We start from the raw sequence: 63,273 nt of genomic DNA on the forward strand, positions 1-63,273 counted from the left end.
GGCATCCCAAGACAGTTGTTTCAATATATATAGTATTGAGAGAGTGAAGAATATTGTGTGGGGTAAATTTATTTTTGATAAGACGAAGAGAGGCATTCAAATTGCTGTTGAAGGATTGAGAAAGCCAGGGGTTACATACGTATATGGATGCATTCCGCTCATCCCTGTAAGTTGCATGTTCATATGGTTTGACATTTATTTTAGTTATTAGTAGTTTTAGTAACATGCATCAGAAAACATGTACAGGATTGAATGTTAATTGGATATGATAAAAAGTTAACATGAAATTTAACATATAAAAATGAAAGGTAACATTAATATGTGACAGTTAACATGTACCCATTAATATTAATATGTAATAGTGAAAGTTAACATTTAAGTGTGAAAGTTAGCTATTTAGACTGAAGTTGAACAAAGAGTTTTAAAAGTTAGAAAGAAAAATTATGACAAATATTTATTGCTTCTCCTCCTCCTTTTTCATGTTATTCATAGTTTTTTCGTTCATTCTATTTTGACGGCTATGGTAATATGAGATGACGGCATTAAAAAACCAGCCCTAAACTTGAGATGAAAGTCTTCGTTGACCAATTGGGTAAGGGTCAGAGGGACGACTGGATCTTTAAGGAGGAAGACAATTATTTCCAAGGCAAAAAACAAGTATTAAAATCTTAGAGAAACCAATTTCTCCCAGCACCCCATGAGGTGAGAAATACCCTTAAAAGGAGCCTAGCGGGAAGAAGAATGATATCTCTCGTCTTGGAAAAAAATAATTCCCCTGTCTCCAATAGGAGTAAAGCTATAGAGTAATCACTGCCGAGGAAGAAAGAGAAGAAAGAAAAGGTTAAGGATGATAAGCAAGAGAAGGTGAAGGGCAGACCAAAGAGTTCATCCGTAGGCTACGTAAGCATCAATTACTCTTTACACATTCTTGCATATTTATATTGAATGAAATTTTGTAACTTTATCATTATTACACTTAAATTTGCATTGTTTCATGTTAACTTTCTCTGGGCAAGAAAATTACATTGTTCCATGTTGAGTTAGTGTTAAATGTAAATGTTCAGCAGAACATGTGAATAAATAACATATCATGATAACTTTTACCGTTATATGTTATCTTTCATACTTAAATGTTATATGTTATTCTTACGTGTTAACTTAAGTTATGTACATGTTAATTTTCAGATTAACATGTTAACTTTCATTCTTACATGTTAACATTTCAAAATTTATGGATTTTCATAACTATTATCCTTAATTTTGTGGATTTACATGGGTAATGGGTATATGGTTATTTTTTTTAGATTTTCTCCCAGCATATCAGTGATACTCTTGAAAGAGAAGATGAGATAGAGAAGTTAAGTGAAGAAAAAAAATTCACTTTTAGAGGAATACGACCAAACTAAATTAGAAATTGCTCTATGTTGTCAAGCGTAGCAAGCGCCTTCAATGAGATGCTTGTTCCATGGAGATAGAATGGCTTAACAGAAAATTGGAGATCTATGAAGTAACTGCTGACCTGATTGACCACGAAGACCTAAAGAAGAATGTGAATGCTATTATGTTCCAGAATGATAGGCATACAAAGGCTGCACAGAAGAAGAGGAAAAGTAGTATTGGTTCTATTGATAGGGGTGATGATGTTGGTTGCTTTAATTATGACGATGTAACCAATATTAGAAAGGAAGTTTCTCGTATTGTGGAGGAGGTTGTGCACAGAAGAAGAGGAAAAGTAGTATTGATTCTATTGATAGGGGTGATGATGTTGGTTGCTTTGATTATGACGATGTAACCAATATTGGAAAGGAATCTTCTCATATTGTGGAGGAGGTTGTACAGATGGAGAAGAAAATAGATGAAGTAGAAGAGAAAAAACAAGATGTTGCGCAAGCAGAGAAGGAAGTAAAGAAGGAGGAATAGCAAGAAATGGAAGTTGAGAATGTGAAGAAAGATGAATAGACAAAAGAAGGGAAAGAAGAGGATGGTGAGAATGTGGAGAAATAGGAAGAGAATAGAGGGGAAGATAAAAAAGAAGAGAAGAAAGGGGAAGAGAAAAAGGAGGAGAAAAAAGTGGAAGAGAAAAAGCAGGAGGAGAAAGAGGAGGAGAAAAAGGAGGCACAAGTTTATCAGAAGAGATCGAAGAAATTAGTTTCAAATAGGACAAGAGGACTAAGTACCAGGATTAGGACGTGAACACAGCTAGTCCGAACCCCTTTCACTGAAGAAAAGAAGAAGGAAGTTCGTCCAGAGATAATTACAATATCACACCACAAGGATGATGAGAGGAAAAAATCAGATACTACTGTAAGCTTGATGAATGCAGTTGGGATTTTCTGAAGAACATGAAAATCAAGAAGAAGGTGGAGGCTCTTCTGAAGTTGTTAAACGAGGGTATTCTTAATGTTGATGATTTTAGCATACACTTGGTTGATAGTGAAGGAACCTTCGTTCACAACTTTAGAATATCCCATCATGTAGCGGCAAAGCTCACACCAGATGAGAACAGATATATGGGTCTTAAATTTTTGCAATCAGAAAACCCATCAGTAAGTTTAGTAATTCTCCTTAATGTTTGGCTGCATATTACCTGGGATCTTTTATACATTCATGTTAATTTTTCTATATACATGTTAATATCAACAGATATATGTTAACTTATGCCCATTTATGTTAACGTTTGCCAGAACATGTTATAGTTCACTTTTACATGTTAATATTTCCATATATATGTTAACTAATGCCCATTTATGTTAACGTTTAGTTGAACATATTAGCTTTCACTGTTACATGTTAATATTTCTAGATATATGTTAACTAATGCCCATTTATGTTAACGTTTGCTTGAACATATTAGCTTTCATTGTTACATGTGCATGTTTATCAGCAACTGTTAACGTTTATATCTTACTGTTATATTTTAGGTCGTGTATTATTATTAATACATGGAACAGTAGTATCGATTCTTTGGAGCTTCTTTATCTGCTATGTGGAGGTCGTATCGATGACCATGCAAGTTTAATATGTTAAATATATGCATTTCTAGAATTTTTTTTGTGTTGCGTTGTTATGCAATTTAATTTGCATCTCTTACATGGTAAATTTACAGGTCATAGAAGCTTTGATAGATAGAATAAGCACATGGCTAGAGAGACCATAAATTACGTCCTTGAACAAGAATTATGAGGTTGTATCAACATTCTTTTGTGTAAGCATTAGTTTCAAACTCCTAAGCTTCTTTAACTCTTGTTTACAACTGGCATAACATTATCTTCTTGGCAATACAACATAGCTTTTATGCAAAGACTCCTGATTTTCCATATATGTACACTTTATTTATACAAAAGCATGTTGCTGCGAGCAAGAGTATACTCCTTATCCCGCTTGTGCGTCAGGACCACTGGCATGTTGCTGAAGTCAGGTTGGATGAGGGCATTATTAAGAATTACAACTCGGCTAGCCACAATACGTATATTAAACTAGTGAATAAAGTAATTAGTTTTATGGATCATATGAAGTCTGGTTTTGATCCCTATAATGTTTGGAGAAAGTTCAGATATGAAGCCGTCCCTTGCGAGCAACAGACTGGAATATTAATATTTCACTAATTTAATCTTTTTCATTTTATCCAGCATTATATATCTAACTAGCTTTGGACTTTATATCATGTAGTTTTGATTGTGGACTTTTTATTCCCTTATATATAAATGCTATAATCCGTGGGGTTGATACGGTTCAGGTAACTAATCTCGATGACGAGTCTGAAGTTATCCGTGCTAGGCTTGCAGCTAAACTTCTAATGGAAGGATGGGAACAGAATGATCAAGGGGGGCATTAGAAAAGGATGGGTGAAAGTTGTTCTAATTGAGGAATTGAATAGATAAGGATGAGAACAAAACTTTCTTGTATATTAATTTAGTTGTGTAAATGATTGATAGTGTGGATGACAAACTACGCCGCAAGCTTGAACTTTATTGTTGTTATTGTATTTCTGGTATTTTTGCTACCACATGTATTTAACAGTTATTTAGTTTTGATACAACATATATCTAACAGGTTCAAATGGAAAAAACTACATGTTAACCTGAACGTCAGTAGGAAAAGGCAATACTTAACATTTACATCCGTCAAGTTAACATATTCCAGTAAAAGTTAACATGTTATGAAGAAAACCTGACATGTACCTAGGAAAGATAACCTATTATGCTGAAAGTTAACCACTTTCAGTAAAAGTTAACATGTCAATCTGAAAGTTAACCACTTTTAGTAAAAGTTAACACGTCAATCCAAATATTAACCACTTTCAGTAAAAGTTAACATGTTAATCTGAAAGTGAAACACTTTCAATAAAAGTTAACATGTCAATGTTTAATAAACTTACAAATCACAATGTTTAATAAAATTTACAAATCACAATGTTCAATTACAACCTGAAGTTTCTTCAATTCATTTTCAATCTACAAATCACAATGTTTAACAAAATTAGAACCATACAAAAACAACATAGAAAGAATGAACAAATTTTCCATTTTTCGTCTTAACGGTTCGATTGCTTCAATGCTTTCTTTAACTGTTTTGTTTTGGCTGCTATCTCATCTTCAACGGGCAATTCTTGGTAAACTGAAATATTATCCTTCATTACATTAGCATTGTGAGGCCAAACAAAAAACTTGTATTGCTTATTTGGGAACTTTGTACATCCCCAGAAGTATTTACCTTTATTCCTCCCATTTTTGCACTGCTTGAGGGGGGTTGGAATTTTACAGAAACAACATACCTCTTCTAGTGCTTGAGACCCCTCCGATGTATTCATCTCACAATCTCAAAATGGGAGTCAAGGGATGATAGAACTTCTGATGAGGTTATAGCATTGCTTTGTTCATACTATATATTGCATTTGAAACAACAAGCTAGCCGTTGGAATATGACCGTTGGAACAGTCATACAGCTAGTCGTTGGAACAGTCACCTAGATGTTGGAACAATCACCAATTTAAACTCAAAATATTCGGTTAAAAGTTAACCTTTTCAGCTAAAAGTTGTAATAGTACCGAGATAATTAACATGTTAACATAAACAAGTACACTATACAAAACATCTTGCATCCTTGTAGCAGATATTACTTTAATAAACAATATGATTAGTCTTACAACTTCACATATTACAAAAGTCTTCTATAATATACTATAAAATTCTAGACAACCTATATTTCTCTAGCAAAAGTTGTAAGAAGTAGTTCACACTAATCACCGATTGGCTTGTTGCAAGTTGCTCGTTTATGACCCTCAGTTTTGCATTGAGAACATTTGACTTGACATTTGTAAATGGTTCTGTTGTTTATGTGTCTTGTTCTATTTCTTCCCCTCCTCTTAGTGGCAGTTGGTGACAAAATTTGGATTTCATCCCTAGGCATACTCCGTTTCTCATAATCTGGTATGAGATATAGTATTTTGTCATAGCTCTTCTTAAACACTTCTACAGATATAAACAAATCACAATATTGATATACATCTCTTTTTATGTAAATAATGACTGCACAAGCATACACACAAGAAATACAAGTTACGTCCCAAGCTCGGCAAGTGTGTGTCCTCTTCTCCAAATCAACGTGAGCAGTTCTATATGATTGCACTTTAAATATATCATCTCTAGATTGCTTAATCTCTAAAGTACATCCTTTTTCCATATTTTCTCTAATAATCTGCTCAGCTTTAGGACAAAGATAGCTTGTCCAAGCTATTATGCATCTGTTGTTCATGCGGATCATAATTTGTTTTCGGATATGCTCCACCATTTGCAGTATACGTAACAATCGAGCTTCATGTATCCAGCTGTTAAAGGATTCTGCGACATTAGAGGTCACATGACCATATCTACAAACATCAAAATAATAAAAAGTATGATGCATCCAATATATAATAATATTAACACGTAACCACAAAACTTAACCTTTAATAGTGAAAGTTAACATAAAAAGATGAATATATAATAATATTAACACGTAACCACAAAACTTAACCTTTAATAGTGAAAGTTAACATAAAAAGATGAAAGTTAACATATATTGGTGAACAACCACAAAACTTAACCTTTAATAGTGAAAGTTAACATAAAAAGATGAAAGTTAACATATATTGGTGAACGTTAACATATACCATCCATAATTAACCTATAGAAAGGAAAACTCACATATATGCGAGATATATAACATCAACTGCAAACGTCATAATGATTGAATGCAGTACCTAATGCTAGTGAAGAATGCATTTGCCCAATGCTCTGTGAGAAATTAATTGCAATCTCATATGCAGCTAGAGACATCTCATAAATTTCCTTCATATAGTCGTTCCATTCCGCTATATTGTATTTATAGCAAGTAGATTAGATCAAATTTCCTAAAACTTGTGTGTCCTTTGACTTCATTCCCAAATCATTTAGTTTTGATCTAAAATTTTCAACCAAGTGTAGAACACATCTTCAGTGAATTGCTTTACGAAAATATTCTCTCACGGCTTCTCGAATCCCCTTGTTGGAATCATAAATAATTACAAATTGATGGGAAGGATTGTATGGGTCTGATCTTTCATACAGTATGGACCACAGGCCTTGAAGGAACCAACTCCAATAATCTACATTTTCCTAATCACATATGTAATACGTAAGTGGAAATATCCCTTGGTCTCCATCGTATAGCGCTCAGGAGAATGCCTTTGTATCTATCTTTTAAAAAGGTCCCATCCAAAAATAATAGGGGTCTACACCCATTTAAGAAACCAATGACGCAAGCAGCATAACATATAAATAGTCTTCTGAACCTTCATTCATTCTGGTCAATGCAAATGTAGCTTCATGGATTCATTTGCTTCACCATTTTCTCATACATGTACAACAATGTGACCATATTTCATGTAAATATAATACATTGGAGCAAATAAGAATTATATAACTGTACAACTCACCACCGAACTACTCTCACATTTGAGTATTCGACTATACATGTTTTGTTCAACTCTCACCTCCAAAACGCAACAAACTTTTAGCTCACTCTGTTATGTGCGTATTCCTTGGATACAATCTCCATCACAAATGTTATCGCTGCTATGATCCCCACACTGATCACTTACACATCTCCACATGTAACCTTTTTTGAACACCTACCATACTACGCTCTACTCTCTCCACCAATACCCTCGCCAACGGGTAGCGAGGAGCGCTAGTGCGGGTGGTGACGGTTGACTGTAGCCTAGGGTTAGGGTTGTAGGATGAAGGTTGATTGTGGAGGCTGAGGTTTAGCTAGGGTTAGGGTTACTGGTTGGTGATGGAAGTAGGGCCCGTATATTAGGTGTTTAGATTCGTAGGGTTGAGATTTGAGGAGGAGATTGATTAGATGGCTCTGATATCGTGTCCCTAATGTCTCAATGAATTTATTATCTGCCTCTATTATCCGCTTCTTCATCCTCTATAGAGAGCCCCCGGAGGGGAGCTTTGCCAAAAACTCTGCACTTCCCCTTGGGGCCTCGATACTGGATTCAACCTTAATGCACCGCCCCATCGCTTAGAACCTCCACTCACAGTAAAACCTTAGCCCTAACCTCATCACTTGGCATAATGACATTGTTCATCTGTGGGCTACTATTTATCTGTGGAAACCTTCGCTCACAGCAAAACCCTACTCCTAACCTCGCCACAATGACACTGTTCATCAGTGGGTTACTGTTCATTCACTTCATCGCATGCACACAAGGTGTTCGATGAAAAATTTAGTAGTTAAGTGATAATACATGAGGTCTATTCACAATTAACGTTTGATTTTAGTGTTTCTTTTCACATAAAATATAATTCTTTACATTATTTTTGTAAAATTTCAAAAATATGCTAAGAACTTATGAACTTTAAGATTTTTATGAAACTAAAATGGAATAAAAAATGCAAATAATTAGAGTAAACATGAGCTGGTATGGCTTAGGGCAACAAAACTATCTAATGGAGTCCAAATCATCAATTGTATCAAACTACTATTTATGATTTGGATGTGTTTGTCATGTCAATAACACATTACTAATTCCTTTGGAGAATATAGACAGATTCATTTGCACATATAATTAACTATTGTTGGATCGAGGATGCAAGTCTAGAGGAAGGGGAGAGGGTTGGATAGAATTGCTATAATTTTTCAACTAATTTAGAATAAATAGTGGAAATAAAATAAGCGAAAAACTAAAAGCAAACCAACATATGAGCACATGAGATTTTTACAGTGGTCCGGATAAAAATCCTACATCCACTCTTTCTTCTCTCGAAGGACCTCCTTCACTATGACCAGAGTTCACCCGAATTACAACCTGATTTGGTAGGCTTCAAAAATCGCACTATAGAATCTATTCGAAACTAGTTGTCTAATCTAACTCTTCACAATGACTAGAAGAAATCTAGCTCTAGCTAGTCGAACCCTCAATTAACCTGGCTTGAGTACGCCAACCCTCAATTACCCTTGCTTGAGTATGTCATTACAACCAAAACAATTAAAGCACAAAAGGATAGTCTTACAATACTTTATTAAACCATTTTTTAATTCGACGAAGATAAAGATCCATGAAGAAGCGGTATAGTGGTGTAATAGCCTGTTTTTCCCCCTCTCTCTCTCTCTCTCTCTCTCTCTCTCTCTCTCTCTCTCTCTCTCTCTCTCTCTCTCTCTCTCAATCTCAAACCCTTAAAAAGATCTCTACTTTTTATGCAATTGTATTTTTCTCTTCTTGTTGTCTCTCTTCAAATATGATCGCCAATTCCTCTTATATTGGGCTTGATAGAATAGAATAGAGATAATCTAATTAGAGTTCTAATAGGAAATCAATTCAATCAAAGAATAACTAAGATTAAATATGAAAAATCTGCCAAAATGCATCATAACCATCGATGGTAGGTTACGATCGTTGATGGTTCATTGATGAATATTGGTGGTTGATTGTATTCCATCAATTATGCAAATTTTAATTTTTGAATTTCTCCAATTGTTGACTGTCCATTGATGGTCCTTGTGATCATCGATGGCTAACTATAGACCATTAATAGTTCAATTTTTTATTTTTATTTCTCTAATTCTTTCATGCAGTCCATCATGACTTGACTTGACCATCAATAGTTCAAAGGCTGAAATCAATGTTCGTATTTATTTTTGCATCATTTTGAACCGCAACTTGTTCATATTTGTTTATATCTAAAATATATCATCTCATAAATATATCATTAGCAAATCAGAGTTTGTTATTAAACAAATAAGAGACATTATACGAACAACATTATGCACGAACAATATTCTAACAATCTCTCCCTTTTGATAATAAGAAAACTCAAAATTTAAAATACAAAATGTAAAACATGGTGAGATATATATTCAGTGCGCGTAACATATTTCATGCAAAAAATGTATGATATGCAAAGCTTCCCCTACAAAAACACATACATGAAAAAGTACAGATATTCCACCCTGAAACTAAGCAAACTCCTTCCGAAACAAAGAACTCTTTTCTCCAAGAACTAGAACATCATCAAAGAACGCCATCGCTGAGAAAATGACAACTGAAGAACATTATCAAAAGCACCTCCAAGAACTAGAAGCACTGGATGAGCTGAGATTTCAAGCTCAGCAAAGGATCGAAATCTACCAATCACGAATCTCGAGGGCCTTCAATAGGAGAGTTAGAGAACGATCCTTCAAAGAAGACGATTTGGTCTTAGCCGTTCATCGACCCATGGTCATGACACATAAGACTAAAGGAAAATTCTAACCCAAATAAGAAGGTCTATTTGTAGTAGAGACAGTCTACTCAAATGGAGCATATCGCCTACTTGACCAACATGGCAATAGGCTCATGACACCAATCACTGGAAGTTTCTCAAGAAATACTACCCATGATATCGGTCAATTCTATCTCCTCACGAAGATTCATGGTCACGTTTAAGTTTCCACCTCTGACCAGAAACATTGATCTTCTCAATCCTAAAATCTTCAATGAGTCATCAAGTTAACATCACTCCTCTGCTTGACTCCAAAATATCCTAATCACTATCATGTTAACATCACACCTCTGAACAGTGTCCACTCTAAAAATATCCTCTCACTGTCATATTAATATTATACCTCTAAACAGTGTCTACTTTAACCATTCCATGTACTGTCATGTTAACATTACACCTATAAACAATACCAACTTGATCAAACTGTCATGTTAACATTAAACCTCAGAATGATTTCCCTTGATCTAACCGGTTAACATTATACCTCTGTCAGACCATTTTGTCGATCCTTTAACATTACACCTCTGTCGACATTTTCTAGTGAATTTGATCGGTTAACATTACACCTCTGTCAAACTCGCTCTTATCAAAAATTGATTAGTTGACATTACACTTCCATCGATTTCCTACCATTAAGTTAACACCACACTTCCAAACGATAGTCGTCCTTTGGACTATCGTGAACCAACCGATTAACATAACACTTCTGTTGGTCACTCCTTTTTGGCACATTAACAATATACCTCTGTTGGTCACTCATTTTTGGAACATTAACATTACACTATTTTCTCAGCGATGGTGTTCTTGGAGGTGCTTTTGATGATGTTCTTAATGACGATACTTAAATTTCCAGAAGGATCACGACTTCGCATCTGTAAACCAATGAAAATGGTGTAGAGCCAGTGGGAGTGTAGATTGTTATTCGGTAGGCCCATAAATACTCTCCGAGTTTCTCATCCCAATCTTGTTTATTGGAGGAGATGAACTTCTTCAGAAGTTCGATGATGGTTTTGTTGAAAGCTTTAGCTAGACTATTAACAACTAGGTTATATGGCGTAAAAGCCATATCTTGGATTCTATACTTGTTGCAGATTTTGAAGAACGGTCGACTAATAAATTATGGATCGTTATCATGAATGATTTGTCTCGGAATACCGAATCGATAAATCACGTGATGTCTCAAGAATTTTATCGCTTGAGATGTCTTAACTTCTCTAAGGTGAACAACTTTAACCCACTTGGAGAAGTAATCTGTGATGGCCAGGATAAATCGATGACCTTTAGTGGACGACGTGCTAATTAGCTCAATGATGTCCATGCCCTATGCTTCAAATGGCCAAGAGGCAACCGTCGGATGCAATTCTTCCGGAGGTTGATGTAGAAAGTTAGTGTGGATTTAACACGCGTGACATCGTTTAGCGTATGCTACCGTATCTGCTATCATTGTCGGCCAGTAGTAGCCTAGATGATGAAGTCAATCTTGAAGTTTGGGACCTAGTTGATGAACCCCACACGCACCATCGTGGGCTTGCTGTAACACTTCTCGAGCTTCACTTGGTAATAAGCATCAGAGAAAAATACCATCGAAGGATCATCGGTACAAAGTCTGTGTGGTAGAATCATAGAAGAAGCGTAGAGCTCTTCTTTGAATCAAGATTGCTTACTTCAGATCATCTGGTAGTATCCCGTGCAAGACATAGTCGATGATTGGGAACCGCGAATCATTACCTTCGAAGTGAGTTGTCCTAACCTGCACTTCATTGGCTTTAAGGATATGCTCTGGGGAGCACAATTAATGGCTAGCCACCATGATACACCTAGTGGATTTAGGCGCCAAGGTGAGTGTGGCTACAAGGGACATGAGAGCATCCGCATGGGTGTTTTCAAGGTGAGCTATGTAGCTAATGTAGAAGCCTTCGAAAGATTGGGCTAGTTTTGTTGCCACTTTATGGTAAGGCATGAGGTCATCGTGACAGACCTCGTATTCTCCCTTGATTTGATTCACGATTAGTTTAGAATCACCGTGAGCTTCAAGGTATTTGACACCCATATCTTGAGCAAGTTGTAGGCCAATTATAAGAGCGTTATACTCGGTTACATTGTTAGAGCATGACTCGGTCAATGAATAGGCCCAAGGGAGGACATGTCTATAGGGGTCAATTATCACTATCCCCCACTCCTGCAATAATTGCTCCTTTATGATTGCGTCGTAACGCACCGTCGAAGTAGAGGTACCATATCTGGTGGTCTGAGATATCATTTGACTCAAAGACTTCATCCAGGATTTCTTCATAGAGCTTGGAAGACTCAGGAATAGGGTGTTCTGCCAGAAAATCAGCTATTACTTAACCCTTAATTGCTTTTTGCGGTATGAATGTCATGTCGTATTACGATAGCAGTATCGCCCATTTTGTTAACCTAGAATTCAATGACCTATGTTTTGTCATGAGTATCCATAAAGGATTGACTCTTGAAATGATGTGAATGGATTGGCCGGTGAGGTAGTGCCGCATCTTCTAAATCATGAAGACTAATGCTAAACTTTCCTTCTCGACTGGGTTATACTAATGTTCGACACTAATCATAGTCCGACTGAGGTAGTAAATGGCTCGTTCATGGCCATTATTATTTTTCTGAGCGAGAAGGGCTCTGTGTGAATGATCCATTGCCCTAATATAGATCAAGAATGGTTTCCCTGATACTGGTGCGGCTAGCACTGGTTGCTTTGTGAGATAAGCTTTGATTTTGTTGAAAGCTTCTTGGCAGGTGTCATCCTAGACAAACAAAACACCTTTCTTCATGAGTCTTTGGAATGGTTGACATTTTCCAAACAAATTGGCGATAAACCTTCAGATGTAGGCTAATCGTCCTTGTAAACATCTGAGCTCCTTGAGGTTCTTCGGAGATGGCATCTCTTAGATGGCGTTCACTTTTTTGAGATTGATGTGTATTCATGTAGATGTTATGATAAACCCAAGGAATTTACCTGATAATACCCCAAGAAAGGACTTGGTTGGATTCATCTTGAGTTGGTGTTTTCACATGACTTCAAACACCGTTCTTAGATCACCATTGTGGTCTTGTTTGTAATGACTTTTGATCGTGAGGTCATCTACATAGCACTCCATATATTACGAAGATGTCCACGAACAATCATGTTCATGGCGAGTTAGTAAGTAGCTCCAGCATTCTTCAGAGCGAAGGACATTACCATATAACAGTATACTCCTAAAGGTGTTCTGAAGGCCATGTGCTTTTGATCATCTGGATGTATTTTGATTTGGTTGTATCCAGATAAACCATCCATGAAAGACATCCTCTCAAACCCACACGTATTATCAACCATAACATTCGTGATAGGGAGAGGGAACTCATATTTTTGACAAGCGAGGTTGAGATCACGGAAGTCGATGCAGATTCGAATCATGCCACTCTTTTTCATCACCACCACGATGTTAGCTAACCAATCGGGAAGTTGTTCTTCATAAATAAACCCAGGCTCAATGAGCTTGCAAATTTCCTTTTCAATTTGTTCCATCAATTCAGGACGGAAGCGTCGTTGCTGCTATTTGACTGGCTTAACGCTAGGGTTAATGTTAAGACGATGTGTGGCCATACTGTGGTCTAGACCCGACATGTCTTCCTAGCTCTAAGCAAAGACATCAATGTATTCTTAGAGGAGAACTATAAGTTCTTCCTTTTCTGCTGATGATATATTTTCACTGATAAAGATAGGCTTTTGTTTAGTTTCATCGTCAATGTTGATTTGGATCACTTTATCTTCGGTGGGTGATTCTCTGGTTTCAAAACTCGACTCCCATTGCTTTTCAAGTTGCTTTGCCCATGAATTGTTTTTAGGATCTTCAAACACCTCAGATTTATCAAGATCTGTAGTTAGTTTGTATGAGACCATGTTGGTCATGAATTCACTGCACAAGATTCCAAGGCTGATGTCAGAATCCCAGTTGGACGTGTCCGAAGAATTGCTTAGGGAGTCTTCAGATGCTAGTCCTGCTTGTGGCTCGACTTCTGGAGAGATGTTACTGAGTCCTCGTTTGGTCCAATTGTAAATTGTAATAATAAAAAACTTCACCTTCTGGCCTAAAGGGGATCAAAGGGACTCTTAGTCCTCTATTGAAATTCAACCCTTATTTTGCAGTGAGACTGTATCCCATTTTTACCATGATTTGTTGAGATTGTCGGCTATATGGAAAAAATTCTCACGCTGCCTTAGCTTCTTCATCGGAGATCTGTAAATGAGATTGTGACTCAACTTTTCTAAAGATGATTGGGTTCAAAGTGTTTTGTCTGGGCAGAACCATGAAGGTGGCATCCTCCGAGTTGTCCAGCTGCTTGTGAGTGTGGTATGACTCGTTTATTGGCATGCGCAATGTTAGTTCTAAGGCTAACCTGGCCATCAGATTTTCAACTCTTGAGTTTTTGAACTTAGAGTCTAAAGTCATAAGCAAACTCTTCTTCATTAAAGATCCAATCGCCTTGACCTTTAGCAGATTGGTCGATGCAAAGATCCTCTATGGTAATTACAAGTGGATCTATCTTCTAGACTGAATTGTCAATAGGATCTAGTTCAACATATGCTTTATTACGTCTATCCTCGTCTTTGGGGAGGACAATCTCAATTATTTGACTTTCATCATATAAAAGAGAGTCAGTGAAGTAGTTTTTTACCCCCATTGAAAGGATGCTTTTCAGCATCAACTCTCTGTTGGGCTCCATGTCCATCAATGTATTTGAAACATTGATGAAGTGTTGAAGGAACGATCTGGTTGGAGTGGATCCAAGGTCGTCCAAGTAGGAGATTGTAAGGCGTTTCGACGTCGATGACATAATAAGTCACTTCCGTCTTCAAGTTTCCAATTTGACACATAAGTAGGATCTTTCCAAGAGTTCGGCTAGTGCTGGTGTTGAAGCCGAGTATGGTTGTAGACGTATTTGAGAGCTTATGAAGGGGAATTCCCAAGAAGGTCAAGAGTGATTATGCTCAGTGCGGAGCCTGAATCAATGTGAATCCTCTTGATCCTTGATGACTCTATATATCTAGTGTAGTAAAGGAGTCGGTTATGATGATGGTCCTTGACCAACACATCTTCTGGGGTGAAGGTAATGTGCGACATTTGCTTTCGACATTGATAGCATTGCTCGAACCCTTCATCTTGAGGAGGTACGATCATGTGGGCGAGAAATGCCTCACTATCATTCAGGGCTTCTTTCAAAGCCTCTCTCATATCCTTAGACAAACGCAACAGTTCGAATAAGGTGATACAGGATGGAATATTAGCCAATTGTGCCATAATATCATATTGGAACGGGGCCTTAGGGTCACTTGGAGTACGCTGTAAGTCTTTGTCGAACCGGGTCTCCTTTTGCTTGACTGGTTCGGGTTGTTTGGACATTCTCAGCTGATTGTAATCCCTCATGTAATATTTGCTAGATCTTGTCCCTGTCATGGCTACTTTTTCTCCGTTCGAGTCGGGGAGTGAAGTGGCATGCATGGAATCTTCTTCAATGATCATGGAGATGGTGTTATAGTCCTTCATCTTTTGCTTGCTTTTAGGCTTCTGAAGAGTTCAATCTTTATCTTGAAGAAGGCGGGATGTACCCATATTATTTCTCCTCCTGCTATGGTAAGAGGAACTAAGCCTTAGCTTTTCTGGTTTGGTGGTCATAGTTAACCACCTCCATTCTTGTGGTAGGGATAGGGATGATGCCATTTTGAGCTTAAATCTATGGCATAGAACCGAATTGGAGGGTCACCATGTTAGCGGGTGACTTTTTTATGCTCAGGTTTGAGCTTGAGAACTCCTGATTCGACGAACGTCTGGATCTTATCCTTGAGGATGTAACAGTTCTTCATCGAGTGTCCTAACATTCTGTGATAGAGACAGTAGTCGGGGTCATTGGTCTTTCCGACTTCTTCCAGTCGAGCTTCAGGAAGCGTCAGACGATTTCACTTGTTGAGGATGAGGAAGATGGTGACTGTATGTTCATCCTTGAATGAATAATTACGTTAAAAATATTTCTTAGCTCTTTTTGTTAGTTGTTATTGGCACTCTGGACTACAACAATAAAAGTTTCTTTGGCTTTTGGCTGTGATGTCTGCCATTGTTTACCTTTGTTGCCCTTTAAGTTGGTGCGAGGTTCAAATTTGTTGAAGCGCTCTGACAATTTCTCGGCTATCTCAGCTTGCTCCATCAAATCTTTTCATGTGTGAGCAGTGATAGCACCCATGTGGGCTTCAATTCATGCCAGGATGTTATGCTAACAAGTTTGAAGCAGCATTGGTAATGGCATATCTCGACATCGCAATGTCAAGTTGTAGTATCTTTCGATGTATTCCCTGACTGTATCATTCCCATTTTGTTTCTCGGAAAGGAGTTTGGCCATGGTGACATCAGACTGTTCCTCATGGAATTGAGAGAGGAACCTTGATTCTAAATCCGCCTAGGACCTGATTAAGCCCTCGGGCAAATTTTGGAACCAATCAAAGGCTACCCCCTGAAGGGTGCTAATGAAAAGACATGCCTTAATAGTATCGTTACCCACTACATTTCTAGTTTGCTAGTAGAAATAGTAGATATATTAGTTCGGGGATCCTTTGCCATCAAATGCATGAAGCGTTAATGGCTTGAACTTCATCGGATAGGGATCCATGTCCCATTTGACAGGATAAGGTTGGGTGATTCCAACCTTCTTGAGCTTTGTTCGTTGAGAAATAACGTTGAGTTGCTTCTGAATGTCTCCCAGGGCTTTGGCCTCCTTATTTGGTTTTGAAGGTAGCGTAGCCTCTGATCTTGCATGTTCAGAGTTCGCATCATCTTGCTGTTCTTGATCGTCTTTAAGAGTATTCTCTCCAAGTGGCCTTTTCCTTTCGAAAAACTTGTCTGAGGGCGAGAGGCTAGTAAAAGTTGCTTAACCATCTCTCCCACTCGTGCAACTCATTCGTCTGAATCTTTCTTTTGAATTACCATTTGGGTCAGAATGTCCTCTTGGTCTGCCATGTCTATCGCCCATTGTCGTTCTTGACTTGAACTAGGGGTTGGATTCGATGCCATGGTAGAGTTAGCTCCACTAGAAGTGGGTTGATTCATCTAGGATGATGATTGTGATGTTTGCATTGGGATGGAGGAGTAGTCAAAAGGAATAACCACTTTTCTTTTTAGCATGGTATTGTGATATACTCCATCGACTTCTGGTAGAATTGATCCAATGCCAGGAGAGTATACTGGACCAGGCGAGCTATCTGAACTTTCCTCATCGTCTCTAGAAGCCACACTTGTCGTGTTGACAGTGAACAATTCCGTTTTGCTCTTTTGAGTGCATTGTCGTCATTTAGTTTGAATTTTCCTCGTCATCTCTAGAAAGATGGTTGAAAATTATTTCTTTGTGTTGGCAACTCTTTTGAACTGCCGAGATCATTTCTCTGAGGGTCGCGCAACGCTGACACTAGCGAGCTCTCTTCAGAGTTATGAATTCTCTTAAGTCAGCATTGGTGCCAACTTCGCTGATTTTGGCCTTGGAATGCGAACATCACTTACGACGATGTTGGCTAGAAGTTTGTCCGGTGGGATCACAGACGATGATGTTATTCCATCGAGGAAATTTGGATGAGGAATATCCCCCATTCTTTGCTTCTGTCGAAGAAGCATAGCGAGCATCATGAGACACTTTGAATCAAACTTCTAGAGGAGTCGAAGACTGAAGCCCAAGATCAGATGTGATGACATCTTGATCTTCGGTCGAGGCGAGAGTTGAAATTCCTTTGTCTTGGCAAAGTTCATTTGGCTTCCAGCAAAGTCCGAACAATCTTCGGCAAAGGTGGGCTTTCCACACGCGGGGGTTGTTTTAGACCCGAGATTCGCACGGTGGTGAATTTTGTGACAACTGTGTATAGTTGTCATCATAGAGATTTTGTTCTTGGAAATTGATTCCTTAAACTTTGCTTGATCAAATTCAATGACCGGCGTTTCAGCAAAAATGAGGGTCTTAGTGTCGGCGTGCGACACAATTTTTTCATCGGAGGAGAAGGAAGTCCCCAGCGGAGTCACCATCCTGTTTCAAGTTCTTTTAAATTGCAATTGGCACAGATTACAATTAAAGAAAAATGTAGTGAAACAAATGAAAATTTATTTACTTTTCCTGGGGTTCTTTTTCGTGTATCGGTGGAGCGTCGATCCTATACTCCGTTGACTCGCCAACTAAGGCGATGAGTCATTTTGCTGTTGATGAGGATCAGATCGCTTGGAAGCTAGCTTAGTCTTATTTTAGCAATACCTCTAGTATGTCTCTGCGCGTGCGCGTGTGTATGTGTGTCTAGGTGTCCCTATATGTTTCCCCCTTTTCTATCTGTATGTCTAAAGTGGATGATCCCCTTTCCTTTTATAGGCTAAAAGAAAGAGTTAATGGTCCCCTTAAATGTGGATTAAGTGGCCATTAAAGTAGGAATTAGTGGGGAGCAGTTATCCCGTAAAAATAGCTTTGAAGCAGATATTTGGGCGAATTTTGCGGGCTTGGCGAAGTTCACTGAAGATGTGGGCGAAGGTCATTGCGGACGTAGGCGAGGGTCACTTCTAACGTGGGTGATGCGGCATAATTATGTACCAAAATTACAAGTGCACAATTGATCAAGTTATAGTATTAAAAAAATATCGATCCCACGAGGAGAGTGATTTTAAGAGATTATTAGAATTGGTTCTTATGTTTTGTGCGTGACAATTAGAAATAAATAAAAAGTGTGATTATGGAGAGAGATGTGATAAGTGATTTTTGTGAATATATGCAAGAGATAATAAATTAAATTTTAGAGAAGAAAGAATCAAAGAATAAATGAAATCACAAGGCAAGAAAGAAGAATGAATAAAATCAAGAAATAAAACCAAGAATGAAAAGAAAATTTAAGAAAGTTAAGATGGAGGATTCAAAAGAGGTAAGAAATCTAGAATGTAATCCACTAGCTAATTTTAATTACAAAATACAAACTATTCTCTTTTTATTATAATTCAACTTAGATTTATTAAGCATAGACTATCAAACCATTTAAGGAAAATATAACCTATCAAATTATCATATAAGTCAAAATTACTATTCATGATAAGAACAACAATAAGATAATAATCCTAGAATTCATAAGCATAACCTATCAAACCATTTAAGATAAGTATAGATTATCAAATTCTTCTTCTACCGATTAGTTCTCTAGTTGATTATCCTAAACATGAACATTTTAAGTGAAAGAGAATAATTCATACAATATAAAGGAAATTAGACTAGTTTTATGCAATTCTAAGATTCCTACAAGAATTAATTTCACATCTTAAGAAATAAAAACAAGAAGAAAAAGAACTAATTACAAAAATAAAAAGAAAAGAAAAATCTAAACTATGAACAAGAAATAAATCTAACTACAAAGAATAAAAAAAATAAATTGCAAAAATTAAATGCAAGAAAATAAATCTACTCTACAAATTAAAGTACAAAAAAAGATAAGAAAATAAATCTACACTACAAGCATAAATGTAAATCTAACTAATAAGCAATAATAAAGAAATTATAAAAAAGAAATAAAAAAGGAAAAATAAAAGAAATGCAAACCTTCAAATTGCTCTTCATCTCCATCCTCTTCATTCAACAAAGAGGAGAAAAGAAAATTTAAAGAGGAGAAAAATTATTATTATTAATTGTAATAAAAGTTATAATTTTTGGAAGGCCTTCTCAATTAAGAGTAGCCATCCTCTCCAAATAGAGTTACAAAAGTTTTCACACCTTTAACCCCTCACTCTCTACCCCTATTTATAGTAAACATCAGTGAATGAGGGCCATTGGATTGAAATCTTAGAAATCTTATCCAAAAACATTAATTTTCAGCCTTTGATTCGTAACAAACTGCCCAGTGTATCGATACCAGCATCGATAGGGGTATCGATGCTGGCATCGATACAGGCATCGATGCTGGCATCGATGCCAGCTCTTCTGCTGGCATCGATACAGGCATCGATGCGGGCATCGATGCCCCCATCGATGCAGGCATCGATGTCTGCCTCTGTCTGGTTGCTGTCCGAACTTGTTTCTTCTTGTGGGCTTTGGGCTTGGACAAATCTTTAATTTCTTCATTTATTTGATTTGGGCTTTGGCATTTCTTGGGCTTTGCTTCTTCTTCTTAGCTTGGGCTTTTGGATAATTTGGAAATTGATTTGCTTCATTTCTTCATTTAATCAACGGGTTTTTGTTGAGAGATTGGAGTTTGAGATTTATTCTTCATTAACCTGCAATTAAAAGATAAAAACAACTATTAGTGGTATATTTATTCATATAAAATAGATAATGAGGGTATAAAACTGTAATAAAATATGATTATCAAATATCCCCATACCTAAACTCTTGCTAGTCCTCTAGCAAAGAAAATAAAAAGAAAATCATAACTCACTTTCGCAGGAATCGCGGTTGTATTTAGCGCATACAACAAGCCTTTAAACCCCTAGGTTACCCTAGTGGACGAGTTGTAGTCTCGTGAGGGTTTGTAGTGAATATACCCATAAAATTCGGTCAACTTGTCAAGTTAAATAAGTGAGTAAATAACAGATTTTCCTTGATATATTTAAACATTCTAATTGAAGCTAGTTAATAATCAAGAAAACGTTTTTATATATAACTCCAATGTAACTCTTTTAGAAAATCTTTTTCATTATAGTAATACAAAACCAAGTCAAATCTTAGAGATTTAATTAAAAAGTTTTGAAAAGAACATGCTAACTCTTTGTTTTAAATAACTTTCAAGTCTCTTGATCAAAAATTGTTTTTCAAAACTATATATACAAAACAACAATATATATAAAAAATGGTTAGTGTTATATGTATATAATTTAATTTGTTTTTCACTCTTTAATTCTTGGTGATTGTTTTCTATTTTAACGGGCTTTTTAAGTGACCATTTAACGAGTTTTGGGCCAATGAATCCCAACCCAATTGGGCTTAGGTCATTAAGTATAGAGATACTCATTGGGCTTAATTACTCAGTCAACTTAGGCTTTATAAGATAGAATCACCTTGAATTTAAGAGTTTTTTTTGTGCCCATTTTTCGCACTCTTCTTTTATAAGGTTAGTTTTTTTTAATATATATATGTGTAAGTATATATAGTGTTGAAAAAATGTGTAAATCAAGATAACTTGAAAAAAATATTTTCAACTCTAAGTAAAACATGCAAAAAATTCATTATTTTTAATTAAAAATCTAAGATAAGACTTAAGTAAAGTATACTAGTTGAAAAATTATTTCTTAAGAATTTTATTTGGAGTTATCATAAAAAGTGAACTTGAATATGTCACTAACTAAGAATTAGAAAATTTAAAATCTATCAATTTGATCAATTATTACTTAACTCTATTAATATGGCAAGTGACAATATTTTTATAAATTTTTTTTTAACTAACAAAAGATAAATGCTGATAGAAAGTAAAAAAAAAATACTGAAACAAAATACTAACTAGCAAAACGAAAGCTAACTAGCTTACACCCCCATACCCAGAATTTGCAATGTCCTCAAGGCAAATAATATCACAGTTTAATAAGTACATGCCGAATAAAAATCAAAGACTAGGTAAAATAGAAAGAACATCCCTCACTGCTCATCTCCTGATATATCTTCATCCACATCATCAGCGGCAGCTGCTGAACTCGGTCCCGCCTCATCCACTCCTGGGAAATCATCTGGCTGAAATGGTGTGATATAACTATGAAGCTCAGGTGGAGGTCCATCTGTATCTCCATGTTCTCTCTGCCATCCTCTCGCCAAATATGCTAGGGTATCGGTGGAGTAGCTAATCTGACCATGCATCTCGTGTATATCCCGCTGCATCCTGTGTATCTGTATCTGCATTCTGTCCATGCGACTCCGCATCGTATCCATCTCCTCTCGAGTGGGGTCATGTGTAGCTGGCTGGTGCTGAGGAGGCTCTCTACCTGAAGGACCGGACTGATCTCGCCCTAAAATGCTCCTCCTCACAGTCTGATCATTTAGTAACCCCTTCCCTGCTTCTAACCTATCCTCTGCGAATACTGGAACATGAAATCTATGGCAGAGTCTAGTGATGAAATAGGGGTAAATGAGCTGAGTACGTGATGCAGACTGTGTCCTGACCCAATCTAACACATTCTCCACTGATGAGCACATCCATACAAATATAATCCTCGCTATATCAAATCGCTGACCAGTGGCTATCTAAAAGAGAAGGAGAATATCGTGTGGGGTAATGACGGAGTATGCAGTGGTGGGTTTCAAATCAAAATTCAGGAAAAGATTAAGTAATCTATATTCTGGTTTGAGATTTCCTGAACCGAAACTAGATGTAAAGACCCTCCCACACAAGGTTGCAGACATGTTGTTGTATTCTGGTGTACCAGGCTGTAAAGTGGAGGCTAAATGGAAGTAATCTGGTACATCAGTGGGTGGCTCTGCAAGGTCAAGGGTAGCACGGATAGTGGAAAGATCGAAAATAACCCTAACACCCCTCACGATAGAAAAAGCTGAATATTCTCTATCTGGATCAATCTCCCATCCAGAATAGAACTCATGAACTAATGAAATGTTGGCTTTTTCTAGGGGTTTAGTCATCATGCTCCTAAGACCTATTGCAGTTAACATGGTGACTGTGGAATGATATGTATGCAGTGCACTCATCTGAAATCCTCTCTCAAAATGAATGTTAAGACCCACAATTCTAGCTAAAATAGTGGGTCTATCTATGTCAGTATCAGATGGATCAGAAGCTGATGAACTTGCTCGAGATTTCTTTCTGGGGGGCATCTACAGAAAAAGAAAGAAAAGAAAAGAAAAAGAAAAAAAATTAATAATAAAATTCCAATATATATATCTTTATTTTTATTATTTTTATTATTTTTATTTATTTTTTTATTTTTTTAAGAATTTAGCTACAAATTGTTCAACATGAGTTAATTTCAAGTTATCAGAATTTTGTTTTGACAATAAATTTCCTCAAAATTGTTCTTTTAGAACAAAAATGTTAAAATTTTGATAACTTGATCGATGAAACATACATGTTGATATAAGCTAAACGTTACAATTGTTGAATAAAACATCCAATACAAATTTTCGAATGTGAGAAGTATCCAATTAAACTTTTATTTGACCAATTATTTACATTCGCACAAAACACCCCAAATTCAAATTTATTTCTGCAAAACCCCCCTCTAATTTTTTTAGACTTGCATAAAAAAAATTTCAATTTGAAATCACGTACCCAATTGAATGTTCAAAATTATGTGTTTTTGCACAAAAACCCTAAGAATTTTCGGGTTTGCATGAAACACCCCAAGTTTTTTTTCGGTTGTGTAAAAAACACCCAAAATTTTTTGTTTTTCATTTTTTAACAAGATATCCTCAATTGAATTCAAGAAACTTTTTGGATTTTGCATAAACCCCCCCAATTTTTGGATTTTGAATAAAAATCCCCAATTTTTTTGCAAATCCCCAAATTAAACCCTAAATTTACTAAATTGATCATGAATCAACACAAAATATGATAATCATTCACAACCACCCATGATTCAATTATAAATTCATCCATGAACCCATTCTCATAAGGAAATTACAAGATCAAGATAGAGATTATACCTTGGAATTGTGTAGAGGTAGAGAAAGCAAAGATCCGAAAAAAAATTGAAGAAGAAGCCCTCCAATCTCCGTGGGTTTTATTTTTATTTTTTTATTTTTTTCGGGTTGGTTTTGGGAGTTTTGGAAAGAGAAAACAATGGGGAAGAAGAAAGGGGGCTGCAGTTTTTGAGGAAGCTGGTTGGAGGCATCGATGCCGGCATCGATGCTGGCATCGATGCCTCCACCGATAGCCTTTGGGCCAGCCGGCCCAAACACGGCTTTTTCTTTTTTTTTCCTGGGCTTGTGAGATTGGGCCTATATTTATTATGTATATTTTTTTTTTGGTTTTTGCTTTTGTTTGGGCCATAGAAAATGGCCTAAAAAAATATTTGATTTTTAACATATATATATATTTATTATTTATTTATTTATTTTTTTCATGTTACTTATTCAACGTTTATATATGTATTTATATATTTTTTTCTTTTTTTAATTTATTTTTACAAATAATGTGGTTCATAGAGAACCAACACCTCCTCTTCTCCGAGTGTAGAAAATTCTAAAAATAGTTTTAGACGTTGACCGTTAATTTTGAAAATATCACCATTTTTAGGATTTTCTATCTCGACAGCCCCATGTGAGAAAACTTGTTTTACAATAATTGGACCTGTCCATCTTGATCTTAATTTTCTAGGAAAAAGATGCAATTTTAAATTGTACAATAAAACTTTCTATCTTGGAGAGAAATTTTTTCGCAAAATTGATTTGTCATGAAAAATCTTGGTTTTCTCTTTGTAAATTTTTGAGTTTATGTATGCATCATTTCTAATTTCTTCCAACTCATTTATTTGGAGCAATCTGCTCTTACCTGCCGAGTCTGAGTCAAAATTCAATTGTTTTATTACCCATCTGTATGGTGACATCCCCAAATTGGCCTTGAATGCTGTTCTATATGCCCACAGAGCATCACATAATTTTATAGACCAATCTTTTCTGTTATGATTAACTGTTTTTTCTAAGATTTGTTTGATCTGCCTGTTTGTGACCTCTACTTGTCCACTGGTTTGGGGGTGATAAGGAGTTGACAATTTATGTGTGATTGAATATTTCCTCATCAAAGCCTCAAAAGAACGGTTACAAAAATGTGTACCGTTGTCACTGATGATCGCTCGGGGTACTCCAAACCATACAAAAATGTTCTCTTTCAAAAACTTGACAACGACCTTGTTGTCATTAGTTTTGCAAGCTACCGCCTCAACCCATTTTGACATGTATTCAACGGCTACTAGAATGTAAACATTTCCAAAGGAATTTGGAAATGGTCCCATGAAATCGATACCCCACAGATCAAAAAGTTTAACGGATAAGATGGGTTGTAAGGGCATCATATTTCTTCTAGTGACCTTCCCTAAAAGCTGACAGCGGTTACAGGTTTTGCAAAACTCGAATGAATCCTTGAAGAGAGTGGGCCAATATAGCCCAGACTGGAGAACTTTTTCAGCTGTTTTTCTCGGGCCAAAGTGGCCCCCACAAGCTTGCTCATGACAGAAGGATAGAACACTCCTAGTTTCTTCAGTGGGAACACACCTCCTAAAGATCTGATCAGGACAGTATTTGAACAGATATGGATCATCCCAGTAAAAGTATTTTACTTGGGAGAGAAAGCGGGATCTATCCTGTTTGGACCAATGAGAAGGGATCTGGTTCATGACTATGTAATTCACAATGTCAGCGAACCATGGGACAGATTGGATTTGTAGGAGTTGTTCCTCAGGGAAATGCTCATTGATTGGAACGGTTGATGTTGGTGCATTTGGGAGTCGAGAGAGATGATCTGCTACGGGGTTCTCTGTTCCCCTTCTGTCAAGAATTTGAATGTCAAACTCTTGAAGAAGGAGAATCCATCTAATGAGCCGTGCTTTAGCATCCTTTTTGGTCAAAAGATACTTTAGTGCGGCATGATCAGTGAAAACTTTGGTTAAGGAACCGATGAGGTAGGACCTGAATTTTTCTAAGGCAAAGACTACAGCTAAAAACTCTTTCTCTGTGACAGAGTAATTTTGCTGGGTATCATTCAGAGTCCTACTGGCATAGTAGATCACATGCAGTTTTTCATCAAACTGTTGTCCTAAAACAGCTCCAATCGCAGAATCAGATGCATCACACATCAGTTCGAAGGGTAAGGTCCAGTCTGGTGCATGAATGATAGGAGCTGTGGTTAGCTCCTTTTTCAGATATTCGAAAGCTTTGAGGCAGTCGGGGGAGAAGATAAATGATGTGTCCTTGGCTAAGAGATTAGTCAAGGGTCTAGCAATTTTGCTGAAATCCTTGATGAAACATCGATAAAAACCAGCATGACCAAGAAATGATCTGACATCTTTGACTGTTTTAGGAGGAGGGAGATTGGAAATGAGATCTACCTTAGCTTTGTCCACTTCGATTCCCCTATTGAAAACTACATGTCCTAAGACAATGCCTTGTTTGACCATGAAATGACATTTCTCCCAATTGAGAGTCAGATTTTTCTCCCTACACCGTTCTAGGACCAATTTAAGATGATGCAAACATTGGGAAAATGTGTCACCAAAGATGGAAAAGTCGTCCATGAAAATTTTGAGAAATCGCTCTACCATGTCGGAAAAAATACTGATCATGCAGCGTTAGAATGTGGCCGGTGCGTTGCATAATCCAAAAGACATGCGTCGGTAAGCGAATGTTCCATACGGGCAAGTGAAGGTGGTTTTCTCCTGATCTTCTGGTACGATAGGGATTTGATTGTAACCTGAATATCCATCTAGGAAACAATAGAACTCGTGTCCTGCTAAACGCTCTAACATTTGGTCAATGAAAGGAAGAGGGAAGTGATCTTTCCGAGTGGCTAAGTTGAGTTTTCGTTAGTCAATACAAACTCGCCATCCAGTTTGGATTCGAGTGGGAATCAACTTATTAGCCTCATTTTGAATCACGATGATCCCAAATTTCTTTGGAACAACTTGGACCGGACTCACCCATGAACTATCAGAAATGGGATAAATGATCCCATGATCGAGACATTTCAGAATGTCTTTCCTAACGGCTTCTTTCATCACTGGGTTTAACCCACGTTGAGGATCTCTAATAGGTTTGGCATAATCTATCAAATGGATTCGGTGTCCTTCAAGAACTTTGCATAAGAAGGGATTTGTTCGATTTCATCTATGAGAGGGATGTTGATCTTGACCTGTTTAAACATTTCTAGGATTTTCTTAACTCGTTCTCCCCTAAGTAGGCATACTCTAGATTTTCAGGCAGAGGTTTGAGCTCTAACTTAGGGGGTTCTTCCACAGATGGGTGAAGCTGGACTCGGGGTTCTATCTCTAAAGGTTCTCGTTGCCAGCTAACAGCAAAAATATGATTGTCCAGCGGTTCTATCTCTAGTTCGTCATCAGAAAGCTCCTCAATCATTAAATCAGATGCATTTGAATTAGACTCACACTCTCCCTCTTGTTGTTCACTGGATATTCCCTGAATAAAATTCACTTCCATGGGTTCATCAGATGGATCACTAGGCTGTCTCCCTAAGTTGAAGATATTGAGGTCAATAGTCATATTCCCAAAAGATAGTTTCATCTGACCGGTTCTACAATTTATCAAAGCATTTGATGTGGCTAAGAACGGTCTTCCTAGAATGACGATGATTTGACTTTTGAGATTGGAAACGGGCTGCGTTTCTAAGACAATAAAATCAACAGGGAAAATGAACTCGCTAACTTTGATCAGAACATCCTCTACCTCTCCTTTGGGAATTTTTACGGATCTATCAGCTAACTGTAGAGTGCATCTTGTCGGTTTAAGTTCTCCTACACCTAGCTATTGATAGACTGAATAAGGAAGGAGGTTAACGCTGGCTCCCAAGTCGAGAAGTGGAATTGTGGGACAACCAGGGTCCTTGTATTTCAGGGTTTTGAAAAAATTTCACTGAGGTTGGCAGCTAAGAAGACTTTCTTGGGGACATTGGTGGTTCTTTTCTTAGTGCATAAGTCCTTCAAGAACTTTGCATAAGAAGGAATTTGTTCGATTGCATCTAAGAGAGGGATGTTGATTTTGACTTGTTTAAACGTTTCTAGGATTTTCTCAACCTGCGGGGAGTTTTTCCTAGGTTTGAGTCTATCTGGAAAGGGGGCAACGGGCCTATACCTATCCAGATCAGGCTCAATCTCAAGTTCAGCATTTTGGTCATTGGAAGGAATTGCTTCGTCGGAAGGAGTGTGTTGGATGAGAGAAGGGGTTTGATCCGGTGGCATTCTAACTTGATTGTCTATTTGTTTCCCTGATCTCAGAGTGTGAATTGCATTCAATTGAGCTGGATTGTTGGAACTGGATCCGGTGTCTTTAGGGTTTGCAACAGGTTGACTTGGGAATTTTCCTTTCTCTCTTTCACTCATGGCAGTGGCTAGTTTCCCAAGTTGGGTTTCTAACCGGGCTATGGCTTGAGTGTTCGAGTTGAGCACTTGGTCGGTTGTTTGCATGAATGAATTTTGAGTGGTGGATGATTGGGTCAACATGTTGGTAGTTTGTGTAGAAGCTTTGATCATAGCTTCTAAACCCTTTTCTAAGACACTTAAATGTTTGTCATGATCAGAGTTTGAAGGATTTGTAGGCTGGTGAGGATGAGGATGTTGGGTTGGAAAAACTAGGTTAGCTTATTGAAAATTGTTTGGTGCGTTGAATGTGATAGTGTTTCCCCTAGGGAATTGTTGGTTCGACGCGGGAATGAAGTTTTGGTTTTCATGAGAATTTCCTTGGTTCCAAGCAAAATTGGGATGATTTCTCCAACCTGGATTGTAGGTTGGAGAAAATGGATCATTTCTAGGACGCTAGAATGCAGCGTTCATCTGTTCTAAAGCATGGTTGTTTCCTAGGAGAGGGCATTCCTCTGAAACATGGGTAGAAGACTGACAGTTATGACATCCCGGGGTAGAAACATGATTGATTTGAGCTGGAGCTCGTTCCTTAACTTCTAAGGCTTCTAACCTCCGTAGAATCGTCGCCATCTTCGCTTCAGACGCAATGTTTGACTCCAGAGAAAGACCACTAGACTTAGATTGGGGAACAGATGAAACCCTATCATCATAGTTTTCCCACTGCATTGTTTTCTCGGATAGACTCTCTAGGAATTCCCAAGCTTCATCGGCGTTTTTCCTCATAAAATCTCCCTGACACGTCGATTCTAAAGATGTTTTTGAAGAATAATCCAATCCTTCATATATGACTTGGCACAATTGCCATTTTTCTAGACCGTGATGAGGACATTGGATTAAAATATCTTTAAATCGGTCAAAATATTTCCAGAATGGCTCTCCCGGGACAATTTTGAAGTTTTGAATGTTATTTCTAAGCTTTACCGTTTTGTGAATAGGAAAAAATTTCTTAAGAAAAACGGTGACAAATTCCTCCCAAGTTGAGATGGAATTTGTCGGTAAGCTGTACAGCCATTTTTTAGCCTTGTCCTTAAGAGAAAATGGAATAAATCTGAGCTTAATTACATCTTTGGTTAATTCTCTTATTTTAATCATAATACACACTTCCTCAAATTCCGAGATAAAAATATATGCATCTTCTGTTTTATTACCTAGGAATTTGGGAAGCATGTTTATATAATACGGTCTAAGCTCGAAATTTGCTCCATTTACTTCGGGGAGTCTTATGCAAGATGGAATTGCATTTCTGGTGGGGTAACACATATCCTGAAGAACGGGCTGATTTGCCATTTCTTGGATTGGTTCAACACGGATTAAGCGATGAAAATTATCCCGAACCCAAATTTGCATACACCAAAACAAAAAAATTTTTTAAAGGAAAGAAAGAAAGAAAATTAGTTTTTTTTAAGGAAAGAAAGAAATTTAGTTTTTTTTTATAAAGGAAAGAAGAAAGAGCTTGGGTTTGTGAAGTGAGGAATTAGTGATTTGTGGGCTAAGGAAAGGGTGATGAAATCCCTTACCTTATCTTGATTGGGGTTTTGCCCTTAAGAATGTTTTAAGTGTGTGCCAAATCAAGTGCTACAATCACTTTGGTGAATTCCTACACTATATGAAATGCAACCCTAGAAATTAAAAGCGACTAAAAAGGATATGATAAAAAAAATCTTTATATTTTTTTAATTATGGTCAACAACAATCAAATGTGAGAAGAGGGCTCTTGTTTGAATTTATTATCTTGTTAGTTAATGTCCAAGTGAAAGGTGAATTTTAATTATGGTCAACAAAAATAGTTTTTTTTTAAATCATAATTGTCTCTAATTGTGAAGCTAACTAAAAAGGGTGGAATTAAAAACTAGAAAGAGGACTTACCCGAAAGCAATTCTCTAAATTCTTGATCTTCAATCCAAGATTTTCAAGCTCCAAGCGGTTTCTTCACAAGAAAACACACAAGTTAAAGAACCAAAATAATAAAAATCCTATTTTAGCACCCTCCCCGGCAACGGTACCAAAAACTTGATGTGGCATAATTATGTACCAAAATTGTAAGTGCACAATTGATCAAGTTATAGTATAAAAAAATATCGATCCCACGAGGAAGGTGATTTTAAGAGATTATTAGAATTGGTTCTTATGTTTTGTGTGTGACAATTAGAAATAAATAATAAGTGTGATTATGGAGAGAGATGTGATGAGTGATTTTTGTGAATATATGCAAGAGATAATAAATTGAATTTTAGAGAAGAAAGAATTAAAGAATAAATGAAATCACAAGGCAAGAAAGAAGAATGAATAAAATCAAGAAATAAAACCAAAAATAAAAAGAAAATTTAAGAAGGTTAAGATGGAGGATTCAAAAGAGGTAAGAAATCTAGAATATAATCCACTAACCAATTTCAATTACAAAATATAAACTATTCTCTTTTTATCATATTTCAACTTAGATTTATTAAGCATAGACTATCAAACCATTTAAGGAAAGTATAACCTATCAAATTATCATCTAAGTCAAAATTATTATTCATGATAAGAACAACAATAAGATAATAATCCTAGAATTCATAAGCATAACCTATCAAACCATTTAAGATAAGTATAGATTATCAAATTCTTCTTCTACCGATTAGTTCTCTAGTTGATTATCCTAAACATGAACATTTTAAGTGAAAGAGAATAATTCATACAATATAAAGGAAATTAGACTAGTTTTATGCAATTCTAAGATTCCTACAAGAATTAATTTCACATCTTAAGAAATAAAAACAAGAAAAAAAAGAACTAATTACAAAAATAAAAAGAAAAGAAAAATCTAAACTATGAACAAGAAATAAATCTAACTACAAAGAATAAAAAAAGTAAATTGCAGAAATTAAATACAAGAAAATAAATCTACTCTACAAATTAAAGTACAAAAAGAAATAAAAAAAGACAAGAAAATAAATCTACACTACAAGCATAAATATAAATCTAACTAATAAGCAATAATAAAGAAATTACTAAAAAGAAATAAAAGAGAAAAGAAATGCAAACCTTCAAATTGCTCTTCATCTCCATCCTCATCATTCAACAAAGAGGAGAAAGAACAAATTTAAAGAGGAAAAAATTATTTTTATTAATTGCAACTAAAGTTATAATTTTTGGAAGACCTTCTCAATTAAGAGTAGCCCTCCTCTCCAAATGGAGTTATAAAATTTTTCATACCTTTAACCCCTCACTCTCTACCCCTATTTATAGTAAACATCAGTGAATGAGAGCTATTGGATCGAAATCTTATCCAAAAATATTAAATTTTAGCCTTTGATTCGTAACAAACTGCCCAGTGTATCGATACCAGCATCGATGCCCCCATCGATGCAGGCATCGATGTCGGCGGGCATCGATGCAGGCATCGATGTCTGCCTTTGTCTGGTTGCTGTCCGAACTTGTTTCTTCTTGTGGGCTTTGGGCTTGGACAAATCTTTGATTTCTTCATTTATTTGATTTGGGCTTTGGCATTTCTTAGGCTTTACTTCTTCTTCTTAGCTTGGGCTTTTGGATAATTTGGAAATTGATTTGCTTCATTTCTTCATTTTATCAACGGGTTTTTGTTGAGAGATTGGAGTTTGAGATTTATTCTTCATTAACCTGCAATTAAAAGATAAAAACAATTATTAGTGATATATTTATTCATATAAAATAGATAATGAGGGTATAAAACTGTAATAAAATGTGATTATCAGTGGGCATGTCTTCTTCGGAAGTGAATGACTTGGTCCATGTGGGCGAAGTTCGTTAGTTGGCGAAGTTCGCATATGAGTTCGAATGTTGCTTAGAATTGGACTCTGGGTTTGGCCAACTGATGTCGCCTTTTGACTTGATCTGAAGCATGTTACGGGAGTCTGACTTGGTCGAATCGATATGAGTTGCTTGGCGAGGTTCGCTTCAATCATCAAGTGACATTCGCTGCAGTTTATTGTGAGCTTGACTTTGGGCCCATTCGAAGTGTTTAGCCTATGGGAGTTTACTTCTTGGATCTTCAGTGAAAATATGTTTTGACAGTCTACAGACGCATAAATCATAATGACTTGCTTGCAAAGCTGAGTGTTCTGATAAAATTTATGCTTTAGTGGGGGGTGCCTAAATTTCTTGAATTATCACTTCGTTTTCACAATGCAATTTAAATGACAAATGGATAAGTTTTTGGGATCTCATATAATATTGAAATTTTATTTCTCCAATTGCAATTGTTATTATTTACTAGAGAATTTGCAATTTGTTTTGTATTGGAAAAGATAAATTAATTGACAAAGAATATTTATGCTAAAGCATAATTACTAAATGTAAAATGGATTATTAACCTTGAATTAATTATCTCATTTACTACAAAATAAAGCGTTAATCCGAACAAACTCCCTATACTATCACCTGAATGCAATAGATCCATTTACTTCTATTCATGCGAATAGACCATTTGAGACTCCGGGTGGATTTTTTGATACTGTCAATGTACGTAAATAAAACTAAGGGGAATCTATTCACAATTGGGTATACCGAGTGTATTCGCAATTAACCCTATAAAATCAAGGGTTAATTTCAAACATACCCCTATAGTATCACTCGATTTTAATTGACCAATTATAGTTCTATTTACGCGAATAGACCCTCCGATATTCTAAGTAAAATTTTTAATCTTAAAATTTTTAAAGGGTTTTAATTGACCAATTATAGTTCTATAGGTGAGTGTCCCCTAGTTGCCCTTTTTTTGACTTTTAAGAAAGTCAAAAAAGTTAACTAAGGGAATGTAGTTGCACTCGGGCCAATACTAAGGGGTTGATTCATACAAATAAAATTATGAGGGATCTATTCGTAATTGGGTCGTACTATAAAGAGTCTATTCGCAATTAATTAGTAACATTAAAAGATGATAGAACTGAAATTCCAAAAAGATTCACTAGTTGATTATTTAATCTAGCTATTGTCCTCTTGAATGGTTTGAACCATCTGTCTCTATAAAGTTCATACTTATAGAATAAACAACTGATGGTGCACCCTCGATCTTGACTGATGTATTATTGATATGGCATGCATCCAAGTTGTCATTATAATAGGATTGATGGATACATTGATGATCCGGATGTGGCGACTGCAAGCATGCTACGTCAACAGTATACCAACCGGAACGGTAGAGAGGCACACTATCTTATTTACACCCAGGGCCTGTTTGTTTCGTTTCCCCCAGAATCCAAAACCCACTTTCCTTCACTTTTTCACTTTCTCCCACTTTCTTTAACTCACTTTCCTTCACTTTCTCTACTTTCCCCCAATAATATTGTGACAACTTATCCCATCACATCTCATTTCTTACTTTTAAAAATAAACTAAACACAAGAAATGAGTCACATCAATCAACTCATCTAACTCACCTCACCCAACTTTCCTTTATTTTCTATCATCTTTAAAAATTACTCACATCATCCAATAATATGGTGACAGTTCATCACATCTCATTAAAATTTCCTTCCATCCCTTTCCTCCAAAAAAAATAAGAAAATTGATTTTTCAAAGTATGGGTCACACCATTCAATAAAATGACAACTCATTTTCTCTCATTTATTTTCTTAGTTTTAAGAATGAATCAAACACAAGAAAGAAAAAAAATAAAGAAAGTGGAGAAAAACATCAAAAATTACTCATCTCATCCAACAATATAATGACAACTCATTTTCTCCCTCACTTTCTTTCTGAATTTTGACGAACCAAACATCAAAAAGTAGAGAAAAACATCAAAATTCATTTTCTTTCCACACTTTCTGCAATTTTTTGCGAAACAAAAAGGCCCTCATAAGATTTTAGTGTTTTTTGTAAAATGGCCTCTCCATCTTACTTTTCCACCCGCTTCTGTAAGCAAATACTTCCTAGTTAGTGGGCCTATGGCCTGTAGCTTCCACGGCATAAGCCCATTAGAATTTTGTCAAGCATAATTTCTTTTTTTTTTCAAACTCACAATTTTGCTTCATCGAGCCTTTTCTCATTTCAACGAACACCTCGGCGACCAAAAACCCAAACTCCTGATGTTTTCAGCTCTTCGATCCCGAGCTCGATCTTCCATCTCAATCGCCCTCTGTCGTCACTCTCCCCTCAACAACCAAACCCTAGGGTTTCCTCTTCCCGCCTTTTTCTCTTCCTCGTCGAAGAATCTAGGGTTTCTGAACATCGAAGAGGTCCAGAAGATTCTTGACGATGTGAAGGCCGACGACGTGAAGGTGATCCCGATGAAGGATGATTGTGATTGGACTGATTTCATGGTGATTGCAACTGGGAGGTCTACGTGGCATGTTAAGAACATTGCTCAAGCCCTAATTTACAAGGCAAGTTCGTTTGATATTTTTGAATTTGACCTAATGAAGAGAAAATTAGAGATTTTGAGTTGATGCAATGATCCGTAGGCAAATATTTTCTCCAAACCGATTTTTTTTTTGATAAAAATTTTCATCATCATCATCTAAGCCATTTCTGGCCGAAAGGGAATCAAAGTTTAATTTTTATTATAATGTTTACTTGTTTTTTTTTTTTTGAAATGCTTGTGTAGATTAAAAATCTTAATCATGATTGCTAATTAGTTCGTGCTAGGGTCTATCTATTCTGACTGAGGGTAGTTTTAGTAGCTTGCAAGAGTAATTGGTATGCAACTGTCACTTGAATGCAACCGAATCATTGCAGATTTTATTGCATGTAATTTTTGCAACTGTTCGGTTCATTTTAAATATTCTGCAACTTGGAATTGCAACTTCAGTTGATACTTTGATTCTACTTGCAACTTCTTATTTACTAATTGCATGCCCACGATTTTTCAACTAATCTTGCCAAATCACAAAAAAAAGACTAGTAAATCGACAAATATGACCCAACATTGTCAACAATCGACAGTTATCAATGAAAAATAAATGAAATATTTCAACTTTCCCCAATTTAAAACACACATAAGAATAACACAAACTAAAGTTATTAGATCATCAGAAACAAAATTAATGAGAGTTCTTACTTACTCCTCAAATTATTGCAATAACTTTTATATGCTCTGATAAAACTATTTAAACAATAACTGGAATGAGTATCACCAACCCTAAAACATTTGCCATAATTCAAGCTTCTAGGCTTGCCTTTTCGATTAAATGGGTCCCTTGGTCCATTGGTTGATTCAACTCGCTGAGGCTTCTTGACGAGGCCAGGCTAGACCTCTTCGTCGTCGCCATTGACGGTCACACTCGAACCATAATTGAGGACACAAGAGGTGTTGCTTGAGGAGACGTAGGTGCTGGCGAAGTCTCTGGGGCGCTGACGAGGATGGCAATATGATGAGCCTTGGAGAGAAACTCTTTTATGGTGGAGTCTTGAAGAGAGCATGGTGGGGAGGGGGAGGATCTATTAGGTTTTTGTTTAGGAGTATTGAATTTTCTTGCAGCTACTGTTGTAATTTAAAGGGATTTGTTGTTCTTTTGAGTTGAAAGTGGGACTCATTGTTTTAAAAAGCGGTCTGGGTGCCCGCCTAGGCGGCCGCTTAAACCTAAGCGGTACCTAGGCCATCTTCTAAGTCTTATGAGCGCCTAAGGGAGAATGGGCTGCTTACGCGGACTATATTGCTCGCTTAAGCATCGTAATGGCTGAAGAGAGTTAGCCAAGTTAAAACATACCAGAGATCAAAACACTATCTCCAAGTCTATCTCAAGTAAAATATTGAGGATATGATTCAAATCTTCGAAAATGATCCTTCCTCTCTCGATGTCAAAAACATTTATGTGTCGCTTAAGCGTTCGCATAGGCGCTTTGGCGGGCGCTAGGTCTGGCACCTAGAAACGCCTTGCGTTTTCTAAAACATTGGTGGGACTTAAGTTTAAGTTTGGATTTATAGGAGATTTGGGTGCCCTCTCTCTAACGACTAGCCTAAGGATGAGTTTTTTGGGTCTTTGTATATGATATTAGAGCCAAACCCATCTTCTTAATTGGAAGTGACATGAATGGTGATGTTGATATTTTAGCATTTGCACAAAACTAGTCTAGTGCAAATCCAAGGGGTTAGAACTCCGAAACCATGATGATTTATCGGTGTCCATTCAGTCCTCATTAAGTAAACGGAGGGTCAGGTTGAGCTTATAAGAGACTTTGTTCCCTCCCCTGACAATAAGCTTTTAGGGTTAAGTTCTGTAGGTTTCTTACATTTCAAGTAAACACTTCAATATTTTTACTTGAGTCAAGGAGCTAATTGCTTTATTTGCTAGGGCTTTACAATGTATTGAAAATGTTACACTTTTGGCCACGGGTGAATTCTCATATTGTTAAGTTCGGTAGATAAAGCTCATAGAGAGGTTTCTAATAGACGAAGTTCAATTTTGGTGCGAACATATGATTTTGTTATCATACAACCTCATGAATTGATAATATGAACTGTTTGCACTCCTACCATACAAGTAGGTTATAAGCCCATATTGTATTTTTCTCACTCATTTTTGAGTGCTGTAGTGTATGTTGATCTAGTTAGGTTAACATGAGTTAAGGGCTAGCTTGTGCTCGTCTTATTTAGGGATCAAGCTTCATCTTTGTCAAGCTAAATGTGATCTTACCTATCAAAAAAAGTGATAGCGTCATTTTTATTGAGCGTGAGATCAAATAATCATATAGATAAATGATACAAAGTTAAACTAACCGAGTTTGGTATAACTAGTGTTGCTTGATTAACATGAGTTCAAGATTAACCGTAAGCTTTACTAGGTAACTTAACCAACAAGCTTGGACAAGCTATTTGAGATATCCTTGTATGATCTGTCCTCATTTACGACCCTTCGTCTCGGTTAAACTTAGGAGAAAAGATAAAAAAAACTATTTTTATTGATAGGTTTCTGCAATCTAACAGTGAGAAGAAATTGAGTCAATCTAAGAATCCAAGTGATAATCTGTATAAATAATTGAAACGCCATTGTTTTTCATCCTTGTTAGCTACATCAGTTCCAGTGGGGGATCACAAGATCTTAGTGATGATTGTCAATTATTTCAATGATAAGAATTTTATGTTTGTAAATCATATCAATTATTTCAATGATAAGAATTTTATGTTTGTAAATCATATCAATTATTTCAATGATAAGAATTTTATGTTTGTAAATCATATGCATCAACCTATCAACTATAACATGATATTCTAGTGAGACTTCCAAGAGCCTTGTCTAAAAAATCGAAGAAACAACTTATTCTGTAACCGTGACATGTAACCATTCTCGCTATTTTTAATATCCCTGATTTATCTAGTATACCGGCTTGATATATCCTTTTATAAGGCTAGTTGTAAAACAATATGGTTTCAATATCCTTTAATCTTCTTTTGCAAATTTTGGGTGATATATTCCTAACATGACCGATATATCAGCCAATTTATTGATCGATATATTCTTTTATAAGGTATATCTCAAAACAATATAAATATGCAAATTTTCTTTGATTTTTAAGCAAAAATTCCAGCCTTATGAAGTTTTTTGTAAAATGTTAGTAGGCTCTTTTCCTAAGTAGGTTTCTACAATTGATTAGTAATTAAACATGTATTATATTTATTTTGTATTCTTAGATTTCATTATGTATGTTCAATATAGGAAAAAAGCTTGTTTTGAAATTGTTTTAAGCCGTTTCAAGTTTCAAAACCTAACAGAGCCAAAAGGTTATAAAACTCAAGTAGAAAACTTACGTTGTATTTTAACGCAGAAAATTACACCAAAATATGTGTTTTATCCGCATTATGTTAAACGTTATTTAACACTTATTAAATTGAGTTAAATTGATGATCAGATTTGGACGCATAACGATATCTCCACTCCACCATCCAAATTAGTGTTAGACTAACCGAAATAAGTTTCCAAATGAATCCCTCGATCCCAATCTCGTTCACGTGAAAAACCCTAGATAATTCTTGACCCTACCTCCAACGCCTCCCTCATCTCCTCCCCCTCCACCTCCTCCTCTTACTCATACGACAAAGAAACGTCTCGATCTCTTCTTCCTCTCGCACCTTCGATGAAGACGAAGGCTGTCACAGACGACAAGGCTTTTCTCATCCTCTATCTTTGTCGTCGACAAAACCTCTCTCTAATCCCTCGATCCCATCTCTATTTCCGCACCTCTCCAATGTTTTAAAAAACCACCGTCTATCCCGCCTAGGCCTAAGCCATACCTTAGCCGCTTACCTAGTGCCTAGAGCTTAGGCAGTACCTAAGCTGACCGCCTAGGCTTTGGGAGCGCCTAGGGGAGCATGGTCTGCCTACATGGATTGCACCATTTAGGCATTGTTCGTGATTTCCTCCATTACAACCTCCACGTCCTCTAACCTCCTCCAAACTCTAACTATGTACAACTCTTCTATCTCTCTTGACCTTCAGCAAAACCTTCTCCACCACCACTTAAGAAATTTGTTTAGGTGTTAGTCCAACGTCTAAACTTTTTATAACACAAGCATTTACTATTAGTAATTGTAACTAAAAATAAAAAATAGAAAAACGCCTAGTCCTCGCCTAGGCTTCCACCTAAACGCTTAGGCTCTAGGTATTAGGTCTAATGCCTAGCCCGCCTAGTGCTTTCAGTAACCTTACGCCTCTCCAACTTCGAAATCCTAACTCCTTTTGACGGAGATGAAGCCTTCTAAATTTTAGCTCCTGTAACTCTTCCAGTCCTCGTTCATGTTTAGGAATTTTGATGATTCTAATTATTAAAGTCATTATAAATAGTTTGTATTTATGAAATATCTAAATAATTAATAAACAAAATAAACTACATTATGCATTATATTTGTGTTTTTCCCTTAACCCTTAACAGAAGGTAGAGCGTTACATTATTTATTATCGTTATTTTCAATGTCAATTACATTTTAGGACATTACATTATATAGGCACATCATTCGATTTGGCATTATGATATTTACTACATATCACAATCTGACATTTACTACATCTCGGTACACAGTCACGCGGTGTATGCTCGTCCACTTGAGCTTAAATGAGTCAAAGTAAGGGTTACTTGTTTTATTCTTAATCAGGCTTCAATTTGATCAAATTAAAAATTATATGATTGGTTCAAAAGTGATATTGCTGTTACTCATGTAGTGAGTGGCCAAATACTCATATAGTAAATGAATGAACCTAAACTAGCCAATTTTGGTATTAGGTGGCTGTGTTTATCAGCCAGCTCAAGATCAAGCTTAAGCTTGACTAGGTTAAGTTAAACAGCATGCCCAAACATGCTTTTTAAGCCATGCTAAGATATGTATAAACTGGTTTTCCTCATTTACATACCTTCTATTCATTCAAAAACCAGCGGTTAGTGTGTTCTGCTTTCTTGTACATATGCAAAGATCATGTCCTTGTTTCGCGAGAATTTCTTATCATGTAGATGCTATTATAAAATAATATTTTCTTCAGCATCTTGGTAATTTAAAATTTAAATTCGTCTTCTGTTTTTTTGCGCTGGAAATTCATGCAATGGTTCATCAAATCACTCAAGCTGTAATTGACGCAGCTGCATAACTCATGCACTTTCTTTACTAGCAAGTTTCTCAAGTGGCATATGTAAAGACAAAATATTTTCAACTACGTAACTTAAAATGATAGTTTAATTTGGTTTGTGAAAATCGCAGATCCTTTGCTTCGATAGTCTTGATACCATGTTCAATTGTATAATCAATAGTGTTTCACATTGGCAGAGATGTGATGAGAATATGAGTACCAGTGAGTAGAAGTACTGCATTCAGTATACCATATTCCCTATGTTAGTGATCTTGAATTTGTGCTTGCTGCTTGCTATGTTACTTCCCCCTAAATCATATCATTTTCTTAATTTTCTAGTTTCTGATGAACAGGTAAAGCAAAAACAAGTTGGTTCTGATCGCAAGTTGCTTCCAAGTGTAGAAGGCCAAGAAAGTGGAAATTGGATCGTAGTAGATTCTGGTCCGTATCTCATTTGCAAATCCATCTTTGAACCAATTTATCTACCATTTGTTGTTTTTCTAGATTTGAACTTAAACCTTGGAGTAATTTGGTACCAAAAGGATGAGCTGCACTGAGCAAAGTATCTACAAGTTGTTCGTTGTTTAAGTTTTAATCAATACGTTCATCTTTCTTGGAATTTCTATAACATAGAAAGGGTACTAAGCATATTGTAAAAATGTCTTATTCTTTACTGCATAGTTTTAAATATCCCCTGTTCTTATTTTTTTCTTTCTTATTTTTGTAGGTACTGTCATAATTCATGCTCTTGATGAAAAGGCACGAGCATATTACAATTTGGAAAACCTTTGGATGAAAGAGAAGTCTCCCAAGCTGCCCAGTCAGGTTTGTTCGTTGCCCTGACTTATGTTCTGCATGCATATGTTTTTATAGTTATTGAGTTTTTTAGCTTATGGTTTGAGTAAAAAGATTTGCGTAACAAGATGGTGCAAAACACCAGGAATGAAGAGGCTCTTGGGACGGTTCTTTTTGTGAGCATCATTTACATCCCCATACACGCGTGTAAAACAAAGTGGTGTTTTCAGACTTTTCCTTTAATTAATACTATCTAAAATTTTAGGCGAAAACAGGAAGAACATATTGTCTTATTGTCATCGTCACGTCCTCCACATCATCATTGCCTGTTTATGGCCTTGCTTTTAGCCCTCTCCCTTTCCTGCTGCTTGTTTACTGTGCAGCCATTGCAAAGTGAGAGGTGAAAGAGATAGAAATATCATTCCCTAACTTGTTTAATAGAAGTAGGTAAAAACCCTGATTCGTAGTGATTATATTACTATGGCAATATCCTAGCTGTTGACTCCATCTTTTTTCGCAATAGTATTGAAGCAGCAGTAGGTGAGGCGAAGATAGTTCCTAAGCATAGGATGGGATCCCTCAGTAGGCGACGATGGTGGCATGACACAAGACAGTTTCAAAAGGATGCTTCTACAAATCTTGATTTTCCCCTTTCTTCAACGCTATTTCACCTCTTTCAACATATGTAATGCCTAGTGCATAACCTACTCCCTAGATGGACTGCCTGGGCACTTCCCTCCTAGGCTTCCAGCTGGACCATCTTTTTACAGCATATCTATAAACCCATACTCTTAATGGTTAGTCCTACAATTATGTTAGAAAATAGGGAGAACGAGACATTGATGAGACGATTGGTAATAACAGTTCGTTTGATGCTAATCTTGTACTGCACACTTTTGGTTCAGTCTTTTTCCCCTTTCTTCATGGAGGTGTCTCCTGAAAATCGATTCTATATGTTATATTGGATTGGGTATCAGCCTAGTTGCTAGAAACTCGAATTATATTATGTAACATATTGCATAACCCATCATCTAGATCAAATTTTGACTATTTAATCCTAGAACATTGCCGGCAACAATTCACACTTGATTACTGATAGTGTAACTGAATAATATCGCATATCCTTTTCGTATTATGCCCCCCTTTCCTGAAACCTTGTGGCCATTTTCCGCCATATTACAGATGCAGTTTATCACTTCAAATATATGAGATAAACCATGCAAAACTAATTACCATGCAAAAGAAAAGAAAAGGTTGTATATGCAAAAAGGCTTTACTTGAGCTTTAGCTTTGGTCTTTCCCTCTTTTTTTCATTCAATTATCCCCTAAAACTAGATTCTATATATTGTATCATATTGGACAATCATTCTAGTCGGTAAACCATTGTATTAATCTGAAAGGTATTAAATCATGGTAATCATCTCCCCCATCCATCTAAAATTTTGATTATTTAGTGTTCCTGAACCTCACCACACTTCAAACTCAAACTCTGTTACTCAAAAGTGTAATTACACATCATAGTCTATAACTGTAACCTGATCTCCCCTTTTCTGAAACCTTGTATTCGTTTTTTCCCTTCGACTTCCACCTCATCTAGTTTTTGATCAAAATCACATTGTTTCAGGCATATCCTGTTTCAGATATCATGTTCTTATGAATATGCTAGTTATTAATTTGAATTTTTTTTTCTGATCTGACCGTGAGTTATATATATATATATGTATAGTATTTCCGTATCTTCTTTTCATGACTTCTGACATTCGATAAACATTGGCAATATTAGGTTTTTCTTTAACCTCTTTATTTTTATCTATACAAAGATCGAGAAGTTCTCTTTTTAATTCTGAAGGCATTTTTTCAGAGAGTATCTTTGAGATTAACTCTTGATTTGAAGTAATAATATTCAAAGATAGTCCATTCATTTATACGTACATACAAGCCGACTATAATGGTAGACATATTTATGAGTGGATTATTGACGGTTTATCCGACAATCAAATATTCTTCACTATGCATCGCATGTTGATGTATTCTGTAGACATAATGGTAATTCTGATAGGCTTATAGCTTCTTACATTACCTTTGGTTTTATTGGTGTTTTAAAAGGATGGTGGGATCAGTGTTTTCAAAGGCGCGCGCCTCACTGTGCCTCATGCGCCTTGCAGTGCGCGGCGGTGGCGAAGCGCCCCACATCTGATGCAGCAGCGTCTTTTGTGCCTTGCGTACATCCTTACTTTGTACTGGGTGCATGTAGTACATATCATATAATTTTGTTTTTGTTTGTAAACATTTCAATCGAGTCTTTATACTTGATAATCCATATCCCAAAAAGCAAAATAAATCCATTAGACCTTTTTAGTAGCCTTCAATTAAGGACCATTACTAATCCTTTGCTTGGATATTAGTCTTGATTTAACATTTGATTTGAAAATTTGTTCATTTTGCTATTATGATGGGTTAGCATTAGAAATTGAGGTATTATATTGTGATTTTGTAGTAATATATTATTTATCCTGACATATTTTTCATGTAAATTCTAAAAATATGTTCTTTTGTGTTTGATTATATATATTGAGAAATTATGTGTGCGGTGGGCGCCTCGCGTCACCCAGGCGCGCGCATCACGTTGCGCCTTGCGCATGTGCGTGTAAAGATGCTTTGCGTCCCGCATTGTGTCTCGCGCATTGACAACACTGGGTGGGATAACTACCTACGCGACTTGGGTGACGTCCCACTATCATTCCTTTTATATTATCAACAAAAAAGAATAAAAAATATATTTCAATTACAAATTCCTACTTAATCAGAGCTATATAATCATATCCGTAAGAAAAAACTTTGCCAATCATGGCTCTGATACCAATTTTAGAGAGAAAATATAGACAAAAATGAATAAAAAGAAGATTGACTTACTGTTTGAAGTCGACTAATTTCAGAACATCTGGTTCTTCCAGTTTACTTTATCAAAATATATCTTACAAAGCACTAGGACGGCTAACCTTTACAAGAGGAAAGAAGGAAAGACAGAAAGAAGAAAGAAAGAAGAAGACTAAAAATATGAGCATACTGATTACAAAGCCAAGAAAGAATTAGGTGAATTCTGTCAGCAATTTGCTTTTGATCAGCCTTATAAAACAAATAAAGAAAAACAAGTCAAAAGAGAGCCTGATGACAGAAAGAAAGAAACATTCTTTCAAAAAGATTTTTTTTTAAAAAGAAAAGATGACCGTCCTAGAAATCCTAAAAAGGATATCAGCAACATTAAATATTACAAATACGGTAAAATTGGTCATTATGCAAGTAAATGTTATACAAATAAAAAGATTGATGAAATTGAAGGTGAATGTTTAAAAAAGACTTTGTATAAAATAATGATTAACAGTGATACAGAGAGAACAGACGAATACTATTCATCCTCTTCATCATCTTCCTCTAAAGAGGAAGAACATTGCCACTGTACAGTTAATAACTGTCAAACTAAAGATAAGTCAGACTATTGGAAAGCCATAGGAGATAATGATGTTGTAGAATCATCCCAAAAGGATGAATTTTTGAATATATTACAAATAACATCTCAAAAATGGTACATAAATATTACATTGGTCATTGCCAAACGAGTATTTATACTAGATCTTATAGCTTTAGTTGATAGCGATGCGGACCTTAATTGCATACGTGAAGGTATAGTACCTCCAAAATTCTTTGAAACTACTACACAAACCCTAAGTGGTGCTAATGGTGATAAACTTGAGGTTAATTATAAATTACCTTCAGCACATATTTGTGTGCAAAACACATCTTTATTCTTGATTGCCTCTGACAGCTGGTTGGAGAATAATAAAAAGTAGACTCATAGTGGTCGACAACTTTCACAAGGGGCACATTATCTTTTGGTGGAATCTTTACGTGGTGCGAATTATCTCTTGGCTTCTTGTGTTAGTGGAAGTTTTCGTCATTGCATGCATCAATCAGTACTATGAGCGGTTCCTCGAGGCTCAACTCAAAGTTAAAGAAAAAGTGTCAGGTACACTTTAGGCCCCATAACGCACCTAATCACTGTACTTTGAAAAAATCTCTAGGTGGTAACTTGGCAGTAACTAAGCAATATGATTGATTAGTAAAGTTATAAGTTTAATAAGGTAACCAGTAGAACTGTAAGTAAAATTATTATTTTATAATTTGCTCAATACCTTTACACTTTTCATCTATGGGAATTCTCATAACTGCTTCCTACATCTCTCCTACAGTTTATTCATCAGGATCTTGCACGTCTGGTATAGGTATATCTGCTTCTTGAGCACTTGTACTTTATACTGACATAGTATCACTATTATCAAATACTTCGAAGAATTGTCTCTTTATATGTTCAAGGCGTTTTTGCTGAATTTCTGCCTCTGAAGCTTGAGAGTATTTTCACTTCATTGTCTTTGCTAATTGCTAGTTTGACCATTGGATTTTCATTTTGAATTTTCTGGGTCAGAGTATTATCAAGAATTTTGTTATTTCTTTTAATAATTTTCTCTATTTGTTTCACCTTGTCTTGAACGTTGATACTCATCCACCATCTATTATGATATTTCCTTCGAAGAGATGGTAAGTGAAGTTCATCCCATGCAACTTCTAAGGACCAATTCCAAATCCACGGAATTTCTGCTTCAGCGAAGAAATATGCTGAGCATAGACCTTCAAGAATTTGATTCCCGTTCATCTTTTGAATAACTGGGTGATAGTCAACCCATTGAGTATATAACTTCGATATGGGTTTTGGCACTATATCAAGATCTGCATTGTATTTAGACCATCAATTGTAGAACCAGGTGGGTAGACCTTTATAAATTGTCTCCGGACACAGCTTAATTAGTCATGTATGTTTATTTCTGGGATTTTGGTAGAGAAACAACTAGTAAAAGGCTGATTGATAATCCCAATAATTGAAGTTATAAACTTCTTTCTTTGGAGTTTTAATTGAAGGAAACTCCTGATTAGGACTCATGGCCCAATCTCTATGAAGTATGACTTCTTTGATGACACATTTACTAAAATTCAGAGGAACAATATGATTGTCATTACTCCAAAAATGGGTAATTTTCATACCCTTTTGGATGAGTATTGTCTTCATCCATGTTCTTGGTTTCAGAGACATTGTAGGATAATTCGTCGTGTTTAAGTATTTCTGTCTTAGTTTGTCGATGTCTTTCATTAAAGGGATATCCTCTTGTTCTATATGAAGAACAGTGTCAGAGATGGTTTTAGTATACCACTCTATTTCTTTTTTGACTATGTCAGAGAATGGTTGAGGTGCATTCTCTTTGTCAATCAAATCTTCTATTCCCTTAGAAGATGATGATGAATGGATACTAGTATTCCCCTTTTTGTAGATATTTCTCCATGAACTAGGGTGAGTTGGAGTATAACTCCTTCCACCATTTCCTCCGCCACCATTTCCTCCCCCCTTTGGGAGGAGTTGTTCCGACACATGGGTACCCTACAAAAATTCACGTGTTAGGAAATCAGGTAGATGATTATATATTATATATACTATATATATATAGTATATATTATTATATATATTATATAATTAGTATATACAATACAGATTTATAATTAATTGAAAGTGGCTTCTTATATGAGCCATATCCTAAACAATCTTGCAGTACCGCACACAGTCACAAAAAACAGTGAAGAAGACTGAGTGGTCACTGCACACTGTTGTGATGACAAGAATAATGTACGGTACCACACACTGTCACAGTGTCACTAACACTTGAGAAATAGCGTGTCACACTGTCACGAGTTTTTTTATATATAAATTTGTTTTTAATCAGGTTTTTTGAGGGGGTTTCTTCTATGTTTGGTGTATCTCTATAAATAAGGTTATTGCATCAGGTCTAGGGTCTAAAGTCTGATGCTCTTGAAAAAGCAAAAGGTTAGCTATCAAAAGAAATGAGAGGAGAAAAGAGAGAAGAGAGATCGATTACTTTTGAGATGATTTTAAGAGAAATTTTTGTGAAGGTTGTAATCTTCTTGGATGAAGTGAAAAAAAATACTCCCCCCTCTTTTCCCGTAGACATAAGTACATTGCTAAGCCATATAAACCTCATGTCTTTTCTGTGATTGCTCTTTTTATGTTTGTTTGATCTTTGTATGTCATAAGATTATCCATTCTAAACCCTAAAAGTCACAACAATTTGTATCATAGCGATATTGATTGTGAAGGCAAACTAAACTCCAACAAGTGGTTTCTGAGTTCTGCCAATATTTACAATAATAGTTTAAGTTTACAAGTAGAAAATGTCAATTATTAAAGTTCCGCATATACAATTCAAGTATCATTAGACCCTGTCACGTAGTGAAGTTTCAGACAACTATCTTGTTGTTCATATGCTATTCTCCCTTCGAAAGAACCAATAAAACAACTAAATGAGGGTCACGTATTATCTTGATTTCTAGATTTCCAGAGTAGTTGTGCAAAGTAGGTAGGAATTATATAATAAATCAAGATGATGAAAAGGGAAAACATAAGAAATAAATATTAAAGATAACAGCATACCAAAGATCATTTTCGAAGAAACCTGGTTATATAAGGATCTTCGTCGAATATGGAAAGAAGAAAGGACATCTGATAGTATTTCATAATTTACAAATGGGGCTGGCGTGGTAACGTGTCCTAATGATTGAAGATATACATTATCTGGTGATATATAACTGCTATTCTGATAGCAAAGTTACTTTATTTCTGAATCCAAGTTAAGATATTTGAAGACCAATCATCAAAATGTCTCTCATGTGCTTGCTAAGTTGCATGTGTTATAATTTTCTTCTTTCTGACTTCTTTGCAAGACCCATACTGTAATTTCTCAATCTGAACATTGTTTAAGGGGAATGTGGAGTCAGATCTTTTAGAAAAGTCCCTATTATGGCTCATATGGATAATTCTTTTAATTTGTTATGGTGATATTTGATAACTAACAAATTAAGATCTCATGCAATGAGGACGAGTAGTGGGTTGTTGAGATTTCATCAATATCAAGGTGGTTTTCTTGATGGACCAGAGCTTATCCTTTAAAGACTTTTTAGTTACAGAGAGTACCTAGTTTAACCTATAAATAGTCATAGTTCGTCCATCAGAGTTGAGTAATCTGGTTGGGCATGGGTAAAAGTCCTTTCTGTATTTTCAATTAATTTTATTTGATGATCTAATAGAGATGTAACCTAGTTCTCTATCTCTAGACCTGATTAGATTATTAGTCATATAGTATTTGACCTAAGATTTAGGCGTTGGCCAAGCCGAGCCCGATCCATGAATTAGCCCGCCTTATTTTATGGACAAGTTGGTTTTGAACTGGGCTCATGTGGGCCTGAATGGGCCAGGTCGGTGTCCTTGACCCCGGTCAGCTTACGGGGCTTAGGGTCGGGCCGATTTGGGCTAGACCCGGTGCATAGGGGGTCAGATTGCGGGTCTGCCCTTTTTTTTAACTTCTTTTTTATTTATAAAACTATATGTAATTTATTTTTTTACTAATTTAAACTATTTAAAATGAAAATATATGTGTTGCACAAAAATGAACTTCACACAGAAAATATCACAAACACATAGATATATGTGGTTCGGACTTTAGGGGAAGTCCTATATCCACGGGAAGCAAATAACTTTCCTTTAGTTTATAAATTACAACGTTACAAAAGAAAAAAAAGGAAAAAAGGTTAGCCTGTAATGTTCAGTCGTGTTATTTCAAGTTATATTCATCATATTCGTGAAGAAAAGTTTTTATTAATTATCCTTGTAAACCGCTCTTCTGTGTCGAACCAATTTGAGCGCTCCACATGTGCTTCTATAAGTTGTGTCCTCCATTCAGAAAACGACTCTCCCACCTGCAGAAAATGCACTTTTTGATGCAACCATAGAAATAAGAGGGTTTTGTATATCCCTAGCCACATAAGATAGAACAAGATAGTTGTGAGCCTCTTTTTTTCGGTATTCGAGCATGTTAGAACACTCCCAATAATCTCCATTTGGAGGTAGTTCTTGACCTTCCAGATACACCGAACTTTAACCAAACCTGTATTTTAGATTTGCTTTTGTTTTGATTTGGTCACAATTTTCTTCATCAAAGCTGAGATACCACTACCATGGGACGAGCTTGACGTGCGTCATTTGAAAATATGTGATGGGCACATAGCATCTCTATACAAAGAGTACATTATATATAGAGTTTTCCTAACCTTTCTAATAATATTTTCAATATTAGGCCCATAACCCATATTGGCAGAAAGATCTATAAGCATTTCAGATAAATTATCAATATTTATTCTAGAATCCATGACAGTTGCTAAATAAAATATAAATGACATCTTCAATATATTTTTTAAACCTACATTCCATATCCCTTATGCAACTTGCAAGAAACTCATCTGTTCTATATTCTACAAATAATTCAGTAATATTATTAAGATGATAAAATACTCAATGAATAGTAGAATATTAAACTCCAAAAAGTGTGCTGGTTGCACAGTCTCAAAATCTTAAGGAACTGACATAAAACTTCATAAAAAATTCACTCGTAAGCTATTATAGAAAGACCAGTTAGATGTTCATGTTTAATAAGTGCATCAACTGCTTTTTAGTAAGGGATGACATCACTAAGCATTTTGCAAGTACAATTCCATCTTGTCTTAACATCAATCTAAAAAACTTTCCTCAAGCCGTAAACATCGCAAGACTTTTTTAAAAGCCTGTTTTCTTGGACCATTTTCTCTCATGTAACTGATAAACTATTTTAGTCTGACTCTTTGTAAATGTTAATCAAGAAATTCCATTCCATCCTCCACGCAAATGTTAATAATATGGCAAACACATCTCATATGGAAAATTTTAATTTTCATTATTGGATTCAAAATTTCTTTCAGTTTTGAAATTGCCTACTTGTTTTCTAAAGCATTATGAAAAGATATAGAAAGAACTCTCTTCTCTATCTTATAGTCACCACAAGCTTGTGTAAGATTTTTTAAATATCGGATGAGCAAAGTTCATATCGGATTGCAGATATCAGGGATAAATCGGAGATATGTGGTAAATATTAGAATGCTATAACAGATATTTTCATATATAGTATAATTCATTAAAATGTAATCGTTACATACTTACGGAAATGTAAGAATGCAAATGTAAATAATATATAATTAGGATCACTAATTAGCCTTGTAAAATAAACAAAAGTACAAATCAACGTTGTAACATTTGGTCTGATTTTTTAGGCCAAAATGTCATTTGATATAATAGAAAAATTATGATCTTGCCCAGACATTGCCAAACACAGTATATTGTTTTAAGACAGGCCATATATCAGTCAACATATTGACTGATATATCACTCATATAGGGGATATATCGCCCAAAATACCCAAAAAGCAATGAAGGGTATTTAGAGACCATATCAGTTGTGGCAAGCCTTGTAAAAGAATATATCGGGAGATATATCGGTCATGTCGGGGATATTTAAAGCAATGGGTTTGTGAAATTCCATTATAAAGGTCTCGTGCGTTATGTGAATATTCAAACCTTCTGCATGAAAAAATTCTTTTTTGCAAAACCTAATTTTCATCAACATAATGCGCAATAACATAAATATATTAATTGTGATTAAGAGACTCCTAAACATGAGAAGTCAAGTTATCTTGGTAGCAATAACAAATAAAGTAGCTTGTATGACATTTTTTTAAAGCAATAGAGATGTTCAATTTTTCTTGTAGTTCTTCTTCTGCAAAGTTTTTGATATTCTAGGCAAAAAATACTTTTAATATATTTTTCAAAAAAACTAAGTTTTCTTTAATGAGTTTGAGTTTATATGTAAATATCGATAACCCACCTGTACCTCTAACAATTTACGATTGAGTTTTCTCTTTTCCAAAACCCATAAGATCTTTGTGTTTCTTTCTCAGAAGCCAAGGCAGTGAACCGGTTCCTAAATTTAGATTGTATTTGTAGATGTTTTTGCATGTTAAACATGAGGGGATCTATTATTGTCGTTTTAATGAATTTTTCAAAATAAGGCCAAATCAATAAACTATCTTTTGATTTTTTCCATTTGTTGGGAGCTTCTCCTGCTTCTGCTACTATTTCAGTTATTTCTTTTTTGTTTGCGTCTCTGAAACTTCAGTCTCTTGAGATTGAGAAGTCAAAGTCAGACGTCGAGGAAGCAGAGGTGGAGGATAAGAAGAGATAAAATGTCTAGTCGTGAATCGGGCTGCAGCGTTCCACACGATTGTTGTCATTTCATAGGAGAAAGTGAAGTGGAATGTCTAGAAGTATAGTCTAGAGGGTCAATAGTTGTGGTTACCGCTGGATAATTAAAGAGAATTGTATCGATGAGATCAACAATATGGCTAGCGAGAGCAGAAGGGTAATAGAAACCGTAGGGAGTATTATGAATTTGCTACCACTGACTTCATGAGAATGGCATTGGGAATGTGAGAAATGTGTATAACCACTTTTACTGGCACAGCGGCACAAGATGGGAGGATGGGGAGTATTGTGAGAAGGATGAGTAATGATGCATTAGAAAATTGAAAAATATTGGACATAGTTTCTGATTATAAAACTTTTTTAAAGGAAAAATATGAGATTGATTTTATAATAGAATTATCAACTATGAGAGAATGAGAGAGAAAGAGTTGTAAGATTTGAAGAGGAATATGGCTCCTATTTATAGGAGAGATTAGAATAGAGGATGGGTAATGAGAGTCTGAGTCTGATTCAAAATCTAAATTTGAATATCGTTCAAATTATTGGGTATGATATTGACAACTTGTAAATTCGATATAAAGTATCTGACTTGACAAAAAACATATAAAGCAGATGATTTTATAAACGAAAACCTAGTGAAAGAGTTGTTTAGCCCTTCCATTTTTAGAAAGACAGGCCCACATGTCCAAGCTGGTAGGGATTCTCCTATTAGGGGAACCCTCCATTGTCAGCGATAGCGACATGGATTCTCCTATTGGGAGAAATCCCTAACAACAACGAGCTTTATCTCTTTGCTTTTGCCAGCTAGGAGCAATGAGCCAAAGCTAATGACCTAAAATTAGGCCTTTGGCTTTGCTGGCAACAGGTCAGCCAAGGTTACAGAAAGCACTAGGTGAACTAGACATTTGAGCTGAGGCATAGCGCCTGCACCTAGGCGGCGCCTAGGCATTCGACTATTTTTTAAACTAAATAATTATAATAAGTGAAGAAAAAATGAATTAAATTCATAAAAAATTATCAAAAAACTAAATAGCAATCTTACATTTTGATTATTTAGTAATTAATCAACTAGCTAACAGTAACAGTAACAACAAACTAAAACTAATAGTACCACTAATAATAAGTAATTACTAATCAATTAATCATACATTTTGATTAAAGAAATAACTAAACAGTCAAATGTTAAAAAATTTAAGAAAGAGAAAATTACAAAATAGTAAATAAAATTAAAAAAGTGAAGAATAAGAACAATTTACCTTCAATAGAGTCGAAGATGGAGTGTCGATGGCCGAAGATGGAGCCAAAGGAGTGCGAGAGAGTGATGTTGGAGAGGTTGGAGATGAGGGGGGGGGGAGAGATGACAGATTAGGGTTTTTTTTCTTTTTTGGGTTCAGAGAGCTGCACCAAACACAGAGAAAGAGATAGTGGTGAGGTGAGGGGCACGTGAGGGAGAGAGAGAGATAGGAATTAGGGTTTCTTTTAATTTTTAATGGGTCGGGGTTCACTGTGGGTCATTTTTTTGTGTTTAGGCCTTTTTTTGGTTCTGGGCTTCTCCTTTGGGCCTTTTCAGGCCTGAGAAAAAAAAATAACGAAAGCTAGGTGGCTAGCCTAAGCGGACCACCTAGCCCTGAACGGTGCCTAGGCAGTCTGCCTACTCCTGGCCGGCCGCTCAGGCTAATTTTAGACGGAAAATGGTCCGTCTATGCCTAGGCCGTTTTTTAAAATATTAAGGTCAGCTATTGGCAACATGGCCCAAGGGCTAGGCTGCCAATAAGGCTTGTTGGCAGCAAGCTAATTAAAAAAATTAATCTAAACCAGCCAGGCTGACTTAGGACGGGCTAGAGTTGGACCAAGACTGCTCCGAGCTGGGCCTAGTCCCATGCTCTTGAGTCTGGGGCTGGACCCGGCCCTTAGCTGGGCCTAGTTTTGGCAGGGTCGATTCTCGCCAAAATGCAGTTTGTGCTGGGCCGCTCGGCCTACACTCACCTCTAGGATTAGGTTAGTTTCACACGTAATACCTAATCGGCTTTGATTTCACATGTAGCACATCACATGCCTACTAGAAAACAATGGCCTTACGCCTAGAAGGATTCACTCCCATCTCTCTTATTCAAGCTTTTATTCCATCTTCAGATGAAACAATACATCATTATTTGAAGATAAAATCATAATCAAATCAAACAGAGTCCTATGGAAGCTAACAAATATCCTACGTAACAGATAGAACTAAATAACAATTCCAGGTAAAACAATTTAACAAAAAAAAAATCAAGTTCTTTCAAGAAGATTAAATCCTAAAAATCTAATCTTCAACGTCTTGTATCATGTCATATCTCGACAACTCACCATTAGTTATCGTTCTTGTTGGATGGGATCTCCATCTGTTAGTGATCAAATATCAACATAACAGAGTAATAGAATTATTCACATGGACCATACTAGTGACAATTCCCACATTCTCGCATTTGGTCCACATGACACGAATGTGTCTTAATTGGTCATAAACATGGTAGCGTGTCCGTAATTATGATCTATGCCATCTTAGCAGAGCTCTAAGCCTCTAATACATGTTACCCATTATATGTCTAACTAATCACAGGGCATTTAGTAGAAATAAACTAAATATAAATATGTTGAATGATTGTTGTTCAAGCACAATCTATACCTCAGATTATAAGGTTAAATAGTAGATGATTATATTATATACTATATACCCATAGAAATAGTATGCATTTTCTTGTAGTTACAAGTTTTCACAAGTAGCCATGTAGCTTACTTAATTGGATCCTTGGCCATTCAGGGCAGAGGTATTAATTTTTTTGGATTTTTTTTCCGATAGTCCCTTAAATCTTCCTTACTTTGAAATTAGTCCCTCAAATTATGGAATTTGCTATTAGGTCGTTAAGGCACTTTGAAGTTGGTCCCTCAAATCATTGAAATTGCTAATTGATCCCCCAATTCTTAAATTATTGTGAAATTAGTCTCTCTAATCAATTATAAAAGTTGCAATCAGAGGAAATTTAGTCATTCGAATCATCAAAGTTTCCATTAGGTCCCCGATTCTAATTAGTTGTTTCAAATAAATTTCTTTAGTTGCTAATTCTACTATTTATTTGAGGGACGAATTTCAAAATAACTTAAGAATTGGAGTACTTAATAGCAGTTTCAATGGTTTGAGGGACTAATTTAAAAATGCTTAAGAAGTGAGGGTTGTAATGGAAAATTCTATGATTTGACAGGCTTATTTAAAATAACAATGATAAAAAGGACTAATAGTAAAAAACCCAATTTTTCATAATAACGACCCCTAGTTCTATCAACTTTTACATAATAAACCTGCTATATTATACTTAAATATTTTAATATATAGGTTTTTTTTGCCTATAAATTGAAAATCTTACCCCCATTTATTTTAAACAAGGTCACTTCTAAAGTTGGATATTGTGCTTATAAACCAAGTTTTACCCTATTTATTTTTAAACCCACTTATTTCCAAAGATTTATTGAAAGATCTATAAACATTATAAACAGTAGATAAAAAAAACTTGAGTATATAGAAGATTTTTTTTCTTTGCTTATAGAACTAAAGTTTTACCTCATTTATTTTTAAACTCACCCACTTCTAGAGTTGATTTTTCGTCTTAAACTCAGATTTATCCCCATTAATTTTTAAGCTCACCCACAAGTGTTCCCGCGTCTTTTCATCTTGGAACACAAAGTTTTATCCCGGTTTTATTTTTAAGCCAATACACTCCCATAAGAAGTTTTCGGATATAAGCCCAAAGTTTTATCTTTTTTTTTTAACTCACCCACTTCAAAAGAGGGGTTTCTCCTATAAACTCAAAAATTTCCCCCATTTATTTTTAAACCTACCCACTTCAAGAATCACTTTAGATCCAATACACTCTAGAATAGCTATATTTTTATTTTAAGTGGTAGGGTATATGATGTATTTTCAAATAAAATGTTTAAATCATTATTTTGTTTTTCTTTTTTTTGCACTAATAGCTAATGGGTCTCTCAATTCTTAAACTAGTGTGAAAATGGTCCTTCCAATCAATTATAAAAGTAGCAACCAGAGGAAATTTAGTCATTCGAATCATCAAAATTTCTATTATCTCCCCAATTCTGATTTGTTGTTTCAAATTAATCCCTTTAAGTGCTAATTCTACTATTTCTTTGAGGGACAAATTTCAAAATAACTTAAGAATTGGGGTACTTAATAGCACTTTCAATCATTTGAGGGACTAATTTAAAAATACTTAAGTATTGAGGGTTGTAATAGCAAACTCCATGATTTGATAGAGTAATTTAAAATAAGGATGATATAAATATTAATATAAAAAAACACAATTTTTTCATGATAAAAACCCTTCTATCAACTTTTTACATAATAAACCTTCTTTATTATACTGAAATATTTTATGGGTATTTTTGCCTATAAATCGAAAATCTTACCCTCATTTATTGTAAACCCGGTCACTTCTAAAGTTGGATATTTTGCTTATAACCCAAGTTTTACCCTATTAGCTTTTAAGCCCACTCACTTCCAAAGATTTTTGGGAGATCTATAATGATTATAAACAATAGACCAAAAAACATGAGTATACAGGAGTTCTTTTTGCCTACAGAACTAAAGTTTTACCCTCATTTATTTTTAAACCCATCCACTTCCAGAGTTGATTTTTCATCTTAAACTCAAAGATTTATCCCCATTAGCTTTTATACTCACCTACAAGTCTTCCTGTGTCTTTTCATCTTGGAACACAAGGTTTTACCCTGATTTTATTTTTAAGCCGATACACTCCCATAAGAATTTTTGGCTACAAGTCCAAAATTTTATCTTTTTCTTAACTCATCCACTTCAAAAGAGTGGTTTCTTCTGACCTAAAATTTTGCCCCCGTTTAGTTTTAAACCTACGCACTTTGAAAATCACTTTAGACTTAAAACACACTATAATAGCTATATTTTTTAAGTGGTAGGGTAAGTGATGTATTTTTAGACAAAATGTTTAAATCATTATTTTCTTTTTCTTTTTTCACATTAATACCACAATATTGTGAACTGTATATGAGTTTTTTGCCTAAGCTTAAAGTTTTACCCCTCCCTTCTCCCATTTACTTTAAAGGCAACCCAGTTTCAGAAGGGATTATTTGTATGTAAACCAAAAGGTTTCCCTCATTTAGTTTAAAGCCCACATACTTCCATATGGCTCTTAGATAAGAAATACTTCATCAATTTAATTTTAACTTCACTTTGCATTTTACCAAGTTTGGTAAATGTTGTAAGTTCATATTTCTCAGTGTAGCTTGCTATATTTTGAAGTGATTAGGTACTACGTATTTTTAAACCATTTTTTTATTCCAAATTTTTACACTAATGCCGCATCATCGTATTATGCTGGTTATATACTTAAGTTATTGGAAATGAACAATGCTTAGCTACACTTCATCCCCAATAATTTACTACGCAAAAAAATATGGTAACTATTTCTGGGTATTTATCCCCAATAACTTACAATGTAAAAAATATGGTAATTATTAGTAGGAGACAATTTGGCCGAATGGAGTGGATCTTTAATGTGATGCTTGACATGCTCAAAATTTTGTAACTTTTAATTTTTTTTAACTAAACCTAAAGTATGGGTTTGATTCTTGACATGCCTAAAATTTTATAATTCTTTTATTTAACTATAAACCCAAAGTTTTACCCTAGTTGCTTTTTAAACCCACCCAATTTGAAAGTTGATTTTTTTTAAATTACCAGGTTAGTATTTTCTTATTCCTCTTACCAATTTGGTATTTTTTATACCTCTGACGACGTTTTGATATTTATTTTAAGCTAAATGTGCAATGTGCAATTAGACCCAAAGCTTCGCTGTCAGCCAAAAAAAAAACTGCGAAAACCTCACGAGATAGGTATTAGTACTATCTTATTCATGAGGAAACTAGCAGAAGATTATTTGGCACGTTGGCATATGGCTCATAATTATGCCCAAGCCTATGTAAGAATTGTGGATTCCACTATAAGGAAGTAAATTTTGGGACAAATAATGGGAGGGTATGATGTTACCTCCAACCACAGTAAAGAGAAAGCTTGGGAGACCAAAAACTACTAGGAGGAAAGAGGTTTCGTGGCTTTTTTTCCACTGATGGTGAAGCTTTTGGTCTAAATGCAGAAGTGTCTTAGAAATAAAACCAAAACGTCACCGGAGCTAGAAAAAAAATACTAAACTAGTAAGAGAGGCGTACAAAAAAAAATAGCAAATTGGTAATTTAGCCTTTCCAAAACTTTCCCCCATTAATTTTTAAATTTACCCACTTTCAAAGTTTTACTAGGGATTTTTTTGCCTATAAATCCAAAATTGTACACCAATTTATTTTTATCACACCCATCTAAGGAGTCTTTTGCTTATAACCCAGGTTTATTCCCATTTATTTTAAAAAAAACTCACTTCCCAAAAAAGTTGCATATGAACCCAATGTTCTACTGCCATTTATCACTATTAGACTTAAAACACTCCACATTCTACATCAACTTTTTATTTCAATAGTTTGATATATGATGTAAGTTGCTATGTTGTTGTAGCTAGCTATATCTGTTTTCTAATTTAGCTCTAAGATGGATAGTAATTTTGATGCTAAAGCGCATGAATGTGAGCTCTCCGACTCGATGAGAGGGAATCTTAGATGGCTACTTATGTGATTGTAAAAAGGGAGGTGACCTTTTTGCCTCTTCTCTTATGCGAGTCTTCACAACGATATCTCATTTGAAGACAGGGAAAACTACCGACTTTGAGGGAGTGGATATTTCTCATCTAGCGCTAAGAAAGAAGGGAAGGAGAAGTTGTGAATTGATAAATGATCTTAGGAGTCAGTTTTCTTTCAGTTTTCACGAATCTCTATGGAAAGAAGCACACATCTTTTTTTGGTGGGAGGGTATTCCGATTAGTGGGTACCCTGTAGGACCTCAATCCGCCTGCTCGGGTATTGTATGGATATGCAGGAAAGGTGGATCCTAGGTGTGTGTGGTGGGTGTGCTTGTTCGTAAGAATGGTGGTTAGGCATGTAGTGTATTTTTAAACAAAATGCTTAAACTATTACTTTGTTGGTTTTCTCACGCAAATGTCCCATCATCGCAAACTGTAGAGACTCAAAGTTTTACCTCCTTTTATTTTTAAACTTAATTCACATCCAAGAAGAGTTATTTGTCTATAAACCAAAGTTTTATCCCCATTAATTTTTAAACCCATCCACTTCCAAAATCACTCTTGGACCTAAACTATTGAATCAAATTAATTTTTAACTCACATTGTATTTCAACAGTTTTTTATTTAATAACACCACCATAACAAACTAATTGAGTTATTCATATGTAGTCCATGTTAGGGACAGTTCTAACAGGAACGTGTGACTACTTTTGTTGAGTGTTGCCATGCGATGTTACAAGTTCATGGCAATGCGTATTGCTGCAAAATACATGTTCCATAATGCGCTAAATATATCTATGATGCTAATCTTTTATTGCCTTCCTTTTGCAGGATGTTGAGAACGCCATTGTAAAGACTAGGCGCAAAAACAATTCAAAAAAACCTATGAAGAGTGCAGCAAAATCTTAGACATTTGACATTGACAAAAGATGAGGGAAAATATGACTTGAATTCTAAAGGTCATGTGCCTAAGCATCTTTTTCAACTGTTTAATATCATCTTTAGTCGTTTATAAAATTTTCTTCCTGCTACATCTATGAATTACTTTTTTAGATTGACGTATAATAAATTTTTGAGGTTTGTAATGGTGAGTCTCCTTCATAAAATGTTCAATTGTTCACCGTGGCTTTCATGCCTAGAAGCACAGCCTTTTTTTTTTCTTTCATTTTTTTGTGCCCCGATTCTTCTATTCAAAGATCAAATGTTACAGGGGAAAATTTTTATTTGAGAGCTTTATAAAATTATAAAGAACATACAACATCTATAATGTAGCAGCCAACATTTACAGTCGACTACCTTTTTCTGAAGAGGGACGCTTATAGTTTGGTTTCATGTGAGAACAGTAGGGTTCTCTTTTGAATACTACATAATTTGTGGGGGCTAGAATGATCTGTGGTTGGGGCAAAAGTAGAGTTCCGTTATTCAACAAGTTAAACAAGCGTGTTAGCATCTTTTAATTCCTTATGGAGGTTCCACATTCCAACTTGATACTGTGAAGATCTACTAGGTAGATACTACTAAGAGGCTAAGCAGCATCTCCGGCTTCATCCTTTGCGCTCTCACCAAGTTTCTACAAATCCAAGTAACCTTAGCAACTACAGTCAGAGTTTATCTGCCAAAATCTTGGTTGATTTTAATTTCTCATCCATCTTTTCCCCCTATTTTTCCTTTTAAATTAAATTTTTTTTCTGGGTACTTTTAATGACCGGTTATCAACTAGAATCTCAATTATTTATATAATTTGTTCTATGTTCATTGACGAGTAAGTATTTGGTGCCTGCAAAGGGGGGCCTTGTCTCTTACATTCATGCTAAGGAAGTAACTGTCAACCTTATACATTGAATTGCTGGCGATTGCAGAAATGTCTGCTTCATGATTAGTGTGAAGCAGAAGAATATGGCTGTGTTTGGCAGCAGCTCCTTAACAAGGTTAGTTGATCTTAACTTGGTTAAGGTTGGTTAAGGTCCTGAGGGCATGAACTGTTTGTTTGGCAGAAACCAGGATTCACCCAATTTTTTTAGTTTATTTTCTCCCTGATGCCAGACAGATCGGATTTAGGATTTTTAGAGCTCAAATTCTCAAGAGCCCCTAAACTATACCCAATTTTTCTTTGAAGCTCCTAAACTATCATTCTAACCTAATAAGCCCCTAAACATTCAAGTTTCGTTCTATTTGTCCTTTAGCCCCAACTGCTACCCAAAATGCTAAAATCCATTGCTAAAGTCCATTGCTACTGTAGAGAAGGAAATTGGGATATTTTAAAAATGAACCTACATGAGCATGCGACGGTAAAGTCCATTGCTATTGCTACCTATATTTAATAAAATACAATTGAAAAGAAAATGCATGACAATGCTTATAATTTCTCTTTTTTATTTTTCGCACTATATTTAACAACTAGACAAATTAAATACATCTAAAAGATGCAAAACCTTAGTCCACAAGCATAGTTCAGTATACTCCCATAAAAAAAAAAAATAAAACAACACAATTCAGAACTGAAACTTTAAACAAATTAAACTCTATGTTTAAGTAATTAAACTCTATGTTTAAGTAATAAAACAACACAATTCAGAACTGAAAGGAATTTGATCAAGATAATAACAACCGATCAAAGCCTTAGAGACTATCCCCAAAGAATTTTAAAATTTCAGTAAATAATTTTAAGAACTGATCTAGAATGAGAAGATTGCTAGATGAAAGTATGATCTTTTATACAGAGAGGACTCAATAGGTAATAACCAAAGAAGACGCTGCGTTCTTGCAGTGGTGAGGCAAGGATTCATAAAATATCTCACGTGGATTCATTTTTTAAATATACCACTTTTACCTTTACTACAGTAGCATTTTGGGTGGCACTTGGAGCTAAAGGGTCAAATAGGTTGAAACTTGAAAGTTTACGGGCTTCCTAGATTAGAATGATAGTTTAGGGGCTTTATAGAACAACAGGGTATATAGTTTAGGGGCTCATTAGACTTTCGGACTTTTAAGGATCAAATTTTCTTTTGTCGAGATTTTTGGTTAGAACGAAGTTATTATTTAGTTATTGGAGTTGTTATTTTGTTAGGATTTACAGTTGATGTTATGTAATAGTTAGGATTTTATTTGTTATTAGGATTTCTTTTTAGTCCTTAAACAAGGTGGTGTTTTTCCCCCCATTATGGATGATGGAAAATTGATGAATAAAATTTGAGTTTTTAGAGACTATTTTAGAGCGACTCCAAAGGCATGAAGCCGTAGATGTGAAGCCAAATCTGGTTAGGTTCTGAGGGTGAAACAGACCTAACCTCCAATTTATTCTTTTTTTTCTTCTTCTTTTACCATTCAGTTTTCAAGCACAACCCATGATTCAGACATTCTTCCGAATATTCTCCTCTCCTCAGAACATCAGCTGTGGAATGGATGAAGTTCATCACATAGTTTTCCCAATGAGTCACCCTCCTTCTTTAAACATTCCTTTCCCACGCGTTATGACTGCTCCCATAGTTTTGCATTTAGTTTGGGACTTTGTGTACAACCGTAGATCCAATATATCACAGTGACACCAATTATTTTAACCCGTGGTAATATTCAAGGACATGGATAGATCATGACATTTAACCACCAACATAAAGCTACCAATGGGAGATCTGGTGAACCTCATTTGCCAGCTTTCAATCTCTTTCACAGTTAGGTTGCTACAGTGGCATTTTCAGCTCAGCCAATCAGCAACCAACATCACAAACATCAACGTGTCACGTTAAGATTGGTCAAACTTTCCTAAACAAAACCAGCCAAGAATAGATATGGGAAATCTTATTAGAGTGAGACCTCAGATTCATCTACATAGAGGATATGTAGATAGAGCTATGATTGTATGAAGTTGGGATGATTTTGGTTCTCTCTAGTTGGCTCCCATCTAGTGGCTACTATTCTTGAGAAGGATTGACTTGATTTATATCTAGATTAATTGACAGATAGGTATATGGTATTTTAGTGCATATATGAACAATAAATAATACAAGGCTGGTTACTGATCAGATGAGGTGATCACGCGCGCCCCAAATAGATCAATCAATCTTTGCTGTTGAAGAAGAAACATATTGAGTTATGAAAGTGACAAAGAGGATGCTAGTTCATTATGAGTATTAATGCTATTAATCAAACTATGAGCGGTGATATGTAAAGCGCTGGTCCATACATAGACAAAAGGTGTATTACTTTATTTTTTTATACATACTCAAAATTATACAGTATGAAAAGTTTGATCATATGGGTCCATGTATCAATTCAAATATGTTACGTACCCTAATCATATATAATTTAAAGTGTTAGTCACAATGCTGGCATACTTATCCTGCTGTCTGAGTCTCCGACAACCATCGAACTACTGCATAATTAATTCTAGAAAGAGTCAATAGTATATGTATATTTTTTTTTTTAGCTTAGACGTATCATAGAGTCTAAGTTGGCATATGATGTCAAGTAAAGAATTAGGAGTCACATTCTAGACTAATTGCATCATCTTTTCCTGCTTATATTACGTGGTCAAGTCTTCAGGGGCGTTAGCTAATTTAATAATGTCATTTGCTTTGTATAGACAGTGTCTTTATGAAAAGGAGAATAAGAAGTCTATCCTCTTGCCAAAGTTAGGCATTGTTTTTGGTATGATGGATTTGAATGCTAATCGGTTCATTAGAGATCACTATCCTAATATACTCCATTATATATTACTTGTATATATATTAATTATTATAGCCATAACTGTCTCCGTAACATCGTATATATCATTGTTAATGGTCAGTGTTATTGTTCCCCTTGTTATAAACTTTGAATTTGCCTCTCTCCACCTTTTGAATCTAGTACATATGTTTGCAAGTTTTTGTTAATAAACTGGAGTCCTACTACTTTTGCTATTAGTTCATAGTTACCACACAAATCACATTCAAGTAGTGATAGCTACACTACTCTACTTTCATTACTTTTACACTATAAGAGCGAAATGGGTGGGGTCCAATCTCTTTAACTTTTTTTTCAAAGTTGATGCCTCCAATCGAGGCACCCTACATTTTTCTCTCTCATAGCTAGAGAGTAGTGTAGAAAAGTGTAGTGTAGTTTCTTTTTCTTTGTGGTGATGTAGTTAACCAGTGATACACGTAAAATTATGTGCAATTCTTTTATGTTTGATTTTTATGGATAACCACACAAGTAAATCTAATATCTGTATCTAGACTTTATTAGCATTATAAACAAAAGGATGAGATAAATTGTACCTTTCCATTTGGTGTTATTTGGTTTGATTTACTTTTTGCCTACATTCAAACTTAAAGAGAATGTGATTTGCCCATATCAATATTCAAAATTATAGAGAACGTGATTGGTGGATTCACAGAAAAATATTAGTGGTTCTTTAGAGATGCTTAATATAGTGGCAAAGTTTTCTAAAAGTTCCTCAATCTTTTTCATCCGCTCTTTTTTTCCCCCCTTAACTTTGTAGAATGAGGAAAGAGAAAGACTTAGTTTAGAAGTTTAGCATCATAAGGCCATTATATAGTTTAAACACAGTATGATAGTTCTTATGTCATATTTAGAAAAAAAAAGTTTCTCATTTGCTGGTCAGAATTGTATATGAGATTTTATCCTTTATTCTACATGGAGGATAATATGCAAATCTCAAATCTGAAGAAAAGGCAGTGGACAGGTTTACCTGGTGTTATCCTTTACTTACTTGACTGAACCTTTATCATGCACACATTTGATTGGCAATCTTCATCGCTGTAGCTGTAGCATCTATCCCAAAAATCAAAGCATGTGTCCTCCTCTCTTTGCATCTTATGTCATGTCCAAATACTTGAACCATATACTATGCTCTCTCTCGCTTTAAACAGAGACTTGAGATCAGGATTGGTTGTTTCCATGGATTTGTTAGGAATCTATGGAGCTTGTGGGTCCGCAATTAAGGTGACTATTGTCAGGAAAAACTTTGCAACAACCTATCATGTGTTGCTGATAGCGATCCAAGGGGAATGACACCATGTTTTTCTTTCTTGCAGTGCGAAAATAGTCTGAAGGTTTTTATGCAAACCTAGTTAGTATCGTCTTTGTTGTTCACTGTAACAGGAGGGGGGGCAAAACCCCCCCCCCCCCCCCTTTGTTT

At 35.6% G+C, this 63,273-nt stretch overlaps 1 protein-coding gene across 1 annotated transcript; it reads left to right on the plus strand.

Moving 5' to 3' along the window:
- Window positions 33,844-58,430, plus strand: LOC109824585 (protein Iojap-related, mitochondrial). Its single transcript, XM_020391215.1, has 4 exons — window positions 33,844-34,221; window positions 39,744-39,831; window positions 40,118-40,215; window positions 57,969-58,430. The coding sequence occupies exons 1-4, from the start codon at window positions 33,925-33,927 to the stop codon at window positions 58,044-58,046; spliced, it is 561 nt and encodes a 186-aa protein (XP_020246804.1). The 5' UTR covers window positions 33,844-33,924; the 3' UTR covers window positions 58,047-58,430.

The sequence above is a fragment of the Asparagus officinalis genome, chromosome 9, assembly GCF_001876935.1.
Source record: "Asparagus officinalis chromosome 9, Aspof.V1, whole genome shotgun sequence".
Classification (NCBI taxonomy): domain Eukaryota; kingdom Viridiplantae; phylum Streptophyta; class Magnoliopsida; order Asparagales; family Asparagaceae; genus Asparagus; species Asparagus officinalis.

What these genes read in the sequence shown, in the direction of transcription:
- LOC109824585 (XM_020391215.1), top strand. Translation starts at nt 33,925, where the DNA reads ATGTTTTCAGCTCTTCGATCCCGAGCTCGATCTTCCATCTCAATCGCC. An exon ending in CTCAAGCCCTAATTTACAAG is followed by an intron (nt 34,222 to 39,743) that starts GCAAGTTCGTTT and finishes TCTGATGAACAG; the next exon opens with GTAAAGCAAAAACAAGTTGG. An exon ending in CTCCCAAGCTGCCCAGTCAG is followed by an intron (nt 40,216 to 57,968) that starts GTTTGTTCGTTG and finishes TTCCTTTTGCAG; the next exon opens with GATGTTGAGAACGCCATTGT.